Source organism: Nelumbo nucifera, chromosome 1 (genome assembly GCF_055504915.1).
Source record: "Nelumbo nucifera cultivar China Antique chromosome 1, China Antique-T2T, whole genome shotgun sequence".
Taxonomy (NCBI): domain Eukaryota; kingdom Viridiplantae; phylum Streptophyta; class Magnoliopsida; order Proteales; family Nelumbonaceae; genus Nelumbo; species Nelumbo nucifera.
Window position 1 is genome coordinate 111,187,348 of NC_142649.1, and position 72,089 is coordinate 111,259,436.

Sequence of the window (72,089 nt, forward strand, 5' to 3'; positions counted from 1 at the left end):
AGCAAAAGGAAGGGTTATACCTGATATAGAGAATCAATATCTCCCAACGTCGGTGTTCACGCCCAAAGAGAGGTCCAAGATCTGCTCCTGTCGAAGATGACACAACAACTGTGGAACAGAACCAACAGAATGCGTCCTACGCACCGAATCCTTCGCAAGAATTCTCTGGAAACAATGAGCACCGAACTGAATCGGCCTTTCAGCAAAGACTGATATCAAGAACTCTTTCTTGATCTTTCCCTCTCAGAGAGATCGAACTGGTGGTGAATGGCGGCGACTGTTGGAGGAGAAAACTAGAGAAGAAGGTGGCGAACTACTTTTCTTCTCTAGGGTTTCTGAGATCTAATCTTCAGAATGCAGGTGGGTATCTACAAAATCCCTTGGGTTCGAATTCTTGTAATTCAAATTAGGGTTTCTCCTCTTTCTTTTTGTATAAGAAACCTCCTAATCCAATTAGGAGTTATCGCAATCCAAATCTGTATTTGGATATAAGGGATAATCTTAATCCTATCTGCAGATTATGTTAGCATACTCATGATCTTATCAGGAGGTTACCAGATTCAAATCTCATTTGAATTTTGGTCTCTAAGAGTGGATAGGGTGAAAACCTAATCCTATCAGCTAACCCTAATCTCAGATCCGCCCCTTAAGTGAGTGATCATATCAGCCCAAGTTGGAAATGGGCTTCAGGCACAATAAGTGTTAAGTGCTCAATTAATTTCCAATCTGCTGCCCAGTTGGGCTTCTTTGTATGGCGTGGGATCCAAGCATTGATCTATACATCAGCCACATGGGTTCGGCCCAGCCTTTGTTACAAGGCTTAGCTGAATTCACTGGGAAGTCCAGTGAACCCCTTGAGCCCATCACATGGACTCTATGGGCCCAACACTTACACTAAGTGGTTCCTAGGCTAAACCATCTTATAAAAACCCAAGGACTGTGGGAAGATGCAAGATTAGCCCATTAGGTATTACCTTAAATGGCCTTACACTTAACCTCTCAGCCCATAATGATCAAGCACTGCCCGACAAGAGAAGACCTCTTCCTCAGCTGCAAGGAACAGTGCTGCACTCTCTATTCACATGGATCCCGGGAATTAAAACCATTTGCAAACATTTTGAAACCGTACGTATCTATATATCATATATATAAATTTTGCAAAACAAATTCCAATGATTGAAATCAACTGCTGGCAGTTTGGTTTCCATCAGAGAGAGTGCATCCCCGATCATTACCTTTGTCCGACAAAGGGGCCAATCCAGTCACTATGATCACTCCCTCAGATGAGTTCTCGGACTGTCCCAACATACCCAAGTTTTGACCCCCACTAAGGATTTCACTAATTGGCACATCAAAGACAACCCAATCCGACACCCAATGAAGTATCATAATCGAGTCTAGGGGTCAGGTGTAACTTTCTAGTTTTGCCCATCAATCTCCAAGGTCCAGGGCAAATCCGGAAATCTGGTCTTGTTCAAAGATTCGAGTAATCCCACACTGCATGTGCCTCGGGTCTCACCCTGGCGGCTGAGATAGGCCACCCCAACGGTCGTGGAGTCTACCGTGGACCCCTGTTTGCTGCTTTTCCAGCAAATAGCACACAATCCTATCGTGAACACATACCCAGATGTAGACTTTCTATCATCTGGATCCAGCTGGAAATCGACATCAGTATACTCCAGAACTTGTAGTGAACTACCATCGAACAGTTGACAAAACTCTTTTGTCCTTCGAAGGTATTTGAATATGTTTTTCACAGCAGTCCAATGCTCCTGCCCTGGGTTGGCCTGGAACCTGCTTACCACACTCACAGCCTGAGCAATGTCAGGGCGAGTGCACAACATGGCATACATGATGCTCCCTATGACAGAGGCATAGGGAACGTCTTTCATGCCCTCAATCTCCTTAGAAGTTTTGGGAGACATCTTCTTGGAGAGAGTGACTCCGTGCCTGAAAGGAACATTTCCTTTCTTGGAGTTCTCCATGTTGTACCTTTTGACAATTCTATCAATGTAAGCAGCTTGGGATAATCCTATTATCCGCTTCGATCTATCTCTATAGAGTTGAAGTCCTAGTATATAGGAGGCTTCTCCAAGATCTTTCATGGAGAATTGCTGCGAAAGCCATACCTTGACCGAAGTCAACATTCCTACTTTATTTCCAATGAGTAGGATATCGTCCACATACAACACCAAAAAGGTGACCTTATCTCCATTGAACTTCCTGTAAGCACAAGGCTCATCCGGATTCTGCTCAAAGTCAAACGATTTGACGATAGAGTCAAAACGGATGTTCCAACTTCTAGAAGCTTGCTTAAGTCCATATATGAATCTATTAAGTTTACATACCATGTGTTCCTGACCAGCAGCAATGAAGCCTTGCGGCTGCTGCATGTAGTAATTTTCATTAAGATCTCCATTCAGGAACGTGGTCTTGACATCCATTTGCCAAATCTCGTAGTGATTGTATGCTGCTACCGCTAGCAGGATCCTAATGGATTTAAGCATAGCCACAGGCGAAAAGGTTTCCTCATAGTCGATACCCTCTTTCTGAGTGTACCCTTTCGCTACCAGTCGAGCTTTGAAGGTCTAAACCTTTCCATCGGGGCCCTTCTTCCTCTTATAGACCCATTTGCAACTAATTGCTTTAACCCCGGAGGGCGGATCTACCAGAGTCCAGACTCCATTGGCCTCCATCGAGTCCATCTTGGCTCTTATGGCTTCCACCCACTTCTGGAAATCTATGTCCAACATAGATCTATTCAGCCAATCTGAAAAATTGCAAGCTTAGATCTATTCAGCCAATCTGAAAAATTGCAGATCTGAATTCTCTTTCAAGCAATTCAGATCTTGCAATCTTAGATCTAAGAATTCAGATATGAGTTTTGAAAGTTTAATTGGCTGAATTGATCTTCAATTAACCCTTATTCAAGAAACTTCAAGAACAATTCACACCCATTCGAATGAATCAAAAAGAAATTGATTGCTGATATGAAATTTTACAAACTTAATTGCATTAAGAAAGAATGGAAGAGGGAGAAAGAAAAACAAAATTACAACAAGGTAGCTGAATTCGAATCAAAGGAAAATGAAACTAGAATGGAATTGTTACAATAGATCTTTGAATCAAAAACCCCCAATTTCGAAATCACCTTCTCTTCTTGCTAGCTTGACTTGAACTCCTTCAGCCCTTCTTCTTCTCTTCCTTGCGCCTAGCCCTTCTTTTCTTCTCTTCTCTTCATGGTATTCGAACCTCTAGGAGTGGGAGAGCCATGATCTCAAGCAATTGAACACCTTCCCCCCTTCTAGAGGCCTCCTTATATAGATTTTCAAGGGGGCTCTTGCCCCTTCTTGAAGTCTCTAGAATGGGGTGTATTACACCCCCTTCTTGAACTTTCTAGAGTTCTCTTGAAAGCCTTCTAAGAGTTGTCGCCCCTAGCTCTTTGGGCTGCTATTTGGGCTGCACTTAGGCTCCTTCTTATCACATGATAGCTACACTCTAGGCTGCTCTTTTGGGCTGAGAATGAGCCTTCTCTACTTGGGCCGAATTTTACTCTTTGCTAGGCTTTTTTTTCTTGGGTTTTTTCAAGGAATCAACTTGTACTTCTTGGGCCGAAGTGTGCTCTCTTGCTTTCATAACCGGGCTGGGCTGAAATTGGTCTTTTTGGACATTCTTTTCTTAACATTAAGCTAAATTAGGGCAAAATTAAATAAAACCGGCATAATAATCCATGCATAGACCTCATAAATTATAGATAAATTGTATGTTCATCAAATACCCCCACACTTAAGCTTTTGCTTGTCCTCAAGCAAAGACATCAGCCATAAACTGAACATTCCCCCATTCTATTCTCACCATTTACCTGGTGATTTTTTTTTTTTAAATAGAAATGCATTGAGTGGTCGGGGAACTTTTGTAAGTGGTCAGCTCCTATTCTTATAAATTACCATTTTAACACATGTATAAGATCTAGGGAAAGGAGAATATGAATTTCATCAAAGTCCAACCTTCACTCCTAATCCATATATAAATCAGCTCCTTAATTGTCAAGGTTAATAATCAAATTTCACTAAGTTTCACATCTATAGCTATATCTCAATGAGAGTTCAACTTTAGTGTGCCCCTTTGAACCTCAGCTGTCACCACAATTACTTAATTCTAGGGGTGAGTGCATCTTATGCTCCATTTCACCCTTTTCTTCTCTTTCCGATATGAGTAAATTTTATGCTCCATCTCACACACTTTTCTTTCTCTCTCTCTCTCTCTCTCTTTTATTTATTTTTATTTTATTTTATTTTTTTGGTGTGAGTGCATCTTATGCTCCATCTCACACTGGTCACATGCTTGAGATAGATGACAAGACTCATGTTCTGAGCTGCTAGTTTTACTATTCAGCTCAAAATAGCGGAGTCATGCTTGAGATACATGACAAGACTCATGTATCAGCACTTCAGATGTGCACTAGCTCTCTTGACCATTAACAATGAAATCCAGTGCTTTCATACATATGAAGGTAGTTAGGGTAGTCATGCTGAAAGGCATATTCGGCTCCCCTTTTCTCATGCATATATTAAATAGGGTCATTCACAAGAATAAGAACTTAACAAATACATCAGTCTCCCTCAACTCATTGAATTCCTTCTTAAAAATCACCAAATAAATAGCAATGAATCTTGAGGGGTACCAGTCTTCTTGGTTATGTCATTGCCTACATATGTGTGTTGGGGTGAATGAGGTGCATGGTTTCAGCCCCCACACCCTAGCCTCAGGCTCACTCCCCCACACTTAAGATGAACATTGTCCTCAATGTTCCTAGTGTTAGGGAATAATAGAAAGTCCAATAAGAGCAATAACAAGTAAAGAGAAGGGTGTTTAGAGGACTCCCTGGATATTAAATTGTGTAATGGTTCTTTTGGTGGGAAGTCTCTTCTACTAGAAATCACTTCAAACTAGGAGAGATTATAAACTTTATTCTAACTAATTATAATCTATGCCAAGCAATAGAAATACTACTATACACAATTCAAAATAATGTAAATAATTTAACCATTCTGTAATACTAATCTAGTAGCAATTTATAAGGTAAAGACTGATATACAATAGAAATTTACAAGGCCAAGAAGTCTGAATTTTGTCTAACAAGAAAAATTTCAAGAACAAGATCAAAAGCCAAATATAAATATCTCTTGGAATCTGATATGCAAGTGATATACAAGTGATTTACAAGATTAAAACTAGCCTAGCAGTCTAAGAGTTCTGATATATACAGATATGTATACAAGATTAAAACTGAAAGCAGCAACTACCAGATGCTAGGTCAGTGGATCTGAAAAAAATATGTTGCACTCAAGGATACATCAATTAGGGTTGGGATCAGATCTATTATATTGTAGGGCTGATATCAGATCTGAGCTGAAATCTTAAAATATATGAAGAGGACCTGAAATAAACTGTAACCAGACCTGAGTTAGGCTTGGTTTAAGGGTTTTAAGCTCTGCAATTGAAGTCCAAACCTGTATAGCTCATGCATATCAAACAATTGCTAAACCTGAAATCAGGTCTGCAATGTTTGGTATTGTTAACTGCTGCAATTCAGATTTGATGTTAGCAGTTTTACAGAACAAAACACAGTCCAAATATAATTCAGATCAGATCTCAAATCAGTCCAATTAGAAAATAGAGCGGGTCATCAAAAACTTTAAATTTAGTAATGGACATCCAAGCCTATGTGGCTCATATTAAGTGATTGCAGAAACCTAAAATAAGGTCTGCAACTTTATACTGTAAGCAGCCTTGATTTAGATCTGAATGCTAGTACATTACAATAAAACATATGAAGCTCTTTTTGGACCTTTCAGGCCTCACAAACATCAGTCCCAACTAATCAAAGCATCAGTCTTCAAAAATTTCAGATTGGGTGCATGTGATCTAAAACAAAACATCAGTCCACCGAGATTACAGATCTCATACTGCCTTAGATTCTCATGCACTTCAGATATGATTTTACCATTCATGGCCCACATTTTCATCAATGAAGCAAGTCTGATGCATCAAATTGTGAATTGGTGTTGTTACTACCCAAATTCACATCAGAATAGAGTGGGAACTCAGACCTGAACCTAGCAGATCTGCAAACCTGCAATCAGTAGAATTCAGATCTGAACCCAAGTCTGAGTTCAGATCTTCACATGCCATTCTTTCATTCATTTTTTTATTTTTATTTTTAGAATGGAAGAAAGCTAAAACAGAATACAGCAAGGCAACCAAAATCTTTTTGGATGAGTGTAGGTCCGATTGCTGAATGCAATTCAGATTTGAACTCATTTTGAGATTTATAATTTTTTTTTTCTTTTTGGAGATAATAGAACCAAAAGAATAAGAGAAATTAGATCTACATAAGCTACATTAAAACTGAAACTAAGGATGAACAATCAAGTAAGAAGAAACATGGCTCCATTAATGCAGCCCTTGCATTCACTTATTGGAATGTAGTACACACGGCTACATACATCCACTCAGATCTGCTAAACTGTAGGCTGCTACCAGAGCTGAATTCTTAAGGTATATTCAGAGGACCTAAACTGAGCTATAACCAAACCTGAGTCAGGCTTGGTTTTAGGGTTTTAAGCTATGCAAGTGCATGGCTTCAAAATCTTGAAGAATTCTTATAACCTGAAATAAGGTCTGATATTGACCTGTATTGTTAGACAGTTTTGTATGCCCTTAGCTTCAATCAGAATGATGTGCTTTATGAGTTTATTGTAAATGAATAAAGACACATATTTGATTCATGTTCCCTTGGTATGTTTCTGTGTAATACCCTTAAACTGGACACTTAATGAGACTCGTGTTAGTTTAAAATGTTCACAGCCAGTGGGTCGGTCTGGGGAGACCTATCCTGACAAGGCTGACACTGTGGTGCCACCAAGTCGGTTGGGGTGGCCTGTCTCAGTTGCCAGGGTGAGACCCTAGGCACATACAGTGTAGGATTAATAGAATCTTTGAACTGGACCAGATTTCCAGTATTGCCCTGGACCTTGGAGATTGATGGGCAAAACTGGAAAATTACACCCGACCCCTAGACTCGATTATGATACTACACTAGGTGTCGGATTGGGCTGTTTTTGATGTACCAATCAGTGAGATCCTTAGCGGGGGTCAAAACCTGGGTATGTTGGGACAGTTCGAGGATTCATCTGAGTGGGTGATCATAGTGACAGGATCCGCCCCTTTGTCGGACAAAGGTAATGATCGGGGATGCACTCTCACTGATGGAAACAAAGACTGCCGGCAGCCGATTTCAACCGTTGAGATTTGTTTTGCAAAATATATTTTATATAAGATATAAAAGTATATATGTATGGTTTCTAAATTGTTTGCAAGAAGGTTTTAATTCCCGGGATCCATATAAGTGGAGAGTGCAACACTGTTCCTTGTAGCCGAGGGAGAGGTCCTCTCTTGTCGGGCAGTGTATGATCATTATGGGCTGAGAGGTTAAGTGTAAGACCATTGAGGTTAATACCTGATGGGCTAATCTTGCATCTGCCCACAGTCCCTGGGTATTACAAGGTGGCTTGGCCCAGGGACCTCTTAGGGTAAGTGTTGGGCCCGTAGAGCCCATTTGATGGGTTTCAGGGGGTGCACTGTCTTTAACAGTGTATTCGGCCAGGCCTTGTAACAAATGCTGGGCCGAACCCATGTGGCTGATGTGTAGATCAATGCTTGGGTCCCACGCCATACAAGGAAGCCCAACTGGGCAGCAGTTAAGAGGGTTAAGTGAGCACATAAGCTTAATGGGCCTAAAGCCCATTTCGAACTGGGCTGCTTATTTAGTTAATAAAGGGGCGAAATCTGAAGTGGATCAGCTAATAGGATTGGGCTTAGACCCTATCCACTTAGAGAGTCCAAGATCTAAATAAGATTTAGATCTGGAAACCTCCTAATCAGATTAGGAGATGGCTGATCTGATCTCCAGATAAGATAAGGATTATCCCTTATCACTTAAAGGGACTTCTAAACCAAATATGATTTGGATTAGCAACTCCTAATCTGATTAAGAGCTGATCCCTTTAAGACTATAAAAGAAGAAGGGGGCGGCAGCCTTTAGAGACACAATACACACAGATCATCAGGTTTCTTTGGTGCTGAAATCTAGAAGAGAGAATTCTGCTCCCTGCAAATACTCTCTTGCCGCCTCCCTGTTCTTGCCGCCCTGCTTTCCAGTTCGATCTCCACTGGTGGGAGAAGTCAAGATTGGATCTTGACATCAGTCCTTTGAGAAAGGATTGAAAGGAAGCTGTGCTCACGTGCCATCTTGCTGATTCTTGCGAAGGACAGAGTTCTTGGAGAAGAACACTGCTGATTCTGCTCCACCTGCACTGCGCTATCTTCAGTGGGAGCAGTCTTTGGATCATTCCTTGGGCGTGAACACCTTCGTTGGGAGATATTACTTCTCTGTATCAGGTATAATCCTTTCCACCTCTTTTTGGTTCAGATCTGGTTCAGTTTATGGTTCAGAATTGATCCTTGAAAATATGATTTTCTAAATGGGGAATACGATTCCCAGTTGAAGGGAGAAAAAAATTTTTGAAATTCGCCCCTTATTCCGCAATCTTTTGGGCGTCCATAGGATGGATCTCTCATCCCTTCATGTATATGCTGCTGCTTTGAAAGCAGTTCAGTTCATAATTAATCCATTCAATATCTTGGTTCAGACTTCTTATGAATCCATACAAATTCCCATAAGCCAAAATTATCTATAGCTTACAAGAATATGTAAGACAAAACATTCATTCCATACACTTTTGAATTCAGGTTTGTATTCTTGCTACCCTGCATCCTGCTCTGTTTTCAACCACAGTTCAGATCTGTGTCAATTCATATCTGAATTTCATCACCCATGGCTAACCAATTATTCTTGGGGGACAGCAGATGTATCCTAGGGTGAATTGGGGTGGTGATAACACCCAATTCACCTCAAACTTGTATTAGTTCAGGTCTGAGTTCATCTGAACTCAGATCTGAACTGAGCAGTTCTGCAACAGCAGAATTCAGGTCTGAACTCAAGTCGGATCTGAATTCTCAATTGCCTTACCATCAGGTCTTGCTACCAAATTGCTTTTGGGGAATAGCAAAAATGTCCTAGGGTAGATTGGGGTGGTTATGACACCCAATTCACCTCAAATTTGCATCAGTTCAGATCTGCATTCAGAGGAACTCAGATCTGAACTGTTGCAGGTCAACAACAGCAGAATTCAGATCTGAGTTCTAATCTGAATTCTCAATTGCCCTTCTTGTTGTTCAAAAGATCTCCCCTTTTTCTTATTTTCATTATATATTTTCTTTTTGTAATGGAAAAAATAAAAGGCTGAAACACAAGCAATTCTTTTCGATTGAGTTCTACTGATCTGAGTGCCGAATGCAACTCAGATCTGCAACACTCATGTTTTTGTGAACTTTTTTTTTTGTTTTTTTTTTCTTCTCTTAGAAGGTAATAACTTCAAGATAGAAAGGAAATCAGGTCTACCTTTATTAAAATGAAACTGAAACAAGAAAAAGAAAGTAATCTACTAAAGAAAGAATAAACATAACTACAGTAGTACAACAGTTGCATTCAAAGCTAAAATGTAAAATTAAGCAAATTAAACCAACTATGAATGCAATGCTGAATGAGACCAAATTAAGAATGCTCAATGTTTCCTAATATTGTTTCACTAAATCCCCGGCAATGGCGCCAAAAATTTGATGTGGCTCATTGTGACATTTGCAAGTGCATTAGCCGTTCAAATAGTAAAGTAGTGAATAGAGCATCGTTCCCACGAGGATTTAGGAAACAATTACCAATACTAAATTGGGCACTTCTTATCTGACCAACAATAAATCAAAACTTTATTCAAAAGCTAAAAATCCTAAACTAAAATCTATCTAAATTATTGGCCCAATTTGCCTTCAATTCAGGTTAGAAGAGTAAGCAGTTAATGTCAATCTCAGAATTCAACAATCAATCAAATTAAACCATTCGAATAGATTGATGTGGCTCATTGTGACACTAGCAAGTGCACTAGCCGTTCAAGTAATAAAGTAGTGAGTGAAGTATCATTTCCACGAGGATTTAGGAAACAATTACCAATACTAAACTGGGCACTTCTAATCTGATCAATAATAAATCAAAACTTTATTCAAAAAGCTAAAAATTCTAAACTAAAATTTATCTAAATTATTGGCTTAATTGCCTTCAATTCAGGTTAGAAGAGTAAGCAGTTAATGTCAATCTTAGAATTCAAAAATCAATCAAATAGAACCATTCGAATAGATCATGATTGAGCCTTGGTTTGGTGAAACCCCAAGGTCATGAACAACCTTTCTCAAGCGCATGTTCGTCCTATGCATGAGTGACGGCTCTTCTATCTCTAGCAAGAATCTAATCCCCATGCATGCATTTCTCCAAACACATTTAAGGTATCAATTCAAAACTGAATTGATCACCAACTGAATTGTGCAAGTTATCTCTAATATTGCATCCAATTCAGTTTTTGAATAGTAGATCTAAATTCTTAGAGTCTCTCTCAAGCACTCTAGGAATTCCAAGCTTTAGATCCATTCGGCGAATTTGAAATTTGCAGATCTGAATTCTCTTTCAAAGCAATTCAGATCTTGCAATCTCAGATCTGAGAATTCAGATCTGAGTTTTGAAGGTTAATTGGCTGAATTAATCTACAATAACACCCTTATTCAAGAAACTTCAAGTACAATTCATAACCATTCGAATGAATAAAAAATAATTAGATTGCTGAACTGAAATTTTACAAGTTAAAATACATCAAGGAAGAATGGAAGAAGGAGAAAGAAGAAAGAAAATATAACAAAGAAACTGAATTCAAATCAAAGGAGAATGAAACTACAATTTAGTTATTACAAAAGATCTCTGAATCACAAACCCCCAATTTCGAACTCACCTTCTCTTCTTGTTTGCTTGACTTGAACTCCTTCAGCCCTTCTTCTTCTTCTTCCTTGCACCTAGCCTTCTTCTCTTTCTTCTCTCAAGGTGGCCGAACCTCTAAGAGTGGGAGAGCCTTCCTCTCAAGCAATTGAACACCTCTCCCCCCTCCTAGAGGCTTCCTTATATAGTTTTTCAAGGGGGCTCTTGCCCCTTCTTGAAGCCTCTAGAATGGGGTCTATTACACCCCTTTCTTGAACTTTCTAGAGCTCTCTTGAAAGCCTCATAAGGGCTGCTATTTGGGCTGCACTTAGGCTCTCTCTTAGCACATGATAGCTATACTTTGAGATGCTCTTTTGGGTTGAGAATGGGCCTTCTTTGCTGGGTCGAATTCTACTCTTAGCTAGGCTTTCTTTTCTTGGGTTTTCTCAAGGAATCCACATGCTCTTCTTGGGCCGAAGTGCTCTCTCTTGCTTCCACAATTGGGCTGGGCTGAATTTGGTCTTTTTTAACCTTCTTTCCTTGCCTTTTTCCTTCCTTTTCTTGGATTAATTACCCCTGAAACTTATTCTTAGCATTAAGCTAAATTAAGGAAAAAATTAATAAAACCGGCATAAAAATCCATGCTAAAATCCTAAAAAATTATAGATAAATTGTAGGTTCATCAAATACCCCAACACTTGAGCTTTTGCTTGTCCTCAAGCAAAGACATCAGCCATAAACCTAACATTCCCCCTTCTATTCTCACCATTTACCGGGTGAATGTTTAGGATAGAAATGCATTGAGTAGTCGGGGAACTTTTGTAAGTGTTCAATTCTTATTCTTGTAAATTACCATTTAACATATGTATAAGATCCAAGGAAAGGAGAATATGAATTTCTTCAAAGTCCAGCCTTCACTCTCAATCAATATATAAATTAGCTCCTTAATGGTCAAAATTAATAATCTAATTGCTTTAAGTTTCACATTTGTAACTATATCTTAATGAGAGTTCAACTTTAGTATGCCCCTTTGAACCTCAGTTGTCACCAAAATTACTTATTTCTAAGGGTGAGTGCATCTTATGCTCCATCTCACCCTTTTCTTCTTTTTTTTTTCGGTGTGAGTGCATTTTATGCTCCATCTCACACACTTTTCTCTCTCTTTTTCTCTCTTTTTTTTTTTTGGTGTGAGTGCATCTTATGCTCCATCTCACACTGGTCACTTGCTTGAAGTAGGTAAATAGGACTCATGTTCTGAGTTGCTAGTTTTACTATTCAGCTCAAAATAGCGGAGTCAATTTGGGCTTTTGTCCTTCTTTGCAATTATTGAACCTCAAGAATCAGCACTTCAGATGTGCACTAGCTCTCTTGACCATTAACCATGAAATCAAGGGCTTCCATACACATGAAGATAGCTAGGGCTAGTCATGCTGAAAGGCATATTCAACTCCCCTTTTCTCATGCATATATCAAATTGGGTCATTCACAAGAATAAAAACTTAACAAGTACATCAGTCTCCCTCAACTCATTGAATTCCTTCTTAAAAATTATTGAATAAATAGTAATGAACTTGAGGGGTTCCTGTCTTTTTTGGTTATGTCATTGCCTGCATATGTGTGTTGGGGTGAATGAGGTGCATGGTTTCAGCCCCCATACCCTAGCCTCGGGCTCACTCCCCTACACTTAAGATGAATATTGTCCTCAATGTTCCTAGTGTTAGGAGATCACAATGAAACCAACAAGAGAAATACCAAGTAAAGAGAAGGTTAAAGAGGACTTCCTGAAGATTAATTTCCAGATATGCAAGAGTTCTTTTCGTGGAGCCTCTTCTGCTAGAATTTACTTACAAGAGAGATCAAGAGCTTTGTTCTAATTAAAAATAATTTAAACCAAATAATAAAACGACTACTATTCACAATTCAAAAGAATGTAAGTAATCCTAATCTACCAGCTATACAAGAAAAATTTACAAAGCCAAATAATTTCTATTTAATAAGACAAACCAAAGACATTTGCTTCTCTCTTTTTCTCTCTCCCCCGCTTTTTTTATAAACAAGAAAAACAGAGCTCCATTACTGAAAACCAACATTCAAGTGTGAAGTAGATCATTAATGAAAAAGAAAGCTAGCTAGATTAGCAATGGATATTATTACACAATATTCTAGACTAAATAGAAGTAAACATATCTAACATCTACTGTAATCAGATCTAAAATCAATTGCTGAATTTAGTATCTTTAGGCTGCTCTTCAGGCTCTTAATAGAATCAGACCTGAAGTCTTAGCTTTTGAGAACAGTCTTACAAAAAATACCTAACATCAATAAGTCTGAATTATGATGCAATTAGGTCTAAAATAAGTCCGAACTCAAGAGTTTAAGACTTCTTATTTTAAGTCCCAACTTATATGTCTTGTATGCCTCAATAAATTGCAGAGACTTGAAATCAGATCTGTAAACTTACCTACTGAGAACAGTCACCTTTGGATCTGAGTTCAGATCTGAAATTACAATAGTCATTTATACTGAAATCAGTGGTTATTAGCATTCAAATAACCACTGATTTTAGATCATAAATGATTTTGATTATTAAAAAGGAAATCCAAACCAACAATATTATTTACATTCCTTAATTGTAGCATCTGAATTCAGATACAATTTATCTGAGTTCAAATATGCAATTAACAAACCATAATAATTGGAGTCTGAATTGAATATACTTATTGGAACTATTGCACATCACCATTTACATCTGCTATACTGTGGGCTGCTATTTAGAGCTGAATTGTCAATGCCTTCAGAGGACATAATTTGAGCTATAACTCAACCTGAGCCAAGTTTGGGTTCATGTTTATGAGCTATGCAAGTGTATGGCTTCAAGAAATCTTGAAGAATTCTTATGACCTGAAATCAGGTCTGATATTGACCTGCATAAGCTGTTGCTATTGAAAGCAGTTTAGTTCACAATGAATCCAATCAATATTTTGGTTCAGATTCCTTATGAATTCATACAAATGTCCCATAAGCCAAAAATAGCAACCCATAGTGCAGCAGTAACAAAATAATCATTCCACACATTTTCAAATTCAAGGTTGTTGTATTGTAAGCTAAAGTGCAGCAGTAGCAGATCTGAATTGAGTTCAAATCTTTAGACTTTTTAATCATTCACAGCTGAAAATCAGAGCTCTCTAACTTGAGAAATTTCAAGGATCAGCCCAGGACCATTCATAATGCCAATTTAGTAATGTTAATTGTAATACAAACCTGTTCTCAAACCTGCCCACTTAGAAAGTGCTACTTTTCATTAGATATCCGAGGTAACACAAATTTTCAATTCAAACATACATCTCCTCAGATGCATTACCTTGGTTATAAGTGCATAGAGCAGAGAAAATAGTTCATCAAAAATTCAAAGTTCTGGTTCAGTCCTCAACTGCAATTCGGATTTGAATCAGTTCAGATCTAAATTTCTTTAGATGCTGCTTACCAAAAGTGCTTTTGGGGAATAGCATAAGGGTGAATTAGGGTGGTGATGACACTCAATTCTCCTCAAATTTGCATCAGTTCAGGTCTGAGTTCAACTGTTGCAGATTTGTAACAGCCGAAGTGATAACTGAACTCATATTTGAGTTCCTTTGCTATCCAGATCTGAGTTATGGTCCTAAATGCCCTTCTTTGCTATCCAATTATTTTGGGGCGTGCAGATGGATAATAGGGTGAGTTGGGGTGATTATGGCTCCCAATTCACCTCATGATTGCATTAATTCAGGTCTGAGTTCTGATGAACTCAGATCTGAACTGTTGCAGATCTGCAATATCAGAAGAGAAGTCTAAAATAGAAAATTGTGTGGAGGTGCTGCATTGCATTAAAACTATTGAGGCATCAAAAAATTCTCAAAATAAACAAACTTTTCCTCAACCAAATCAGCTCAAATAGATCAGAGTACAAGTTATCTAACATTGCAAAGTCTGCCCTGTATCCTACTCTGTTCACAGCCCCAGTTCAGATTTGGGTGATTTCAGATATGAATTTCTTTACCCATGGCTATCCAATTGTTTTTGGGAGATAGCAGATTTGTTCTAGGATGTATTGGGGTGATGATAACCCCCAATTACCCTTTAAATTTACATCAGTTCAGGTATGAGTTCAAGGGAACTTAGATCTGAACTGTTGCAGATCTGCTATAGCAGAACTCAGATCTGAACTCAGATATGAGTTCTGATCCAAATCCTTGGTTTCCATTCTTTTGTTTATTCTTTTTTTTTTTCTTTTCATTTTCTATATTTTTTTTCCTTTTGTAATGAAAAAAAAATAATAAAGGGCTGAAACATAAGCTGATTTTTTTTCGGCTAAGTGTTGCAGGTCAGCTATAGCAGATCTGAGTGCCGAATGCAACTCAGATCTGCAACACTCATGTTTTCAATTTTTTTTCTCTTTTTTTTTAGAAGACAATAACTCCAAGATAGAAAAGAAAATAGATCTCCCTTTATTAAAATTAAACTGAAATAGGGAAGAGAAAGTAATCTATCAAAACACAACTACAGTAGTACAGCAGTTGCAATCCAAGCTGAAATGAAAAATTAAGCAAATTAAACCAACTATGAATGCAATGCTGAATGAGATCAGATTAAGAATGCCCAATGTTTCCTAATATTGTTTTACTAAATCCCCAGCAGCGGTGCCAAAAACTTGATGTGGCTCATTGTGACACTAGCAAGTGCACTAATGATGGGTTTGTCGAAGCCTTCAAAATTAATACTAGTCCCACAAAAATATTTGCAGTAAAAGTGGTACAAGGTCGAATCCCACAGGGAGTAAATCAATAATCTCTTAGCTGAATGGATAATATAACTGAGTGGGAGAATAAAATAACTAAAATTAAAAGAATAAGAAAGCAATAACAAACTAAACAAGTAAGAGAAAATCAGTCTTACCGAATTCTGGTTCAAGGGTTCGGGTTGAATCGATTTGCCATCGATCCTAGGTACACTTCAGCATTCTTGCAATTCAAGCATTTAACCTTAGATTTATTAGGATAGCCATAATAAACCTTGTGTTTTCCTAAATCAGTTGACCAAACCCAGCATTCGATCAACACTTATCTTTAATCAACTGGGTACGATAGCGCTCCATATTAATTAATGATAGCATTAAGCTTTGTGAAAACAGTTAAACCAAAATAGCAATAATTGAGATAGCTGCAATTATTGAATTTTGTTCTATCGATTCCATTTTAGGTTAAAACATGTGAATACATTGGTCAAAGGCTGTCACGAACAATTGACCCAGAAAGATATTAACCTAATTGCTACTTGTACCACTATTCGTGACAATTATGGATCACCGAAATCATGGATAGCAGTAGGAAAATCAACATTAATTCAGTTTGTCAGAATAATTAACATTAACATCCAATGAAAATATGCACAAGAATCAATGAATACTTGAATTAGAAAAAAAGAACTTAAATTAACAATCGAACCTCCCCCCTTAAACCAGAAAAAGAAGCTTAGCTGCTCATGATCTGCGCAATCTCCATGCTTTGCTTCTCCCTAGCCGAATTGATCTTCTTGAGTTGCTTGAGTCTTGATTGCTGGATGATTGAGTGATGCTTGAGCTGGTCCGCCCCCCTCTTTATATACCCAAAGGAAAGGGTTGTTTTCCAACTCCTTCTAGGAGATCATCTTATCTTAAGGGAGTCCTGATCTTCTTTGAACTAATCCTATCATATCTCTTATCTAATCCCCATCCTTCTTATCTTTATAGGATTACATTCATAATTTAGATCTAATAAGACTCTCTCCCTCCTTGGAGGTTACATTCGAATTAGGACTCTAGGCTCTCGCATTCGAGTTGGGCTTCTCTGATAACTTGGGCAGCTTCCATGTTCTTCTACGAGTTGGGCTTCAGCTGTGAAATGGGCCCGGCTGCGAACTTGCTCCGACTTCGGACCCGATTTCGGACTCTATTCGGACCGAATATGCAACAACCCAAAACATAAAAGTTGTGGTCATTCCTTTCCTCTTTCTAATGCTTCTTGAATTGTCCAATTCGGAGTTCGGAATTGAGAGTTATTCCCAGAGTACTGACTATCGCCGAAACTGTGCAAAATCACCCGATTTGCCTTGTTTTCTTCCAATTGCCTTCTTTATTGCCCTGAATCGAAATACAAGAGTAATGAGTCCATTTAAGTGTTAAATAAATGTAAAAGAGTGAATATTAGGGGATAAAAATAGGGTTTTTTTTTGTCTTATCAAATCCCCCCACACTTAAACTTTGCCCGTCCTCGGGCAAGGCAAAAACTCAAGTAACACAAAATAAACCAACTACTGATTTTCAATCTTTCTTTTTCTCTACATGAGGCCTGGTTCATTTCATTCTTTAGTTCAGACTTGGTAACCTTCCCTCTTTATATCTCTTTATCCCCTTCTTCTCGTCCAAGAGTGATTGCAAATCACCATTCCCCATGGTCCCAGGTTAAATTGATAGTCCAGGAGACAAGCCTCCCCAGCTGAAGCATCCTTGGCTGAATGGGTACCCATTGCTTTAACAAACCAATACAGCCAGATTCACTTACCTTTCTTTGTTTCTTAAGCCAAAACAAGGTGTGATTATTGCCATAAGCTTGCTATGTATCACATCTCCACCACTTAGTATGAATTCCTAGGATCTGAAGGTGAGAATAGGGTTGGGGTTCTAAGGTGAGTGCATTTTATGCTCCATCTCACCCTTGCCTTCGTTTCAAGATGTGAGTGCATTTTATGCTCCATCTCACACTTGTTTTTGTTTCTAGATGTGAGTGCATTTTATGCTCCATCTCACATTAGTCACGATTTTATTTTCAATTTTTTTTTTTTTTTTGCACAAGAATCACAGGGTTTCGCCGCCTGATCCATGAATTCATTGATCGTGGTCTCAATATGCCTAACACAGCAAGTTCTACAATAATCAACCCATGTTTGACAGATAATTATGTGAAAATCAATCAAACCCTTATGCATCTTGCCTATTGATCGATTAAAATCATGAGGTACCATATGCAGCCAAGAAAGATTCAGTTAGTCATGCTTGCATCCTATCCTATCCATTCAACCTAAGCACATGATTCTTGATAAGTTGAGATCGTTCAAGGATAAGCCCCTTCTTAGCACATGATAGCTACACTCTAGGCTGCTCTTTTGGGCTGAGAATGGGCCTTCTCTGCTTGGGCTGAATTTTACTCTTTGCTAGGCTTTCTTTTCTTGGGTTTTTTCAAGGAATCAACTTGTACTTTTGGGCCGAAGTGTGCTCTCTTGCTTCCATAACTGGGCTGGGCTAAAATTGGTCTTTTTGGACCTTCTTTTCTTACCTTTTGCCTTCTTTTTCTTGGATTAATTACCCCTAAAATTTTTCTTAGCATTAAGCTAAATTAGGGCAAAATTAAATAAAACTGGCATAATAATCCATGCAAAGACCTCATAAATTATAGATAAATTGTATGCTCATCAAATAAATAACCCACCGAATCTTTTGGGTAGCCTACAAATAGGCAACGACTGGTCTTGGATTCCAACTTGTTCGCACTCATTCTTTTAACGTGCGCAGGACAACCCCAAATCTTCAAGTGTTTGACACTTGGTTTCTTTCCGGTCCAAAGTTCATATGGAGTTTTCGGAACCGATTTGGTTGGAACCCGATTCAACATGTAAATAGCAGTCTCTAGTGCATATCCCCAAAAGGATATGGGTGATTCCGAGCGTGTGAGAAGTGACCGGACCATGTCTAACAAGGTCCTATTCCTCCTCTCTGAAACACCGCTAAGTTGTGGTGTGGCAGGAAGAGCTAACTATGAGATAATCCCATTGGCCTTCAAGTAGTCCCTGAATTCGTCAGAGAGATACTCGCCACCTCGATCTGATCGAAGGGCCTTAATTTCTCTCCCTAACTGTTTCTCGACCTCTTGTCTGAACTCTTTGAACTTTTCAAAGGATTCAGATTTATGTCTCATTAGGTACACGTAACCATATCGTGAGAAATCATTGGTAAAGGTGATGAAATACACGTGTTGGTTGCGGGTCCTAACACTCAGGGGACCACATACATCACTATGTATAAGGTCAAGCGTGCCTGTACATTTTTCGGGCTTACCGTTAAATGGCCGCTTTGTCATGTTACCTCTAAGGCAAGGCTCACAAGTGGGAAGGTTTTCTACGGTTAGAAAACTCAAAGGACCATCCTTTACCAATATTATGATTCTGTCAACACCAATGTGGCCAAGTCGGTAATGCCACAGACACGTGGGACTAACTATGTCACGAGTCCTTTTCTTGGGTATTTCGACCGACGTAGTTTCGGTTAAGTTAGTTTCTAGAGAAGGATGTAGAACATAGAGACCGTTCTCCAGTTCCCCGCATGCGATGAATTTGTTGTTCCTTTTGATAATAATCACATTACTAAAAGAGACAGTATATCCATCCACACACAGTTTAGAAACATAAATCAAATTTCTTCTTAGATTTTGTACATAAAGACAGTCCTTCAGTACAAGAATCCCTTCTCTAAAACTTAATTCTATGGTTCTTATCGCCGTAGTTGCAACACTTGTAGAAGTCCCCAAGTAAAGTGTCACCTCTCCTTCACTCAGCCTTCTGCTTACTTTGAACCCCTGCAGTGAGTTACACGCATGAGTTGAAGCCCCGGAGTCAACATACCAGGACACAAAAGTCAGTAATAAATTAGTTTCCATGACACAAGTTTCAAAAGTACATTTCTTAGATTCCAGGTAGGCAGGACAATTCCTCTTCCAATGGCCGGCCTGCTTATAGAAGTGACAGGCATCGGATGCCTTGTCTTTCTTTTGTTTCTTAGATTTGGTGGCCTTCTTCTGGGGCTTTCTCTTTGCCTTCCTCTTCTTGCCAGATTTGCCAGCTTCAACAAGCATGGCTATTGGCCCATCCTTCCTTATTAATTCCTCAGCTCTTTGCAACATATTGCTGAGCTCTTGGATGCTGACATTCAGCTTGTTCATATTATAATTCATAATGAACGGGTTGAAGGACGGAGGCAGAGAGTTGAGAATAGCATCGATCTGTGTGACCAGATCTAGCCCGGAACCAAGGGCCTCCAGCTCGTTTATGTAGCCCATCATCCGAAGACAATGGTCATGCACTTGCTGCCCCTTAGTTATCTGCGCGGTCATGAACTGTTTCAGGACCTTTTGTCGAGTAGAACGATTCTGCTCTTCGTACATAGTTTTCAGACTATCCAATATGTCTTTAGCGAGTTCGATCTGATCGAATTGCCTCTATATCGGATTGTCCAAAGAGGCTATGATATAGCAGTGGGCTAGGGAGTTTTTATCCTCCCATTCTTGGTATTCTCTCCTTCGAGCCTCAGAAGCCCTGTCCCCCAGATGTTCCGGAGTAGGATTTTTAGCCACCTTATCTAGTTTTTCTGAAGTTAGGACCAACATAAGGTTTCAGTACCAGTCGGCATAATTGGGTCCCTTAAGCTTGTTGTCATCAAGCAACTTAGCAAATTGTCCATTTGCATTTTCTGGTAAAACAACAAAACGTTAGTCCACAACCTTAGTTTGATTCATGTTACATAGATACGACTTTTAATCTATGTTCCATTTCCATTTGTTCTTCTCTGAGATTTCCCTCCTATCTCAGTGACAGAGACGGTGAATTGTCTCTAGAAATGCGGGAAATCACATAGGGTGCGTGGAGCCAACTGTTTCAGCTACATAACCCCACCACCTTTCTGTGACGGATCATATCCACTCATTGTATGAGCCTCCATTTGGCCTCTGTCAGACAAGGTTCAGAACTGTTTTCAGGTAAACCTTTTTGTTCAATGAGTGCGCACCCATCATATTCAGTTCACGCCAAGGTATCGTGAGAGAGTTCCCATTTTCTGGTGAAACCCCTCCCACATCGGTCTATGACGCCCCTATCATCTTATGAAACACTCTGACAGACCCAACAGCAAATGGATAGCCCAATTTTATGGTGCGTTTCCTCATTACTGAAGGACCCATCATCGTGCTAATGACGGAAGGCCTTTAGAGAGTCCATCATATGGATCTCCCTATCACATGTACTCATATTACCGGAGGGAACAAAATTATGCCCTAGTTTTAATTTAGGTCAAACCAAAGTGGCTCCCACTGACTTTCATAAAGTCAGATTTCTGGTGGGCCTAAATCGGCTAGGGTTTCCGCACGCGACCCCTTTCAGGGTTGTGGGGCCCACCATGAAGAAAAGGGGTCATCCAATGACCAAAAGAGACACCATGGCAATGATGTGCATTCAGCCATGGTGCGCGCAAGAGCCACTATCGAATCATCATGGGCCAAGCACTTATGGCCCACGGTCGCAGCACATCAAACATCCACACATCACATGCAATGGAAGAATTGATCCAATCAATCACTAGCTGTAAAACCCATTAACCAGCCCAACAAAAACACTATTAACAATTAATATCATCTAGGTATATGGACTGAATAGCAGTTAGCAGTTCGGTTCATATAGCCTTTCTCACAAAAGTGGGCTTTTGTAGTTTTAACTCTTTAAAACTGGGCTTTACAGGTTGGGCTGAATTAATTCCTGCAATTGAACATCAAATTTGGGCCTGAAAGTGTGAGAAATCTGGACTAAAAACAGTCCCCTTTCGAACCCTAGATTCGGTCCAAACAAATTTGGTCCAATTTGGTCCAAGATGGTCCGAAACTGATTTTCAATTCAAGAATTAATTCAGGAAAGATCTAAAATTAATATTTCTGATTTTAGACAATCATAAATCAGACATGGACTGTTTGCACCACCTGCAAAACAGAGGTTAGTCACTAGGGTTGCAATTTCATAAACTGCAAAATGCAGAATGCGATCCCTCCATCTGCAAATCTCCAGCGCCGCCGCCTTCTCCAATCAAGAAAATAAAATAAATAAATAAATTACAGAAATCCTATTTCTATTAATTAATTACATCATTGATTGAATCCTATACATTCAGTCTAGAAAAATAAAAAAAAAATATTTTACAGACCGAATTGAATAGAAACTGCAAAGAAAGAATGCACAGACAATCTGCGCCAAGGCTGCACTTCGATCTCCATGTACGAACAGTCCATTAAATCAAGAAATAAATAAAGAACAATTCTAAATAAATTTCAGATTTAACAAAAAATAATTTCAGATCAATCGCCCTCAACAAGAAACAATTTCTTGAAATAAAACAACAATCTGCGCAATACCCGGACATAACAACTTCTACCAAATTGCACAGGTTCAGATCTAATTTCTTGGTTCAACATTCGAACCTGACTCTGATACTAGTGAAAGAATGGTAGGATCCATCGTATGGACGCCAAAAAGGTTGCAGAATGGGTGGGCGAATTTCAAAAATTTCCTCCCTTTCTTCCAATTGGGAGTCATATTCCCAGATTTTAGAATACAATATTCAAGGATCTCATTGAACCAGAATCGAACCAAATCTGAACCAAAAGCAAAGGGAAGGGTTATACCTGATACGGAGAATCAGTATCTCCCAACGTCGGTGTTCACGCCCAAAGAGAGGTCCAAGATCTGCTCCTACTGTAGATGACACAACTGTGGAATAGAACTAGCAGAATGCGTCCTACGCACTGAATCCTTCGCAAGAATTCTCTGGAAACAATGAGCACCTAACTGAATCAGCCTTTCAGCAAAGACTGATATCAAGAACTCTTTTTTGATCTTTCCCTCTCAGAGAGATCGAACTAGTGGTGGATGGCGGTGGCTGCTGGAGGAGAAAACTAGAGAAGAAGGTGGCGAATTGCTTTTCTGCTCTAGGATTTCTGAGATCTAATCTTTAGAATGCAGGTGGGTATCTGCGAAATCCCTTGGGTTCAAATTCTTGTAATTCAAATTAGGGTTTCTCCTCTTTCTTTTTTATTAAGAATCCTCCTAATCCAATTAGAAGTTATCCCAATCCAAATCTGTATTTGGATAAGGGACAATCTTAATCCTATCTGCAGATTAGGTTAGCATACTCCTGATCTTATCAGGAGGTTACTAGATTCAAATCTCATTTGAATTTTGGTCTCTAAGAGTGGATAGGGTGAAAACCTAATCCTATCAGCTAACCCTAATCTCAGATTCGCCCCTTAAGTGGGTGATCATATCAGCCCCTATTCGAAATGGGCTTCAGGCCCAATAAGTGTTAAGTGCTCAATTAATTTCCAATCCGTTGCCCAGTTGGGCTTCTTTGTATGGCGTGGGACCCAAGCATTGATCTACATATCAGCCGCATGGGTTCAGCCCAGCCTTTGTTACAAGGCTTAGCCGAATTCACTAGGAAGCCCAGTGAACCCCTTGAGCCCATCACATGGACTCTATGGGCCCAACACTTACACTAAGTGGTCCCTGGGCCAAGCCATCTTATAAAACCCAGGGACCGTGGGCAGATGCAAGATTAGCCCATTAGGTATTACCTTAAATGGCCTTACACTTAACCTCTCATCCCATAATGATCAAGCACTGCCCGACAAGAGAGGACCTCTCCCTCGGTTGCAAGGAACAGTGCTGCACTCTCTACTCACATGGATCCCGGGAATTAAAACCATTTGCAAACATTTTGAAACCGTACATATCTATATATCATATATATAAATTTTGCAAAACAAATTCCAATGATTGAAATCAACTGCCGGCAGTTTGGTTTCCATCAGAGAGAGTGCATCCCCGATCATTACCTTTGTCCGACAAAGGGGCCGATCCTGTCACTATGATCACTCACTCAGATGAATTCTCGGACTGTCCCAACATACCCAGGTTTTGACCCCGCTAAGGATCTCACTGATTGGCACACCAAAGACAGCCCAATCCGACACCTAGTGAAGTATCATAATTGAGTCTAGGGGTCAAGTGTAACTTTCCAGTTTTGCCCATCAATCTTCAAGGTCCAGGGCATAACCGGAAATTTGGTCCGGTTCAAAGATTCGAATAATCCCACACTCCATGTGCCTCGGGTCTCACCCTGGTAGTAGAGACTGGCCACCCCAACAATTGGTGGCACACCAGTGTCAGCCTTGGCAGGATAAATCTCCCCAGACTTATCCAATGGCTGTGAACATTCAAAACTAACACGAGCCTCAATAAGTGTCTAGTTTTAGGGTCTTACACAAAAACACACCGCTTAACATGAATCAAACATGCACTTTATTCATTTACACTAAATGTCAGAAGTACATCAAAACTGATTGAAGCTAAGGGCATACAAAAACTGTCAAAAGTACATCAAAACCCCATTTGAGGGAATGACCATTCTCTCCCCTTCCCTTCAGAATGAAATCCCATTCCTGCTGATTCTAGTTTTCATTTCTCATTCCTGTTTGAACCAAATAGACTATGGGAATAGACCATTCCAATTCTGATTCTCACTATGAACCAAACAGACCCAAAGTTCCCACCATAAAAGAACTGGAAATAATAGCTGAAATATTTTTGTAAAAAAATCCATTTTACGAAGAAACAAATGCAACCTTAAGCATTCTTTGTTGATCAGAATGTCCAAACCATATTTAACATGAATAGTCTTTAATTAAGCAACTGAAGAAAAAACAAAGCTTGCATGTGTCATGAGGGTGTAGGGTGCAACTTGTTTTCAGAAATTGGTAGCCCATCAATTAACCATACAAACACGAATTCATGTAATAACTAAACTTGCTCACACCAAATCTCTTTGTTATCTACATATTTCCTTTGATCAAGATAAATTCCCAATTGTGTTGTTGTTTATGGTAACTTTAGCTCAACTGCATCAATCTTCTAAATCTCAACGACTACGAGTAGTGCTTGCCCCTCCAAACATCTCAGGATCTGGCTATGAATGGAATGGGATCTGTTTCTCACACGAGGGCGCCTCACATGCACATCCACCGTGCATGGGAACATCTCCTGTGAATAATAACTTATAAATAAGGGAGATGTTTCCAATGCACGGTACGATGTGCATGTGAGGCACGAGTGAGGCACCCTATGTGAGGAGTAGATCCAGTCTTGCTATGAATGCCCAAAGCTTTCCTCCCCCACTTTATCACCCCTGTCCCCCCAATTGCTTGATGCCACATGTGCATATGTCATTATTTTTTTTCCCGACATCTTGGAGCTGGATCATCATCATCAAAGTCTTATGGCCCCTATCCCAATATTAAACTTATTTGGCCATTCCCTTTTATTTAGGCCATGTTTAGGAGTACTTATTGAATAAGTGCTTAAAAACAAGTGCTTATTCAAATAAGCACTTATTTGCATTTGGCACTCAACTTTTTCAAGTGTTTATTTTAAAAAATAAGCACTTATTTTATATTGGGTGTTTGGTGGTCTTTTTCTCTAATAATCACTAAAATAAGCAATTGTGACTCTTTTGTCCTTCATTTTCTTTCAATTTTTCAAAACATCTAATCCAAAGTGAATGAATAAAAGTACTTTGATAGAAGTGCTTTTATAAAAGTACTTTTATGATGCTTTGATAAAAGTACTTCCATAAATATTTTTAAAAAGTATTTCTATAAAGTGCTTTTATAAAAGTGTTTTCGTAAAAAAATGTTTTCATAAAAGTGCTTTTGTAAAAGTACTTTTCATAAAATTACTTTTATAAAAGTGCATTTATAAAATTGTATTGTAAAAGGGTATAAATGGTATTCTAAAAATTCACCGGAGACAATTATGGGAGAAAAAATGAATAAGTGCTTATTGTATGGGCACTTAAAAAAAGCTGGAAATTTGGGCTTAAAACATTTTTTAAATAAGTACTTATTTCAGCTTATTTCCCAAACACCAATAAGTGCTTAATGGTGTGGTTCCCGCCTAAATAAGCACTTATTTGCAATAAACACTCCCAAACATGGCCTTAATATCATATCCATTGTTAAGTTATGAGCACTCAAATTGTTTCTTGTTATTTGTATTCATGTGTGTCTTTTTTATTTGCCCCTAATCTTTCTAACCCCTTCAACTTGTAATAAATTGCTTCACATGGAGTCTATAAGTGGTAGGGGCAGAGCCAAATATAAAGAGAGGGGGTGTTTTTGTTAAAACATAATAATTTGTATAGTTAGTGGGTGGAAGTAGTGGCAAACATGTAATAAAGTTGATCCCCCCCTTTAACTCCAAAAATTAAAAAAAAAAATTGTTTACTTTTTCTTTCACAAAAAGCTATAATAAACCCTAATCTTTCTAACCCCTTCAGCTTGTAATAAATTGCTTCACATGGAGTCTATAAGTGGTAGGGGCAGAGTCAAATATAAAGAGGGGGTGTTTTTGTTAAAACATAATAATTTGTATAGTTAGTGGGTGGAAGTAGTGGCAAACATGTAATAAAGTTGATCCCCCCCAAAAAAAAAATTAAATAAAAAGTCCCATTAAAATGTTAAAATTGCTCTCTAACTCTCTACCACCCCTCCTTTAACTCCAAAAATTAAAAAATTTTGTTTACTTTTTCTTTCACAAAAAACTATAATAAACCCAAACCCTCCCACTCTATTTCTCTCCAAACCTTACCTCCTTTACTCCCTATCTCATTTTCTTTGTTTTTGCCAAGGGGGCAGATGAAGGGAAAATTAATCCCGTGAGAGTCATCCGTCCCTCCCTCATTCTACTTGTGTTGTTTATGTTGCCAATCTCTATCATATAATTGACTTAATATAACTTATTTCATTACCCTAAGCCAAAAAAAAAGTTATATAGCTTAGCCGCCCCCTTCAAAAGAAAATTCCTAACACTAGCATTGGTAGGTTATCTTCTTCTACACATATGATTAAGAATCTGTTCCTTGAGCTGTGTTTGGTTGCGATACAAATGTCAAATTGGTGTACAAATGCACTTCATCAGCACAAATTTCATGATCGCTGACATTGACTTAAATCGGTGGTTTGCCGGCAGTCTTTCTTTGCCGGTATAGCCACTGTTGGCAAAAATATAGACCACCATGATATCCGCATAAAACTGCCGGTGTAGGTGGCACTAACTTAGGCCATTGAATTGAAGCATTGCCGGCGGTTTGTCAAAATTGCCGGCTTATCCCTCCCTATACCGGCAGTCATACACTGCCGGGAAAAAATAAATAAAAAAAACTTTTTTAAAAACCGGCATTGGAAACTGTCGGTACAAATAAAAGTAGACCGCCGGCTTAGGTTTTGCCCAAATTGGCTAGTTACTTAAGGTGGCGATCTAAACTGCTGGCTTAGGTTTTTCCCAAATTAGCCAGTAACTTAAGGCGACGGTCTGAATTGCCGGCTAGGTTTTGCCAAAATTGGCCAGTTACCTAAGGCGGCAGTCTGAACCGCCAGGTTATATAATATCCAATTGCCACACATAGCTTTAATTATGGCTAAGCCAACAATTAGTTGACCGTCGGCTTAGAGCTATGCTTTTTTTTTTTTTATGGAAGCTTCCATATAAAGTTTGTATTCTCTCTCTTTTTTATTTTTCTTAAATAAAATTGATATTTAAGACAAAAAAAAAGTTTTTTTTGGCAAAAATTAGTGGGGAAAGATGCATTCAACCCCTTGCACCACAAAGATTGCAAAAATATTATCCAAAATCCCAACAGGGTTAATCTCATGAGTACAGCTTAAACCTCCATCTCTATATACAGTAAAATATCTCATTTCAATGTAAAAAATGATTAAGTAAAAACAATATGATAACAACATAATATACAATTAGAAGCCAAATTTCTTTGGTGTTCGAAATCCTGACATCGACACTCGTTGTTGTTGCCTCGCCCTCCTCTCCTTCTCCTTGGCTTTGGTTTCTCTTTCCACCTCTGCTTGTAATTTCCTCAAGTTTTCCATTTCTTCTTCCATTACTGTCTTCTCTTCCTTTTGCTACTTCTTGTGTTCCAACATTGATGTCTCTAACTCTTTCATTGAGAAAAACATGGGGCCTAAGTCAGCCAACCATTGTTCCCCCACGAGGAGCATCTTAGCAAGTGGTGGATCCAATGGGAACTCAACCATCTTCCATCCAAGATCGGTCAAACTGCCAACATATTGTTCAGGGCACCCAAGACCCACAACTGATACATGGAATTTAGGATATTATCCTGTAGAGGTGGGTCCATGAAATCAAAATCCAGTAAGTTTTCTATCTAAAGGATTTAAGCAACAAAACTATATTGCCAAGATTAGTCCTTTGGATCTCTGGCACGGGATTTGGAAGCATCTCATTTTGGTAGGCAATCTGTGTACAAACGATAGTAGGTACCTGGTCCTGTTCTTCCTGCACGGTCAGCTCGTTTATCTGCAGCAGCACAACTAACCAGAAATACTTGGAGAGCATCCATACCCATTCTTGGACTGTAAACTTTCATCTTACCATAACCTGTATCAATGACGTATAAAATACCATCCAAAGTTAATGATGTCTCTGCAGTATTGGTAGCTACGATGCCTTTTCAAGCCCCGTCCTCGGATTTCTGAAAGATTCTGTCTTGCAAATCAGCTGGCAGCTGGGAGTAAATGGGTAGTATTGACAGTTTAGAGACCCCCTTCTTGGTGCTAGAGGTAAGCTACTCCATGCGTTGTGCAAGTGCATAACATGTTGCATCAATTTCATCTTGGCCAGTCATAAAGTTGAGAATATCACCAGGTGGGCTTGTGATATGGACAGACATGCCTGCTTCATTGTAACTTCAGCATAATCTTCGCATGGTGTCTTGCTATACAAGATGTTCACAGGGTAGGTTCTTCCAAGTATATGGAAAATTAGTACACTGAAAATATTTGGAGGAAAAACTTTAGTATTCGACAAAATGCAGAGATGAAATTTTAGTGGTAATGAAGTAAAAGTTTTACCTTCCAAAGAAGTTGGAGAACTTACAGCGGTAAGTACCTGTGAACCCCTTTCCACTGCCGCATTGGGATTCTAAGCATGAAATCCCCAAATCTGCCACCCTCACACACATATCTTCACCAAGCAACAAATTTTTTGATTTGAGATCCCTATGAATTATCCCCTTATAATGAAGATATCAAGGGCCAACTTCAAAACCAGGTCAATGGGAACAGAATATGATTCTTGATGATGGAGGTATTTTCTCAGTGAGCCCCCTGCCAAATACTCAGTGATGATATAGAATACAGGAGGTTTCATGTAGTAGAGCTCATTTGTTAAACAAGACACACTATTATGTTCTAGCTAATACAGAGAAAAAGGATACAAAGAACATGTCTTTGATATTTAGAAAGTAAATAATATTCAAAGACTAGTTGAACAACATGCAGTAAAATTACCAAGCTTACATAACTAGCTTAGAGTTTCTTTTTCATCATAGGAAAAATAATGGCATTCATTGCATGCACAAATTGAGAAAGTTTGACATACGGATACTGTACAAAGTGTTATTAGCACAGGCAAATAGCAACTCATGCTGTTAATTAACTCCATAGTTTTCATACCCACAAATCTCAAGTGTATAAACCTGAGAATAACTATTGTATTTTCATCATGTACCATCTCCTGTAAGCACAAGTGTTTTCATGAATTTTGGTTGGAACAAGTGAAGTCTCCTTTTACATGAAACTTGAGTTGACCTTATGGAGCTCACAACCTCCCACTTAATGGCTTTATTTGAGGAAATGACCTCTGAGATATAAATAAATATATTTGATATATTAACCATATAGCAAAAATTGCTTGGTCTAATGGTAAAATCTTAAGCTGACGAGCATGAGAATTTGGGTTTGAGTCTGAGAAAGCCACTTTGTTAAAAAAAAAAACTCCAAAATAACTGGGATCAACATTGGGTAACAACCTTTTTTTTCACAACCATACCATACATACCTTCAGATAAGCTGCATAAAATATCCACAAAGAAGGGATTTTAAAGCAAACAAAACTGCAAACTGTTGGAATATATATATTGATGGATAAGTGTTGGAATAGATTTTGAATCCTTGAAAATTGGATATTATGAAATGTCGGCAGCATGGTTTCTAAATTTTGTTTCTCATCCCAAAACATTGGTCATAACCAAAATTTCCATTTATTAAGTTTGTGAAACCTAATGATCCAAATTGCAGCAGAATTATACTTCATTTATGCTCTCTCCTGATATGAGTGAAGTAGTTATCCTATGATCCTACCTATATTACACTGTACCAGAGGTGGCAGGGCTGCAGGGTGGGTCATGGGTGTCAGGAAAAATGAAACTTGGAAGATTTGGAAATAAAATAATACATCGGATTTTATTGATGTTTTAATGGGAAATGCTCAATCAGATATTTTTTCAAACATGAGCTAGGATAGCTGGTGTATGTAGATTTGGATATGAAATTGGGAGTGCTTTCCGTATGACAGAAATTAGAAAACCTGATAGGACAAATGAAGATATTGGATCCGAGAATCACCAAAATGTAGGGCTTGCATATGAAATTAAGAAATCTTACTATTTTGGAGAAAGTGTATTACCCAGTAAAACCATTTCATTTAAGGGCACTAGTTGAAACTAGTGAAGCTCGAAATCCCTCTTCTTCAAAAGGAGTAACAGAAGCATAGTGGTGTGTATTGCATGCAGATGAAATGCTGATCAATGAAAATGATTAGTGTCAAATGGAAGGAGCTTAGACGAGGGAACCAGAAACCCAGTGAAGTACTTAGAATTGAAGAAGTGAGAAGAAAAAATTGGAACGCAATTAGGGTCTGTATCTAGAAACTCGTTCTTGCAAAGAAGTGGGGTACTGCAGTGTTACCTTTGATGGCGTTCCTGCCCTTCTTTACCACCTAAAGAAGTGGGGTGAAGTATGTAGTCGAGTGAACTCTCTGGCTTCAATGCAAACACTCAGCCTTCAAATCTTCCTCTGAATCGGTTTGTGGTTGGCTTTCAAGGCAATCTCTGTTCGCTCAAATCGACTTCTCTGAACCAATCGAGTTTTAAAGGCAACCTCTGTTCATGGCTGGCTTGATAGTTTACTAAATCCATGGAGACTGTCTTCCTTTGAATCGGTGGAGAAATTGGCAAAGAAGAATGAAATAACGCTGGAAGAAGAAGAAGAAAGAAGATAATGGCGGTATTCCAGGAACTCTAAGAAATGGGCGAGGGTTTCGTGTTCGCCGTTTGGTATTAACGAACTCCGTGCGATTAGCCTCTTCTGCGGGATCCCGCTAAAGATTTTTGTATTTTTTTTTAGGATAAATTTTTTAATCTATCCTTATGGTTTAGTTAATTCAGCACTTACATCCTGTCATTTTTGCACCTAAAAGCCCCTTTGATAACACTGGATTCTGCCTGCCGGAGAATCTACAGTTTGCCGCCGTTGTGAGACTCCTGTTCTCCTTTTTCAAGTATTTTCTTTCAAGATCAAGTAAGTCCAATCGTCTCCAGTTATTTTTTTTTTTATGTTTCTTTTTTATTTTTTTCTTTCGATCATTTTGGTATGAAGTAACTGGTATTGAGTAGTCACCGGAACCGGTGAATGAAGCTTTCACCGAGCTATTTTTTGGTGATATTCTTAAAGTCACCCCAGATCACCAAACTGTACCGTAATTTGATTAAAATCTTGTTTTTTTGTGATTTCTTCAGCGTTTCTAACGACAAAATCATCGCTGCTGCTCCATTCTCGGAACGAAGGGCTGTTTGGCCCGAAGAATCGCCAGGAGGGGTGCCACCGTCGCTGTTTTAACTTTAAAGGAAGTAGGGGATGAATGAGAGAGAATGACTGCGGCCATTGCTGTTTTGCCCGAATACTGCTCGACGAGGCGACGAGCCCTTCGGCACAGCCGTCGCAGGTGACAACAGCCACCGACGAAGGGCTCCCTCCCTCTCTTTCTCTCTTTCTCTCTTCATCCCTTCGTTCTCTCTCCCCCATTCACCCTCGTCCCTGTTTCATCACTGCCGCCGCAGCAAGTTGCAGCAGCGGCGGACCCCTCCACGCACTCGGATACAGACGACGAGTGTTATCAGAGCTCTTCGGGCATTCCACCGGACAAGGAGGGAGGAGGAAAACTAAACTGATCCCATATGCTCGGATATGTTATCTTCACTCTGGACGACGATGAGTGGTGAGCTCACAAGAAGATAGCACACATCGTCTTGGCTTCCAAGGAGTTCCGGAGTTTCACGGCCAGCGTGAGAAGGAAGCTGGTGGATGATGGACTCCTGAGCTTGATGCTTCAAGCTGCTAGCAACGTCCTGGATTTGGAAGATGTGTTCATAAGGTTTGCATTCGACAGTGCCTATACGGCTGTCCTCGGCAGAAACCCGAACTCGCTCTCTTTGAGCTCTGCTGCTAATGAGATTGGTAAAGCCATCGACGACGGGACGGAAGGTGTGTTCCATAGGCACTTCATTTCCAGGAAGCTGTGGAAGCTGTTGGGTCGGTTGGGGGTCGGGAGTGAGGGGAGACTGGCCAGTGCTCGGAAGATCATAAATCGTCACTTGTTAGAGCACATTTCGTTGAAAAGAGAATAGCTGCGCAAAGGGGTGTAGGGAAGTGATTTGATAGCTATGTACATGAGTTCTCAAGCTCAAAATGGAGAAAGCAAAGCTTACAGTGATCTGTTCCTTAGAGACACTGCACTGGGCTTCTTGTTTGCTGGGCGGGACTTGGCGGGAACGTCCCTCACTTGATTCCTCTGGTTGGTTTCCACAACCCCTTGCGTGGAGAAAAAGATCCTAGATGAATTGATACAGTTAAAGAAGAAGAAGGAAGCGGAAAGTGTCGTTAGAGATCAAAAGCAGCCATAGGTGTTTGATTCAGAAGATGTGAAGGATCTGGTGTATTTCCATGCAACCATGTGTGAATCCTTGAGGCTGAATCCGCCACTTCCGCTCACCAGAAGACGTGTTTCCCGATGCTGAGGGGAGGTCTTAGAAGAGAGAGAGTGGGGGCTCAGAGGGCAATATTGAGTTTTTAAAAAATTGTACAGGTCACGTGATGTTAATGTGCATATATTGTGACGGAACATTTAGCGGTTAAATAATAGGATACATTTAGTCAATTAACTAAATCATAAAATAGTTTAAGAAATTTATCTATTTTTTATTATTTTTAAATAATAAACGTCGAGAGATTAAATTTACTGTTTTAGTTCAATTGTGACCGCCGGCCCCTAATTGAGTTTAATTATTTTCGAATTTGCCGGTTTTTGCCTGCATGAAGACATGACCGCTGGAATAAAACCGTAGGTTAAAACCAAATTTCTTGCAGTGAACGTAACGAGAAGTCCCGATCTTACATAGCTGTTATTGACAACTGAAAATCAAGATTTAGACCCAGATCTAGCAAAAAAAAACTCATATCTAATGAGATCTTTCTTTTCCTTCCAATCTAGCAACTGAAAATTGTTGGACCTATGGCAACAACTAGAAATCCTTAAGCGATTGAAAGGCGATGTTGGAGACGACCAGATAGGGGGAGAATGGCATTGGTCATGACAAGGAGAACTATTGCAACGCTTGTAATCCCTATCCCTCTCCGAGCAATATAATTGATTGTGGTAATTGCTACCACCACAACGGTTAGAAGTTTGTTCAATATCCTTATTGTCATGCCTTTCCCTGGAATCTCTATCTCTTCTCCTTCGCGGGGAAGAAGCAGTGGTAGTTTGGTAGAGGTGGAAGGTTAACATCATTTGGGATGATATTAACTCTGAAGAGGTTGTAACCAAATGTAACGAGTGTAAATGGGCACAATGATCTGGCCCCCATTTACACTCTCATTAAATCGATTGTGACTTAGATTCCATTTGTTTGTAATACAAATGTCCAATTGGAGTATGTATAGTTTACATTGATATGTAAAAAAGTAATGATTATTAGATCAAAAATGTATTTTTTGACATTTTTATACTCTGAAAAGATATTATTACTGTACTTATTTTTTGGATACAATTTTGTATTCTTTTGATAATCAACTTTTTAATCAAAATTAAGGCATTGGAGCATAAGGTAGTTAGAGCATTTAATGATGGGGCTCACATTTAGCACCGATTTCAAACAAACAAAATGAGTGCAAAAACAGTTTAAAATCGGAACTGTATTTGCATTCATGAACCGAAAAGAGGGTAAATATGCAATGTACATATTTGCATTTGCATTGCAACCAAACACGACCTTATTTTCATGATTAAAAATTCATTTACACTGCAACCAAACACAGCCTTAATTTCTTACAGTTTTCCACACTACCATGCCATTGACATTGATCAACTCACATAAATGTTTTTTTTTTTGGTATTCACTCACAAAAATGTTGAAGCCTTGTTGTGTAGAACTCTAAAAAAAAAAAACATTCTATTGAACTCTAAGAACTTTGTCATAGTCATTTTCTTTTTCTTTTTCTTTTTTTTTTTTTTTCAATAAGACACTCACCCCATATCCCTTCATCAAACCAAAAAGAAAACGAATAGGAATTTTACCACTCATAGATTCATGTAACAAAGTTGCTCATGAGTTAGGTTATCCCATTTTCTTTCTTTCTTGTCAGATTCAAAATATTTGTAATGAGATTGCATTTAAATTTTCAATTCCAGTAGTAAATTTAGTATGAACTTCAAAGTATATGAATAGACAAGCTAAACATGTATATAAACTTGCTGATATTCAATTACAGAAAGAACAAATAGACTAAGAATGAATTTTAATGAAAAATTCAGCTATACAGCAGCCAAAGCTCTATCCTTTAGTAGAGCCTCGGCCGCTCTCCTTCCCGAAACTAAAGCTCCATCAAAAGTAGCAGAGTTTCGATGGTCACCACAAACATAGACACCTAGTTCAATCTTCGGGTTCTTCATCAGATCGGTTGGTGGGCTCTGGTCCGGCTGTGCAAACCCGATATGGTAGGTTCTCAAATGTTTCCATGAGCCCACGGTTGAACTCCCGAACCAGTCCGAAAGCTCACGAACCACCTCAGATGCCAGATCCTCATCAGAGACACCCTCGTACGTACCGATTAACGAAACCGATACTAATGTCTTCCCGGGTGGACCGTAGGATGGAACCACGTTAGTGGCAAAAAACATGTTATTTACGATTCCCGAACCGGAACCGTTAAGGAACAAAACCGGTTCCCGAACCGGAGCCCGGTCAGCTGAGAAATATAAACAGACCGTACTCCGAGGCCGTCTCTTCCCGGGCCGTCGTCCGGCGATCTTTCCCGCCAAAAGCTTGTCTGCTTCAGGTTCTTCGACTGCTACGATCACTCCTAGCTCGCTCTTCAGGACCTCTCCGCTCTGTAATCTCACGCTCGGGGGGTTGGACTTGGAATTGTCGAAATCGATGGAGACGACCTTAGAGTTCAAGAAAATCGAGCCGGAGGGAAGTTTGGCTGCTAATTGTTCTGGAATTGCAGAGATTCCTTTGGCGGGAAGCGCATTGTCGCCCAAAGCGAGGCACTTGAAGATGAAATCGAACAATCTCGAAGTGGTTTCGAGTTCCCTATCGAAGAAAATCCCTCCGAAGAATGGCCGAAAGAACCGATCAACGATGGACTCAGAAAACCCTGACGTTTTAAGCAAATCAATAATGGGAACCTCATTTGCAGACAATATCTCTTCATCCGATCTACTCAAAACCCTAAGTCTCGTTAACCCGATCAGTAGTTTATCGAGAACGGATCCGATAGGGTTTGCTAGGCTCCTTAGCGCGTCCGGAAAATGCCTCAGCGGATCAGCAACGGTATGGAACCCGCCGTTGTAGTAAACGGAAGCGCCCGAGTAGAATTTCTGGAGATCGAGTGCTTTGTAATCGAGGATCTTCTGTGCTTCAGGGTAGGCAGTAATGAAGATCTGAAACCCTCGATCCAGGATAAATCCGTCGACGACGTCGGTTCTAACGCGGCCGCCGACTCCGTCCGAAGCTTCTAGAAGGACGAAAGGGATATTATCCGAGTGGAGCCGAGTAGCAGCAGCTAACCCGGCGAGCCCAGCTCCAACAACGACAACTCCTGTGCTCTTTTCCGGCGGGGAGTCAGATAACACCGGAGAGTCGACGGAGATTTGAACGGTTCGGGTTCTGAATCTAGCACGGTGGTTGTGTCTGTGGAGCTCCCGAGAAGGAGAAGGAAGCAGCAGGGAAGGTTTTGAGAGTGGTAGAGAGAAGCTGAAACTGAAAGTCATGGATGAATTATTTTTTCGATTAATGGATTATTTTTTGAATTTCGAGAGAGCTAGAAAAACAGGACATGGAGATCACGCTAGGGACCACGGAGGAGTGAAGAGTCGTTCTTTCGAGTTTTTCCTTATCCGTTGAAGGCTCGAAACCACAATTCTGTAAAGAAGGAAGTGGAGATGGCAATTCCGACCCGGGCCATCTCAATTTGCAGGCTTGATGAGTTGATTAAACCAGGGCTGTTAATGGACCGGGCTTGGGTTGGCGTTTCTCAGACCACCCAACTCAACTCAAATTGTGCAGGCTTGCCAAACTAGAGCTGCAAACGATCGAATCGGATCATTGGATTTATGTCATATTCGAATGGAATTCGGTTGTTTCATTGTTTGTAATAGGATATTCAAAGGTATAAATAGGTGCTTGGCATCGTGCTGGGAACGAGTTTAAATCTGCGCCTCACAGCCTGGCGCCCAAAAAACGCCCCACAAAATGAAGGCCAGCCAAATGTTCTCTCACACACATTCCTTCTCAATTCGATGATGATATCATCATTTCTGATATTATTATTGAGAGATGTTTCTAATATACGGTAGGGATGTGTTGTGGAACGTTGTGAGGCACTCCCTCGTGGGGCGTAGATGTTAACTCTCTCAATTCACTCAAAATGAAAAGTTTATCCCGCTCATACTAAGTAAGACTCTTGACTTGTGCTGTATAAGTATGACTTGACCATGCACCTCCTCCATTCAAGTTGGGCAAAAAATCCAGCATCTTTCTCTCAGAGGTTACATCTCTGCCCCACAACGCCCCACAGCACATCCCCGTCGTGTATAGGGAACATCTTCCGATGAGGGGCGACTCCTTGTGGGGCAAAGACGTGACCTCTCTCTCTCTTCTTGTCCTAGAAGTTTAGAACCAAATTTGAACTCCATGTGGCCTACTGGCACCAGACAATCGATTATGATGATCATATCATCCTATAATACCTCTATTATACTATATTTCTTTTTACTTTTTATATTTTCTCCAGCCTTCCTAGTCTGAGTGATTAAAGGTACATGTTAAACTTCAAAATACTGTTGATTGATTCTCCATTCATCATGTTAAACAACAATCTCATAAAGAAATCGATTGCTCCTATTGCCGGGTTAAATGGGCTGAGGGCAACACTGTCAATTTGCTCCTAAGTTGAGGTGCTATTGAGTGGTCCGAGGTCCGGAGTGGCCAAGGACTATCAGGTTGGTCCTACAAAGAATGAAGGAGGACGTCAGAGGTCCCGGGTTGATACCCAAGGCGGAGACTCCGAAGGTCAAGTTAGTACAAGGGAGCTGCAAGGCGGACGAGACCTGAGGGGTAAACACTCAGATGAGGCCATGAAGGAGATTAGGAGTTCTCAAGTGTTTGCTCTTGTCTAAGTTCCAAAGTTGTAGATGTAGATGTTTACCTTGAGAGGGTTGCCCGTATTTATACTTGAGGCCGCCTAGAGATAGGTGCGCTCGGATGGTCCGAATGCGGTCTGTACGGGTTGATTGGTCAGGACCGTGATGGTGTGAGCTTGAAAATACGACTTGAGCTTCCTGGCCGAAACCACCAAGGCGAAGGTTAGCTTCTCTACCTCGGGATATCCGGTCTCAGTGTCATAGAGGACCTTGCTAGCGTAGTAGATTGGTCTCTGCACTCCATCTTCTCTAATAAGTACCAAGTTGATGGCCTCGTCCCCAGTCAAGAGGTATAAGTACAAGACGTCTCCCGGGAGTGGCCGAGTGAGGGGGGGAGGAGAGGTGAGGTAGGACTTCAATTCTTTGAAGGCGTGTTGACACTCTTCGATCCATTAGAAGTCTTTCAATTTCTTGATGGCCCAGAAGAAGGGCAGGCAACGGTCGGCTGAATTCGACATGAAGCACCTGAGGGCGGCCACTCGGCCGGTGAGCCTCTGGGTTTCCTTCACTGACCGAGGTAGTGCGATGTCCAAAATAGCTTGGATCTTCTCTGGGTTGGCCTCTATACCTCGTTGTGTAATGACGAAGCCTAGGAACTTGCCTGATGTGACGTCGAATGCACACTTTCTGGGGTTGAGATTCATGTTGTATCTCCGCAAAGTATTAACGGTCTCAGCTAAGTCCGAGGTGTGTTGGTCTACTTTCAAGCTCTTCACTCACATAACCCAAATCAATTAAGAGGTGGCCAAACTCTTAATTGCATTAAGCACAATAATTCATAGACTATATGGAAATCACAATCTTGGATAAATCAAGAAGATAAAAATATATTCATTAACATGGTTAGGCTTTCCACAGCCCTGGCAAGAAACAAATCAGTTCATAATGGAAGAATTAAAACAAACAAAGGGGAAGAAAGAACTCTTGAATTCGCCCATGGTGCTGAGATTTCCTCTTCTTGAAGTTTCTTGAATTCTTGAACCTTTCTTGAACCCTTCTTGACTGATTGCTCCTTGCTCCTTGATTCAAATCAGAAGTTGAATGATTGAATGGTTCAGTGATCAAGTGATTCCTAAAGCTGGTCCGCCCCCTCCTTTATATAGATTAAAGGGGAGGGGGTGGTCTCCTACTTTCTCTTGAAGTTGATCTTTACAAGAAATAGAAAGTCCTATCCTAATTCTAATCCTATCTCTTTATCTCTTGAACTCAATCCTTTTATCACTCTAATATTACATCAAGAATTTAAATCTAGAAGGATTCTTCTTAGTTTCTTGTTCTTGGATTCGTAATAGACCTCCTCTGCGAATTGGGCTTCAGCCAGGCTTTTCTGCGAGTTGGGCTTCAGCTGCGGATTGGGCATTCCTATGAATTTTCCGCGACTTCGGACCCGGAATTAACTTCGATGCAGGCCGAATCTGTGAAAGCCCAAAACATGAAAGTTGTGGATTTTTCTCTTATCTTTCCAGTGGATCTTGAATCAGCCCATTCGGAGTTCGGAAACGCGAGTTAGGCCCAGATCACTGAACAATGTCAAAACTGTGAAAAATCATCCGATTTGTCTTTCTTTGCTCTTGATGCCTTCTTTCATACCTTGGACCAAAATACAAGAGATATGAGTCCAATTAGATGCTAATTTATTATAAAAGACAGAATAATTGGGGATAAAAATATGATAAATTCTACTCTCATCATTCACCACCATGTCGTCAATGTAGGATTCGACATTTCTCCCCATCCGGTGCTTGAAGACTTTGTTTACGAGGCGTTGGTAGGTTGCTTCGACATTCTTGAGGCCGAAAGGCATAACCTTGTAATAATATGTGTCATGCTTGGTAATGAACAATGTCTTCTCCTCGTCCTCGGGGTGCATCTTGATCTGATTGTATCTGGAGAAGGCATCCATGAAGCTGAGCAACTCGTACCCTACGGTGGCGTCGACGAGGTGGTCTATCCTTGGCAATGGAAAACTGTCTTTGGGGCAAGTGTTAGACAATGTATGCCCTTAACTCCAATCAGAATGATGTACCTTATGACATTTAATGTAAATGAATAAAATACATATTTGGTTCATGTTATTATGGTGTATTTCTGTGTAATACCCTTAAACTGAACACATATGAGACTCGTGTTAATTTAGAATCTTTACAGCCGTTTGATAGATCTGAGGAGATTTATCTTGCCAAGGCTGACACTGATGTGCCGCCAAGTTGGTTGGGGTGGCTTATCTCAGCTGCCAGGGTGAGACCTGAGGCACATACAGCGTGGGTTTTCTTGAAACCCTGAACCGGACCAGAATTCCAGTATTGCCCTGGACCTTGGAGATACATGGGCAAAACTGGAATTTACACCTGACCCCTAGACTCGATTATGATACTACACTAGGTGTTGGATTGGGCTGTCTTTGATATGCCAATCAATGAGATCTTTAGAGGGGGTCAAAACCTGGGTATGTTAGGACAGTCTGAGAATTCATCTGAGTAGGTGATCATAGTGACAAGATCAACCCCTTTGTCGGACAAAGTGAATGATCAGGGATGCACTCTCTCTGATGGAAACCAAATCTGCCGGCAGCCGATTTCAGCCATTGAAATTTGTTTTGCAAAATATATTTATATAGAGATATACATACATATATATATATATATATATATATATATATATATATTATGGTTTCAAAATGTTTGCAAAAGGTTTTAATTCACGGGATCCATGTGAGTAGAGGGTGCAACACTGTACCTTGCAGCCAAGGGAGAGATCCTCTCTTGTCAGGCAGTGTTTGATCATTATGGGCTGAGAGGTTAAGTGTAAGACCATTGAGGGTAATACCTGATGGGTTAATCTTGCATCTGCCCATAGTCCTTGGGTTTTATAAGGTGGCTTGACCCAAAGACCATTTAGTGTAAATGTTGGGCCCATTAAGAGCCCATGGTGATGGACTCAGGGGTTCACTATCACCTACAGTGAATTCGGCCAGGCCTTGTAATAGAGGCTGGGCTGAACCCATGTGGCTGATATGTAGATCAATGTTTAGGTTCCACGCCATACAAGGATATCCAACTAGGCAGCAATTTGGAGGATAAGTGAGCACATGGACTTAATGGGCCTAAAGCCCAATTCGAACAGGCTTAATTAGATTAATTAAAGAGGGGTGGTTCTAGGATTTAGATCAGCAGATAGGATAAAGGATTGTCCCTATCCACTCAGAGAGTCCAGATCCAAATAAAGATTTGGATTAAGAAACTCCTAATTAGATTAGGAGGGTTGATCTTTATCTACAGATAAGATAAGGGATTATCCTTATCTCTTAAAGAGAGTCCAGATCCAAATATAAGATTTGAATTAGGAAACTCCTAATGGGATTAGGAGAACATTTCTTTAAGGCTATAAGTAGAGGAGGAGGGCGAACCCCAATTCATCCTGAAGTCCTTGGCCGGTTGGCCTCAGCTCACTAGTTCCTCCCTGAGGTCGAGACCCTCTAGTGGCAGTGCTTCCCTATTCTTACCCTTCAGTACTGCAACGTAACACTGACGAACGACTTTTTGGTCCCCCCGAACGACTCTGATGCTGTGCTCGGTGGGGAACTTAAGGGTGAGGTGGTAGGAGGAGATGGCTACCTTGAGTGTGTGAAGGGTCGACCTCCCAATGATGGTGTTGTAGAGGGAGCTGATCCTCACGGCCAGGAACTCCATCATCATCACCTGTCGAGGCTCTGTCCCTACCTTGACGGGTAGGGTGATTCTTCCTTCCAGCCTAACCATGCTACTAGAGAAATTGACAAGTGGCATGTTGATGGGCTAGAGGAGCTCGAGCACCAGTTTCATTCTTTCAAACGCATCATAGAAGAGGATGTCGACTGAGGAGCCATTGTCCACTAGAATCCTCTTCACCATAAAATTTGCTATGACAGCCGATACCACGAGTGCATCATCGTGGGTGACTGAGACCCCCTTCAAGTCCTCGTCAGTAAACGTAAGGGCTTCTTCTTTCTTCAGCTTCTTGGGAGCTGACCCTTGGATGTTCAACTACCTGGCATAGGACTTGCAGGCCGAGGTTGAGGCTCCACCCATGATCGTGCCCCCAACAATGACACCAGCTAACTATTGGTGGTGGTGATGCTACTGTGAGGACAAGACACTGACCTCGCCGCCCACGTACTACTTAAGGTGGCCGCGACAGATGAGAGACTCTATTTCGTTCTTCAACTCGTAACAATCCTCGATGTCATGGCCGGTGCCACGGTTGTACTTGCAATACTTCTTCAGATTTCCCCTCTTGGGATTCCTCTTCATCTTGTCAGACCACTTCACATACTCTATCCTCCTTCTTGACCTGTATGAGGATTTACGTTTGGGTGGAGTTGAGTGGAGTATATATTTTGTAAGCCAGGGCCGAGGCCGAAGGCTTCTTGTTGTCATTGTTGTTGTTGTTATTGTTGTTGCTACCATTGCGGTCATCTCCATTCATTCTCTTCTTCGCTGGGCCTCCACGATGGTGGTTGGCCTCTCCTTTCTGGCGATCATTGGCTGAGGCCTTCTCAGCGGTGATGTACTTTTGTGCCTTCTTCAAAAATTCCGCCTTGGACTTCTGATAACTTTCCATTTTGATGCCTTAAGGGCATCAATTCAGCGGTATTTTCGGCCTTAGAATAGTCAAGATGTGCCATTTTCCCAGTTAAATGCAATGTTGTGGCCTCTGAGGGTCTCTGCAAATTATGGGGAAAATTGGGAAGTTTTCATGGATGAAATGCAAATTTTGGGAAGCTGGTGTGAAGTTCAACTGAGAGAGGGGGTGTTTTTGTGAAAAACTAAAAGCAAGAGGGCGCCTCCTAGCTGCTAAACCCAGTTTGACGCCCCTCCTACTGTATTAGCATGCTCCCCACGCCTTAGCAAACACTAGGGCGCCTTTTAACCCATTCTTTTCACTCTTAACAAACCCTAGTCGCCCCTAACTGCTAAATCCTCACCTTCCATCCCTTCTAATCTACACCATCCATTCTAGGGCACTCTCTTTTTAGCATTCTAACCCTAGGAGCCACCTAACTTCTAATCTTCACCATTCAGCCTTTAGAAATTAAATCTCGACCTTACATAATATTGGGTGCCTTCTCCTTTTCTTCTCAGCCTTAGGATCACCCTAGAACCATCCTAACCCTCCTTTAGAAACCCTAGGGCGCCCATATCTTTGCTAAAACCTAGCTGCCACCCCCTCTTTCTCTCTAATCCCAGTTGTATCCACCCTTCTCTATAAAAAGGAACCAAGGGCTCCTAAGAAAGGGTTGGATTCTGCCCCTAGGTAAGATGAAAGGTTGATCTTGAGAAGTTCAAGGGTAGAGGAAGAGGAGGATGCCCAAGCAAGAGGAGGGGTTCCTACTTGCAGTTCGCCAACACCACTACTGCCACCTCTGGAATCGGATCCCAACCACTTTTACTTTATTTTAGTTTTAATTTTTGTTCTTTCAATTCCAGTTTCATTATTTACTTTCTGCAATTAATTTTCATTTCGTTTGATCTTCGTTTTATTTTTTGAAGATCTGCAATTCGGCCAGGTAAGACGGAAGGCCTAGCTCGAGAAGTTCGAGGTTAAAGGAGAGATCCGAAGACTGCTACCTTTGATCGGATTACAGATTTTTATTTCGTTCCTTTTGTTAATTTATTTCTTTATTTATTTATGTTTCTGCACTTTTAGCTTTCAGTACTGTTCGAATTCTATATTTTTCTCAGTTTAATTAATTAATTTTTATATTTCTACACATCCCTCTTGTGTTCTCTTATCCGGATTTGAGTGTATATTAATTTTTCCCTCGCTTCCCTATGGATACAACCTGTTCTCACCCAAAATAAAGTGCATGTTTGATTCATGTTGTTTGGTTTAATTCTGTGCAAAACCCTAAAACTGGACTTTTATAGAGATTCGTGCTAGTTTTAAATGTTCACAGCCGTTGGATAAGTTTGGGGAGATTTATCCTGCCAAGGCTGATACTGGTGTGCCACCAAGTGTTGGGATGGCCTATCTCAGCCACCAGGATAAGACCCGAGGCACATGCAGTATGGGATTACTTGAATCCTTGAACCGGACCAGATTTCCAGTTTTGCCCTGGACCTTGGAGACAGATGGGCAAAATTGGAAAGTTACACCTGACCCTTAGACTCGATTATGACACTTCACTAGGTGTCGGATCAGGCTGTCTTTGATATGCCAATCAGTGAGATCCTTAGATGGGGATTAAAACCTGGGTATGTTGGGGCAGTTTGAGAATTCATCTGAGTGGGTGATCATAGTGACAGAATCAGCCACTTTGTCGGACAAAGGGTAATGATCGGGAATGCACTCTCTCTGATGGAAACCAAACTGCCGGCAGTTGATTTCAATCGTTGGAATTTTGTTTTGCAAAATTAATATATTTATATATATATGTACGGTTTCAAAATGTTTGCAAATGGTTTTAATTCCCGGGATCCATATGAGAGGAGAGTGCGACACTGTTCCTTGCAGTCGAGGGAGAGGTCCTCTCTTATCGGGCAGTGCTTGATCATTAAGGGCTGAGAGGTTAAGTGTAAGACCATTTAGGATAATACCTGATGGGCTAATCTTGCACCTGCCCACAGTCCCTGGGTTTTTATAAGATGGCTTGGCCCAGGGACCACTTAATGTAAGTGTTGGGCCCATAGGGTCCATGTGATGGACTCAAGGGGTTCATTGAGATTTTCAGTGAATTCGGATGGGCCTTGTATTAAAGGCTGGGCCGAACCCATGTGGCTGCTGTGTAGATCAATGCTTGGGTCCCACGCCATACAAAGAAGCCCAACTAGGCAACAGATTGGAAAGTATTTAGACACTGAACACTTAATGGGCCGAAAGCCCATTTCGAGGTGGGCTGATATGATCACCCATCCATGGGGCGAATCTGAGATTAATGTTAGTAAAAGGATTGGGCCTTTAGCCTTATCCACTCTTGGAGACCAAATTCAAATTAGATTTGAATCTGGTAACCTCCTGATAAGATCAGGAGTAAGCTAACTTTATCTGCAGATAGGATTAAGATAATCCCCTATCCAAATACTGATTTGGATTGGGATAACTCCTCATTAGGAGGTTTCTTAATCAAGAAGAAAGGAGGAGAAACCCTAAGAGAGAGAAATCATCAGATTTCGAACCACCTTTTGAAGAGATATAGGATATCTCCTGCGATTTGAGATAGGATCTCATTCATACTCCAAAAAAAGGAAGAAGAAGCAGTTCAGCCCTTTTTCGCTCTTGGAGTTCTCCTCCTGCCGCCGCCATCTACCCTTCCAAGATTTGATCTTTGCAGAAAAAGAAAGTCAGGAAATCTGTTCTTGACATTAGTCTTGCAACAAAGACTAAAAAGATTCAGTGTTTAGTGTTTCCAGAGGATTCTTGTGAAGGATCCAGTGTGTAGGACGCACCCTGTTGGTTCTGTTCCATCCACAGCTGTGTCATCTTCAGCAGGAACGGTTCTTGGTGCATTCTTTGGGCGTGAACACCAACTTTGGGAGATACTGCTTCTCCGGATCAGGTATATTCCTCCCATTTGTCTTTTGGTACAGATCTGGTTTGATTATGGTTCAAGTAGGATCCTTGAATATTGTATTCTAAATTTAGGGAATATGATTCCCAGTTGGGAGAAGGTAGGAAAATTTTTGAAATTCGCCCACCCATTCCGCAACCTTTGTGGCGTGCATTAGATGGATCCTACCATTCTTTCAGGTCGTGCCTAATAGGAGACCGTTGATGGAAGCATGCATAGAGGTCTCGGACCCCGAGTTCTACTTTCTTGAAGCGGTCGATGTATGACCACAGGCTCTCACTGCACTTTTGCCGAACATCTATGAGGGAGATGACGCTCTTCTGGCATCACTTTATACTGATGAAGTGGATAAGGTAGAGGCAGGTGAACTACTCCCATGACCAATTGAGCGAGGAGGGAGCGCAGAGAACCAACGGCAGGCTTATTACTCTCTTGAGTGCTGAAATCACAAGAAGAGAGAATTTTGCACCCTGCGAATACTCTCTTGCCGCCTCCTTACTGCTGCCACCATTACTTTCAGTTCGATCTCCAGTTCTTGGGAAAAATCAAGATCTGATCTTGATACCAATCTTTTTGGAAAAGATTGATTGGAGCTGTACTCACAAGCCATCCAGTTGATTCTTGCGAAGGGTCAAGTTCTTTTGGAAGAACATTGTTGATTCTGCTCCATCCTGCACTGTGCCATCTTCAGTGGGAGCAGATTTTGGATCCTTCCAGGGGCGTGAACACCTCCATTGGGAGATACTGTTTCTCCATATCAGGTACATCCTCCCTCCTACTCCTTTTGGTTCAGATCTGGTTTGGTTCATGGTTCAAGATTGATCCTTGAAAAATATGTTTTTCTAAAATAGGGAATGCGATTCCCAGTTGAAGGGAGAGAAAAATTTTTGAAATTCGCCCCCTTATTCCGCAAGATCGGGGCGTCCATACGATGGATCTCTCATCCCTTCAATGTTATCAGAGCCATGATTCAAATCTTAAACAATTTTGTTTCAGATCTGAACCTGTGCAAATGGGCAGAAGGTGTTCACCCGATTTGCGCAGATATGGATTTTGGGAAATTTGTTCCCAAAATAAATGGGCGAATAATCTGAAATTAATTTTATATAAATCTGATTAGTATTTAGAATTGTTCTTTATGATTTTCTTGATTTATGGGCTGTTCGTACAAGAGGAGATCGAATTCTTGGTTTGCGCAGGGAACCTGCAAGATTTGCAGTTTCTTGATTTATTCATTACATTTGGTCTATAAATAAGTTTTTTTTTTATTTTCTAGACTCAATGTATTAGGTATTCCATCTGATGTAATTATTAATAGAAATAGGATTTCTATTTATTTTACTTTGGATCGAAGATGGCGGCGCAGAAAAGGAGATTTCGCAGATGGGAAAATCGTTGTCTGCGATTTGCAGTTTGTGAAACTGCATTCTGTGATCTAACCTATGTTTTGCAGGATGGATTGTACGAACAGCCCTGGATTGACTGATTCTTGCTTTTCTTTTATCAGTATTTAATTTTAGATTATTTTACTGAATTAAAGATTTAATTAAGGATCAAACCCTAGACCCATTCGAACCAAGATTGGTTCAAACTGTTTGAACCGAATCTAGGGTTTAATCAAGGCTGAAAGTCAGCCCTAATTTTCCTACTAATGGGCCTAAGGATTGATGTTTAATTAAATGGTTAATTCGGCCCAACCTGTAAAGGCCCAGTTTTAAATAGTTAAAACTGCTAAAAGTCCATTCAACACATAAATCTGTATGGGCTGAACCATTTGGCCCATATACCAAGATAATATTAATGATTAATATTATGGATTTAAAATGGGCTTCAAATGGGCCTTACAGATGATTAATTGATTGGATCAATTTATCTCTGCATTAGATGTATGGATGTGTGATGTGCTACGTACATGGGCCATAAGTGCTTGGCCCATGCTCAATCGACAGTGGCTCTTGCGCACACCATGGCTGAATCCACATCATTGCCATGGTGTCCCTTTTGGTCATTGGATGACCTCCCTCAGTGGTGGGCCCCACACCTCATCAAGAGGTTACGTGCGGAACCCTAGCCGAATAAGGCCCACCGAAATCTGACTTTATGAAACTCAGTGGGAGCCACTTTGGTTTGACCTAGATCAAACTAGGGCGTAATTAGCTGTTCCCTCCAGCTAATATGAGTGCATGTGATAGGGAGATTCATATGATGAACTCTCTAAAGGCCTTTCATCATTAGCATGAGGATGGGTCATTCAGTAATGAGGAAACGCACCAGAAAATGGGCTATCCATTTACTGTTGGGCTTGTCTGAGTGTTTCATAAGATGATAGGGGCGCCATAGACCGATGTGGGAGGGGCTTCACTAGAAAATGGGAACTCTCTCACGGTACCTTGGCGTTCATGAATATGATGGGTAAGCACTCACTGGACTGAAAGGTTTACCTAAAAACGGCTTTGAACCTTGTCTGACAGAGGCCAAAGGGAAAACTCATATGATGAGTGGATATGATCCTTCACAGAAAGGTGGTGGGGTTTTGTAGCTGAAACAGTTGGCTCCATGCACCCTATGTGATTTCTCACATTTCCAGAGACGACCCGTAGTCTCCATCACTAAGAAAGGAGGGAAATCTCAAAGATGAATAAATGGAGATGGAACGTAGATTGAAATCCATATCTATGAAATGAACATGAATCAAATTAGGTTGTGGACTGATGTTTGCTCTTTTATCAGAAAATGGCAAATGGATCATTTGCAAAATTGCTTGATGACAACAAGTTGAAGGGCCCAAACTATGCCGACTGGTACAGCAACCTTATGTTGGTCTTAACCTCTGAATAGTTGGATAAGGTAGCCAAGAATCCTGCCCCAGATCGTCCGGGAGATAGGGCTTCCGAAGCCCGGAGAAGAGAATACCAAGAAAGGGAGGAGAAAAACTCCCTTGCCTGCTACTATATCATTGCCTCTTTAGACAATCCAATTCAAAGGCAGCTCGATTAGATCGAACTTGCTAATGACGTATTGGACAGTCTGAAGACAATGTACGAAGAGCAGAATCATTCTACTCGGTAGAAGGTCTTGAAACAGTTCATGACCGCGCAGATATTCAAGGGCCAACGAGTTCACGACCATTGTCTTTGGATGATGGGCTATATCAACGAACTGGAGGCTCTTGAATCTGGGCTGGATTTGGTAACACAGATCGATGCTATTCTCAACTCTCTGCCACCATCTTTTAATCCATTCATCATGAACTACAACATGAACAAGCTGAACGTCAGCTTGCAGGAACTCAGCAATACGTTGCAGAGGGCCGAAGAATTGATTAAAAAGGATGAGCCCATTGCCATGCTTGTTGAAACTAGCAAATCGGGCAAGAAAAGGAAGGCAAAGAGAAAGCCCCAGAAGAAGGCTGCCAAACCCAAGAAACAGAGGAAGGACAAGGCATCAGATGCCTGTCATTTTTGCAAGAAGACAGGCCACTGGAAAAGGAACTGTCCTGCCTGCCTGGAATCCAAGAAAGGTAATTTCGAAACTTGTGTTTTAAAAACCAATTTATTGGTAGCTTCTGCGTCCTGGTGTATTGACTCCGGGGCTTCAACTCATGCGTGTAACTCACTGCAGGGGTTCAAGGTAAGCAGAAGGCTGAGTGAATGAGAAGTCACACTCTACTTGGGGACTAATGCAACTATTGCAGCCGTGGCCATAGGAACCGTGAAGTTATTTTTTAGAGAAGGAACGATTGTACTGAAAGATTGTCTTTATGTACAAAACTTAAGGAGAAATTTGATTTCTGTTTCAAAACTGTGTGCAGATGGTTATTCTGTCTTTTTTAGTAATACGATTACTATTAAAAGAAACAACAGATTCATCGCATACGGGGAACTGGAGAACGGTCTCAATGTTCTACATCATTCTCTAGAAACTAACATAACCGAAACTACGTCGGCTGAAATCCCCAAGAAGAGAGTTCGTGATAGAGTTAATCCCACGTGTCTGTGGCATTACCGACTTGGCCACATCGGTGTTGACCGAATCACAAGGTTGGTAAAGGATGGTCCTTTGGATTTTCTAACTGTAGAAGATCTTCCCACCTATGAGCCTTGCCTACAAGGCAAGATGACGAAACGGCCATTTAACGGTAAGCCTGAAAGATGTACAAGCACACTTGACCTAATACATACTAATGTATGTGGTCCTGTGAGTGTTAGGACACGGAACCAACACGTGTATTTCATCACCTTCACAGATGATTTTTCACGATATGGTTACGTGTACCTAATGAGACACAAGTCTGAATCCTTTAAAAAGTTCAAAGAGTTCAGACAAGAGGTCGAGAAACAGTTGGGGAGAGAAATTAAAGCTCTTCGATCAGATCGAGGTGGCGAATATCTCTCTGACGAATTCAGGGACTACTTAAAGGACAATGGGATAGTATCACAGTTAGCTCCTCCTGCTACACCACCACTTAATGGTGTTTCAGAGAGGAGGAATAGGACCTTATTGGATATGGTCCGGTCGCTTCTCATACACTTAGAGTTACCCACATCCTTTTGGGGTTACGCATTAGAGACTGTGATTTACGTGCTGAATCGGGTTCCAACCAAATTGGTTCCGAAAACTCCATATGAACTTTGGACCTGAAAGAAACCAAGTGTCAGACACTTGAAGATTTGGGGTTGTCCAGCACACGTTAAAAGAACGAGTGCAGACAAGTTGGAATCCAAGACCAGCCGTTGCCTTTTTGTAGGCTACCCAAAAGGCTCTGTAGGTTATCTATTCAATGACCCAAGTGAGCAGAAAGTGTTCTGCAATCGAAATAAACAATTCTTGGAAACCGATTACATCCTGGACACCCATCGTCAAGAAATTGTTCTTGATGAGGAGAGCTCAAGAGCAGTGGGAGATGTCCCACAAGTTCTAGGTAGTGACCAACCTAGAAGATCCACTCGGGTATCCAGGCCACCAGTCCGTTATGGTTATGACCAGGATAATTACCTGGTGGAAACCTTGACTAGTGAAGAGGACCCCGTGACTTACGCGGAAGCTATGTTGGACATAGACTCCCAGAAGTGGGTGCAGGCCATGAGAGCAGAGATGGACTCAATGGAGACCAATGGAGTATGGACTCTAGTAGATCCGCCCTCCGGGGTAAAAGCAATCGGTTGCAAATGGATTTACAAGAGGAAGAAGGGCCCTGATGGTAAGGTTGAGACCTTCAAAGCTCGTCTGGTGGCGAAAGGGTACACTCAGAAAGAGGGCATCGATTATGAGGAAAAATTTTCGCCTGTGGCCATGCTTAAGTCCATTAGGATCCTGCTAGTTGTAGCAGCATACCATGGTTATGAAATTTGGCAGATGGATGTCAAAACTGCATTCCTGAATGGATGTCTTACTGAAGATATCTATATGCAGCAGCCGCAAGGCTTCGTTGCTGCAGGTCAGGAAACCATGGTATGTAAACTTAACAGATCCATATATGGACTTAAGCAAGCTTCTAGAAGTTGGAACATCCGTTTTAACTCTACTGTCAAAATGTTTGACTTCGAGCAGAATCCGGATGAACCCTGTGTCTACAGGAAGTACAGTGGGGATAAGGTTACCTTCTTGGTTCTGTATGTAGATGACATTCTACTCATTGGGAATGATGTGGGAATGTTAACTACGGTGAAAGTATGGCTTTCGCAGCAATTCTCCATGAAAGATCTTGGAGAAGCCTCCTATATACTGGGTCTTCGACTCTATAGAGATAGATCGAAGCGGATAATAGGATTATCCCAATCTGCTTACATTGACAAAATAGTCAAAAGATACAACATGGAAAACTCCAAGAAAGGAAATGTTCCTTTCGGGCACGGAGTCACTCTCTCCAAGAAGATGTCTCCCAAGACTTCTGAGGAGATTGATGGCATGAAAGCCGTTCCTTATGCCTCAGCCGTAGGGAGCATCATGTATGCCATGCTGTGCACTCGTCCTGACATAGCTCAGGCAGTGAGTGTAGTAAGCAGATTTCAGGCCAACCCGGGGCAGGAGCACTACACTGCTGTGAAAAACATACTTAAGTACCATCGAAGGACAAAAGAGTTTTGTCTAGTATTCGACGGTAGCTCACTACAGATCCAAGGGTATACAGATGCCGACTTCCAGTCGGATCCAGATGACCCATTGATGAAGCCACTATCACAGAAAGTGTTTAAGAAACACGTGGAAAGCATGGGACTCCGGCTAGTACCTGATTGGACCTAAGTGCAAGTGGGAGCTGTTAGATAGTTTTGCATGCCCTTAGCTTCAATCAGAATGATGTACTTTATGAGTTTATTGTAAATGAATAAAAGTGCATATTTGATTCATGTTCCCTCGGTATGTTTCTATGTAATACCCTTAAACTAGACACTTAATGAGACTCGTGTTAGTTTAGAATGTTCACAGCCAGTGGCTCGGTCTAGGGAGACCTATCCTGATAAGGTTGACACTGTGGTGCCACCAAGTCGGTTGGGGTGGCCTGTCTCAGCTGCCAGGGTGAGACCCTAGGCACATACAATGTAGGATTAATTGAATCTTTGAACTGGACCAGATTTCCAGTATTGCCCTGGACCTTGGAGATTGATGGGCAAAACTGGAAAGTTACACCCGACCCCTAGACTCGATTATGAAACTGCACTAGGTGTTGGATTGGGCTGTCTTTGATGTACCAATCAGTGAGATCCTTAGCGAGGGTCAATACCTGGGTATGTTGGGACAGTCTGAGAATTCATCTGAGTGGGTGATCATAGTGACAGGATCAGCCCCTTTGTCGGACAAAGGTAATGATCGGGGATGCACTCTCACTGATGAAAACCAAGACTGCCGACAGCCGATTTCAACCATTGAGATTTGTTTTGCAAAGTATATTTTATATGAGATATAAAAGTATATATATTATGGTTTCTAAAATGTTTGCAAGAAGGTTTTAATTCTCGAGATCCAAATAAGCAGAGAGTGCAACACTGTTCCTTGCAGCCGAGGGAGAGGTCCTCTCTTGTCGGGCAGTGTATGATCATTATGGGCTGAGAGGTTAAGTGTAAGACCATTGAGGATAATACTTGATGGGCTAATCTTGCATCTGCCCACAGTCCCTAGGTGTTACAAGGTGGCTTGGCCCAGGGACCACTTTGGGTAAGTGTTGGGCCCATAGAGCCCATAAGATGGGTTTCAAGGGGTGCACTGTCCATAACAATGTATTCGGCCAGGCCTTGTAACAAAGGCTGGGCTGAACCCATGTGGTTGATGTGTAGATCAATGTTTGGGTCCCACGCCATACAAGGAAGCCAAACTGGGCAGTAGTTAGGAAGGTTAAGTGAGTACATAAGCTTAATGGGCCTAAAGCCCATTTCGAACTAGGCTATTTGATTAGTTAATCATGGGGCGAATTCTGAGATGGATTAGCAGATAGGATAGGGTCTTGACCCTATCCACTCAGAGAGTCCAGATCTGAATGTGATTCAGATCTAGAAACCTCCTAATAAGATTAGGAGAAAACTAATCTAATCTGCAGATAAGATAAGGGTTTATCCTTATCACCTAAAGATAGGGCTGATCCAAATATGATTTGGATAAGCAACTCCTAATTGGATTAGGAGCTGATCTTTTAGGTTAACAAAGGAGGAGGGGGCGGCAGCCTTTAGAAGAGACATAATAAAAAATCCTCTTGAGTGCTGAAATCACAAGAAGAGATAATTCTGCACCCTACAAATACTCTCTTGCCGCCTCCTTACTGCCGCCGCCATTACCTTTAGTTCGATCTCCAGTTCTTGGGAAAAATCAAGATCTGATTTTGATACCAATCTTTTTGGAAAAGATTGATTGGAGTTGTACTCACAATCCATCCAGTTGATTCTTGCGAATGGTCAAGTTCTTTTGGAAGAACATTGCTGATTCTGCTCCATCCTGCACTGCGCCATCTTCAGTGGGAGCAGATTTTGGATCCTTCATTGGGCGTGAACACCTCCATTAGGAGATATTGTTTCTCTGTATCAGGTACATCCTCCCTCCTACTCCTTTTGGTTCAGATCTGGTTTGGTTCATGGTTCAAGATTGATCCTTGAAAAATATGTTTTTCTAAAATAGGGAATGTGATTCTCAGTTGAAGAGAGAGAAAAATTTTTAAAATTCGCCCCCTTATTCAGCAAGATCTGGGCATCCATACGATGGATCTCTCATCCCTTCACAATTGAGCGAGGAGGGAGCGCAGAGAACCAGCGGCAGGCTACTCCTTTGAAGGTTGCCTGGAAAGTCTGACACGTCGGGGCGTCGGAATATCCATAAAGGAGCATGAGCACCTTGAAACTTTTCATGTGGTCGTCCGGATCGGTCATCCCATTGTACATTTCGAGCTCAGGGACTTTGAAGTGTGGGGGAAGAGGCTCAGAGATGATGTCCAAGGTGAAGGCATCCATCCTAACGGACAGATGGCTTTAGCTGGCCAAGGCTTCAACTCGACTTTCTCTTACTTGGCGAAGCTCGTCCTGGATGACTCCCAATTGCTCTTGGCCCTGTCCCGGTCCTCTCGGACTCGACGAAGCTCGGTTTGATTCCCTAAATACTCTGATGCGGGCTCGAGGCCATTCCTTTTGGCTCGTCTATCATTCAGGAGGTCTCGGAGGTGTGAGACACGTGAGGGAGAGGTGCGGCTGTAGGGATGGGAGATCCATAATATGGATGGCTGAACCCTGCAGGAAGGTTGGCCGAAATTTAAAAAATTTCTTTACTTCCATCCGAGAATCGTATTCTCAATTTAGAAAATTGCATTTTCAAGGTTCGTTCTTGTAACCAAACCAGAACAAATCTAAAACCAAGATTAGGGAGAGGTATACCTAATATGGAATCCACGCAAAATTGCTCCTTCCAACGCAGGTGTTCATGCCCAAAGAGTATACCAAATCCTCCCTCCACTGAAGATGACACAACTTAAGATGAGGCAGAATTGGCAGGTAGTTCTTCACCAAGAATTTGTGATTCTTCAGCAAGAATTGAATGGGGTAGTGAGCATAGCTTCATAATTGTTTTTTCTAGAAACAAACAATATCAAGATCCAATCTTGATCAGTTCCAAGAAATGGAGATCGAACAGGGTGGGGCGGCAAGAGCAGGGAGAAAAAGAACTAAAGGTAGAAACAGTCAAACTGAGTTTTCTTCTGTGTTTTTCAGATCCGCCCTGCTCTCTATTTATAGCCTTAAAGAGATGACCTCCTAATTGTTAGACAGTGTATGCCCTTAGCTCCAATCAGCATGATGTACATTATGACATTTAATGTAAATGAATAAAGTACATATTTGATTAATGTTATTATGGTGTGTTTCTGTGTAATACACTTAAACTGGACACATATGAGACTCGTGTTAGTTTATAATCTTCACAGTCGTTGGATAGATTTGGGGAGATTTATCTTGCCAAGGTTGACACTAATGTGTCGCCAAGTTGGTTGGGGTGGCCTGTCTCAGCTGCCATGGTGAGACCTGAGGTACATGTAGTGTGGGTTTTCTAGAAACCCTGAACCGGATCAGAATTCTAGTATTGCCCTGGACCTCGGAGATAGATGGGCAAAATTGGAATGTTACACCTGACCCCTAGACTCGATTATGATACTACACTAGGTGTTGGATTGGGTTGTCTTTGATATGCCAATTAGTGAGATCCTTAGAGGGGGTCAAAACCTGGGTATGTTGGGACAATCCGAGAATTCATCTGAGTGGGTGATCTTAGTGACAGGATCAGCCCCTTTTTCGGACAAAGTGAATGATCGGGGATGCACTCTCTTTGATGGAAACCTAAACTGCCGGCAGTTGATTTCAATCGTTGAAATTTGTTTTGCAAAATATATTTATATAGACATATACATATATATATATATATATATATATATATATATATATATATATATATATATATATATATTATGGGCTCAAAGTGTTTGCAAAAGGTTTTAATTCCCGGGATCCAGGTGAGTAGAGAGTGCAGCACTGTACTTTGCAGCCGAGGGAAAGGTCCTCTCTTGTCAGGCAGTGTTTGATCATTATGGTCTGAGAGGTTAAGTATAAGACCATTGAGGGTAATACCTGATGGGCTAATCTTGCATCTGCCGATAGTCCTTGGGTTTTTATAAGGTGGCTTGACCTAGAGACCATTTAGTGTAAATGTTGGGCCCATTAAGAGCCCATGGTGATGGACTCAGGGGTTCACTGTCTCCTACAATGAATTCGGCCAGGCCTTGTAACAAAGGCTGGGCTGAACCCATGTGGCTGATGTGTAGATCAATGTTTGGGTCCCACGCCATACAAGGATATCCAACTGGGTAGCAGTTTGGAGGGTAAGTGAGCAAATAGACTTAATGGACCTAAAGCCCAATTCGAACTGGCTTAATGAGATTAATTAAAAGGAGCGGTTATGGGATTTAGATCAGCAGATAGGATAAGGGATTGTCCCTATCCACTCAAAGAGTCCAGATCCAAATAAAGATTTGGATCAGGAAACTCCTAATTAGATTAAGAAGGTTGATCTTTATCTGTAGATAAGATAAGGGATTATCCTTATCTCTTAAAGAGAGTTCAGATCCAAATACAAGATTAGGATTAGGAAACTACTAATGAGATTAGGAGAACCTCTCTCTAAGGCTATAAATAGGAGAGCAGGGCGAACCCTCAATACACAACAGAAATCATCTAAGTGACTGCTGATTTCTAGAAAGAGACAACACAGTTTGGCTGCACTGTCTCCTTCTCTCCTGCTCTTGCCACCATACCAGTTCGATCTCCACCTCTAGGAGCGATCAAGAAGTGTTCTTGATATTACCTTTCGGCAGAAAATGTAATCTGAAGTCGTGCTCACTTGCCCTCCATTAGATTCTTGTTGAAGTATCCGATTCTTGCTGAAGAACCATCTTGCTGATTCTGCTTCATCCTACACCGTGTCATCTTCGGTGGAAGCAGTCTTTGGATTTTCCCTTGGGCGTGAACACCTTCATTGGAGGTTATTGTTACTTCGTATCAGGTATATCCCTCCACTCCCTTTTGGTTTCAGATTTGGTCTGGTTTGGGTTCAATAATGATCATTGAAAATGCAGTTTTCTAAAATAGGGAATGTGATTCCCACATGGGAGAGAGATAAATTTTTGAAATTTCGCCCAACCTACCTGCAGGGTTCGGCCATCCATATGATGGATCTCTCATCCCTTCACTAATCTGATTAGGAGTCTCTTGATTCAAATCATTATTTAGATCTGAACTCTTTAAGTGATAAGGTTAATCCCTTATCTTATCTGCAAATCAAGATTAGCCTTTCCTTATCAAATTAGGAGTTCCTTGACCCAAATCTCTATTAGGATATGGACTCCTTAAGAGGATAAGAGTTATCTTCTCATCCTTATCTACTGGTCGATACCCAGATTCGCCCCTATTTAATTAATCCAATTAACCTAGTTCGAAATGGGCTTTAGGCCCATTAAGCTTTCATGCTCACTTCCTTTTAATGTTGGCTAGCTTGGTTCTCTTTGTATGGCGTGGGACCCTACCATTGATCTACACATCAACCACATGGGTTCATCCTAACCTCTATTACAAGGCCTGGCCGAGTTCATTGCTGAATATAGTGAACCCCTGAGTCCGTCACCATGGGATCTAAACGGACCCAACATTTACAATAAATAGTCCTTGGGTACAACCATCTTATGAAGGCCTAAAGACTGTGGGCAGATGCAAGATTAGCCCATCAGGTATAACCCTCAATTGTTTTACACTTAATGAACAAACACTGCCTGACAAAAGAGGACTTCTCCCTCGGCTGTAAGGTACAATGTTGCATTCTCTACTCACATGGATCTTGGGAATTAAAACTTTTTGCAAACAATTTGAAACCATAATATATAAGTATATCTCTATATAAATATATTTTGCAAAACCAAATTTCAAACACATTTGAAATCCACTGCCGACAGTTTAGGTTTCCATCAGAGAAAGTGCATTTCACTATGATGCACTCTCTAAGGATCAATCCGACAAAGGGGCTATTCCTGTCACTCTGTTCACCCACTTAGGTGAATTCTTAGACTACCCCAACATACCCAGGTTTTGATCCCCTCTAAGGATCTCACTGATTAGCATATCAAAGACTGCCCAATCCGACACCTAGTGTAGTACCGCAATCGAGTCTAGGAGTTAGGTGTAACATTCCAGTTTTGCCCATCTATTTCCAAGGTCCAAGGCAATACTGGAATTTGGTCCAGTTCAGGGTTTCAAGAAAACCCACAGTGCATGTACCTTAGGTCTTACCTTGGCAACTGAGACAAGCCACCCCAACCAACTTGGCGGCACATCAGTGTTAGCCTTGGCAGGATAAGTCTCCCCAGATCTATCCAACAGCTGTGAAGATTCTAAACTAACACGAGTCTCATAAGTGTCAAGTTTAAGGGTATTACACAGAAACACACCACAATGACATGAATCAAATATGTAATTTATTCAATTACAATAAATGTCATAATGTACATCATGTTGATTGGAGCTAAGAGCTAAGGGCATACACTGTCTAACAGCGACATCGGCCCTCGACCCTTGATAAGGGGTTGTGATGACCTGATCACCCACCTTCGTCCTAAGAGTTCTCTCTTCAGCGGCGATGGTGATACTCTTGATCTCGACGGTGATCGTGAGATTGTGCTGATTCTTCCCCTCTTCGGCTGGGGGGTCATTAGGCCCTCGGTGGCTGATTGGCACGTTGGCTGCTATCGGACTATGAGGGGTCAACTTCGTTGGATCCGACTGGGTCGATGGCTAAGGGGTCTGAAGACGCACACTCACCATTGTGCCCCAGGCTCCCAGTGGGGCGACCACCCTAAGGGCGACCTCCTGCCGGGTGCCCCACCTCGTCCAGCCTTCTGCTGAGGTCAACGAGCCTGTCGAGGACCGCTTGAAGTTGGTCCCTTGTTGCCAGGTTCTGAGTGTTCCTAGTATTTCTTGTCATGTCTGTTGAAGCTTAGGAGTTGATTCTTTTAAATTTAAGGAAGTTTAATTAAGGGAAGTCTTAGCAACATTCCCACAGACGGCGCCAATTGTTGCCGGGTGAAATGGGTTGAGGGCAACACTATCAATTTGCTCCCAAACTGAGATGCTGTTGAGTGGTCCGAAGTTCGGAGTGGCCGAGGACTATAGGGCCAGTCTTGCAAAGAATGAAGGAGGACGTTAGAGGCCCCGGATTGATACCCAAGGCGGAGACTCTGACGATTATGTTAGTACAAGGTAGGTGCAAGGTGGAGAGGCCTGAGGGGTAAACACTCAGACGAGGCCACGAATGAGATTCGGAGTTCTCAAGTGTTTGCTCTTGCGTCTACGTTCCAAAGTTTTAGATGTAGATGTTTACCTTGAGGGGATTGCCCCTTATATATACTTGAGTCCGCCTGGAAATAGGTGGGCTCGGATGGTCCGGATTCGGTCCGTACGTAAGGTGCGCGGTCATCCGAGGTCGCCAAGTGAGCCCGCATCGTTAGCTTTGAGATATATGCCAAACCCTGTTCTGCGCATGCCCTGGTTGGGTCCACTTTGAACTCCGCCGCCTAACATGCGCAGGCCTGCTATTGGGCATGGCCAGATGTGCCTACATCAGCTCCATTCATAAAATCATATTTCCATTCACCTCTGCAGGATCTCTTTGACAATCCATTTATAGAACTTAAAACATCATGTTTAGAAAATTGTGAACAAAATATGTGAATAAAATATTAGTATATTACCAAACGAAAACGTTAAAGAGGACGAACCTTAAAGTAGTTGGATGGAGAGTTTTAAGTTTACCAAAACCATGATAAAAAGAGTCCAAGAATACCCATCTTCCAAATTCAAAGAGGAACAATCAGAGAAAATATTAAAGAAAAACAATCAAACCCACTCTACAGGGTTTTTAGGTAAGAATGAGAATTGAATCAAATATAGCCTTATCCTTCATACAGCGAGGAATATGTACGAAAATTGTAGAACAGAAATAAATAAAAATAAGAGAAAGAAAGATGCCTAAAAGGAGATCAAATAGGAACCCATTTCAAGTTCAATGCAGAACACCCGGGACTGTAAAACCCATAAATCTATATAAAAGTAAATATAAAAACTTACTGAAGAAAATGATAAATATTACAAAATGATAACTCAATAACTCATAGAAAAAACGTGCAAAATGGGTTCAAAGAAACTTGAAAACAAATTACGTGTTTATATCAAAGTAGCACCGAAAGAGATCCTGAGAGGACGGACGGGGCGAGTTGCATGCACAAGGTTTTTGCGTTTTGGAGCAATGACTGAAGCGTGGTTGGAGTGAGACTGAAACGAGATGACAGTGCCGAAGGTTAGCAGTGGGGGGCTTGAGGCCTTGAGCGGAGATAAGTTAATCTTCAAGAGATGAATTTCCAATTCCATGTGGGGTTTTTCCCTTAAGTAGATGATGGCATTAAATCCCTAACTTTCCCCCTTTTTCCGATGTCTTGCAATGGAGTTAGAGGCAATTTGACTCTCCATGCAAATCCATCAGCTTCTTACTTTGACTTTGTTAGAAAGCTCTATTTCCGAGAAAACACCATCTCCGTCCGTTGTCAACACCATCTCTGTAATTTTATCTGTTCATATATTTAACAAAATCTCTCTCTGGTATATTTATTCCGATAACACTTTGATGTTAGAGCCTCGGCAAAGTCTGCAATGGCGCTGTTTAGATATAACATAGTCCAGTGCTACAAGCACTTGGTCTGGTTCACAATAGCTTCAACTATTATCGGGGGTTGCAGTGTTCACAGCACAAGGTAGCTACCCGATCCAAACTCTAATACGCTTGATTTTATGCCACCAATACCCATCACCGTGAGATACAACATTAGATATAACATAGTCAATTGTAGCCCGCTTACCTCCACACAGTGTTCCCTAGTAGAACACTTGGGCGGTCATATGCTTGGGATCACAGTGGAGAATTGGGTACTGTTCACCGTTGAACGATATTACCATCAACATCTACACGACTATTATATTCAAATCTCAATTTCAAGCCATCAATATCTAGCGTTACAGACCTAGAATCGACTCAGTTTTTCAGCTCCTTCAAAATCTCTATATCTTCCCAATACATCCTTCAATCCATTTCATTCAACAGCTCTAAAAACTGTAAGAAACAAAAATTGTAATCTTAGTTGGGACTTGCAGCTTAGGCAGGAGGGCTTTCAGTTTCCCATTCCATCAGGCATCAATCGAAGTTGGAAGATTTTGTCAAAGGCTTCATCAACAACCCAATAATTTGGGTTCTAATTCTGTTTCTGTTGCTCATGTTGTTCAAGTACATAAAAGTTGTCTACTCCATTTGGTGGAGACCCAAATGGCTAGAGAAGCAATTGGTTTTCCAGTTTTGGTTCCACCATACCATCATGCCCAATGACAGAAAAGAGCGGGAAGAGGGAAAAAAGAAGAGAGAGAGAGGAAGAGGGAAACCTGTATGTGACTTAAACAGGGGAAAAGAAGAGCAGAAAGAAGAGAGAGAGGAAGAGGGAAAAGAGAAGAAATCGGAAGGGGGTGCTGCCGCTTTGCGTCCTTTGTGTCGAGTGGAAGTTGCAGCGACTGCCAATGACAGAGAAGGTAAAGATTCCGGTAGCTGAGTTTGAGTTTTTATCTTTTAAGGCGATACTTCTCCGAAGAGACAGTGCCGAATACGAAAGTGATGAACTCGAGCAGAAGGATGGATTATTTATTGGTAAATTTAACTTTTTGTTCTAAGTTTGAGTTAAAGGGTAAAACAGACATTTGAGCCATTCTGTCCATATTTAACGACTGTTCATGGGCCGGGTCGGGCTTTCACTCTGCATTAACAGATTTTTCTAAGGCCCAAGCCCGAGCCCGGCCCAACCATCGAGCCTATAACTTGGGCCCGAGATCAGCCCTCATAAAAAGCCTGAAGCCCGGGCGTGGGCCCGAGCCTTAAATTTAGCCCACGCTGTTACTACTACTGAAGCGACTAAATAGAGAGAGAGAAAGAGAAATTATAAAGAAAAAATAAAAAATGTATATATATTAAATTATAAATATATATATTTCAATAAATATTATATTATTTATATAATATATAAAATACATATTGTGTATTTTATAAAATATATAATGCTGAGTTGGGCCGAGTCAGGCTTTTTTGACAAATCCTGAGCCCGACCAAAAGCACAGTCGGGCTTACTGTGTTAGGCCCGAGGTTAGGTCCACGGGCCTAATTACATGACCAAGCCCGACCGGGGTGCGGGCCGGGCCATTTTGGGCTACCCGACCCATGCACAGGTCTAGACATCAGTAAGAACTAGTCAATTGTCAGAAACAGTAGTTAAACCATAAGAGTAGTTTAAGAAATTTACCCTATTTACTAATTACTAGCAACTAGTTAGCGGAAAACACAAAAGACAACCACATTGGAGTTGCCGAGTTGGGTTAGGAGTCAAACTATCAAAGAGTAATTACTAATTAGTATTTAGTAATTGTAAGTATGGTGGTCGGGCTACATGAGAGTGGTCTCCTTGAAGGACGAAGGAAGACTTGGTGTAGGAGGCAGGTTTGGAGGCTAGGGTAAATGGAAGTGATAATGCGACAGAATGGAATGATTGATTGAATCCCCTCGTTATGAGGAAGACCACCATTTATAAGGAGGGATCCCGAGGTCCTGAAAGGAAAGAGTCAAAAGTGTTTGATTCACACTAGGAAATGGAATATTAGAATTGTTATCGATCATTAAGGAGCACAGCTAGGGTTTTGCCATGTGTCATATGAGATATCTCATTGGGCGAGCTTTCCTTTCGTCCTAGGATTATCATAATCCAGGTGTACTACTTCCTTTCGTGTCCTACTTGACCGACGTGGCGCTGGTGATGTCATTATTTAGCGGGTGCGTTTTTACTAAGCTTACGTGGCACCTTATCACGCGAACCACTTAAAGTAGCACGTGTAGCCGATATTTAATTCCAGTTCACAATGACTCACGGTTCTGTAATAGCCTAGGGTTCATCGTAAGACCCGCATGTATTCAAGGTTTATCGTAAAACCCCGTGTATTTGAAGTTTATCGCTTCGTCGCATGTTTACATTTGCTAAGGTTTAACTTGACTTGTGCCGAGTACAAGTTTAGCGCGAACATGCGATGAGTCGTATTCTCATCGCAGACGTTCTGTTATGGGCCCGGGCGTAGGATCTCGTCACGGGTCGGGCCACCGGGAGAGACTCCTGTCTTCCCTTGCCCTTCCCCTTGCGTACAGACCCTATTGTGGCAATCGCGTGGGTGATTTGTCCAAGAGATCACCCGAACTCTCCTAACACCTTTCTTGGCTGAAAAACTGAATGAATTTATTTCCACTCATTGCTCCTTAAATAGGAGATTACAAAGGGAAGTCCTTGTTGGACTCAAACTCCAACTTCTAAACAGATTGCCTACTTCACAACTCCTACTAAGAACAGATAAGATAAGGATAAGGCATGAGGTAAAGTGTAGCTGGCGGATGGCGAGCAGAGCTGTTGTGGTAGGATAAGGTGGGGCCCACCCTGATGAGCTGTTGTGTGGGCCCCGCTCTACTGTTGCTACCGATGGTGTGTGCGCCTCACAGTGCTGCTTCCGTGGGGTGCGTGCTGCTGCCCAGTGCTGCTACCGTGCGGTGCGTGCTGCTGCCTATGACTGTGCCGCAGCGCGCCGCCGGGCGGTGCGTGCTGCTGCCTATGGCTGCGCCGCAGCGCGCTACCGGGCGGTGCGTCCATAACATCACACCCCTCTTGGACAACGAGCTTGTTCTCAAGCTCGAAGGTACCCTGATTGATGCGTGACCGTACAAGAGCTCGAGGTTGGAGGATGGGTCTGTCGTCCTTTAGAGGTGGTAGGGGAGGCACTTGATCGGGGGGAGTCCCTGTAAAAGGCTTCAGGAGGGACACATGGAAGATGTCATGGATTATGCTGTGCTCCGGTAGCTCGAGTTGATAGGCAACCTTTCCGATCTGCCTAAGAACCTTGAAGGACCCGTAAAATTTGGGGCTAGCTTAGGGGGGCCTCGACGCCTGAGGGAGAGCTGCCGGTAGGGTTGGAGCTTCAGCCAAACGAACTGTCCCGGCTTGAAGGTGACTTCGCGGTGGTGCTTATCGTAGGCGTGCTTCATGCGCGCCTGTGCCTACTATAGGCGCAAGGAGACTTCGGTCAGGAGGGCGTCACGATCTTGGAGGCTGCGATCCACTTCTTCCAACCGTGTTGAGCCTGGTTCGTAAGATAAGAGATGGGGAGGGTCTCGGCCATATACCACTCGGAAGGGAGTCATACCAAGGGAGGAGTGGTAGGACGTGTTATAACAGTATTCGGTCCACGGAAGGCACTCCACCCAGCGCCTGGGCTGGTCTCCCACAAGGCAGTGGAGGTACATATCTATTGTCCAGTTCACCACCTCTGTTTGGCCATCCGTCTATGGATGGTAGGCAGAGGAGAAGGCTAGGTCTGTTCCCTGTAGTCGAAAGAGCTCCTTCCAGAAGGCGCTGGTAAAGATCGGGTCCCTGTCACTTACAATGGATTTGGGTAGCCCATGTAATCGGAAGATGTGGCCGAAGAAGGCGTGGGCGACTGAAACCGCGCTGTAGGGGTGAGATAAGGGGAGGAAGTGGGCATACTTTGAGAAGCGGTCCACCACCACAAATATCACCGATTTCCCTCCCACCTTGGGTAAGCCTTTGATGAAGTCCATGGAAATATCTGCCCAGATCTAAGTGGGGAGGGAGAGGGGTTGGAGAAGGCCTGCTGGGTGCAAGTTTTCCCACTTCTGTTGTTGGCACATTGAACAGTTCTGGATGAAGTCCCATAACGAAGCCTTCATGCCCTGCCAGTGGAAATCTGCATGGATGCGGTGCAGTGTTTTCTGGATACCCTCATGCATGGCGTTGTGTATGCTGGAGATAACGGAGGGAATTAAGGGGCAGTCATTTGGAAGATAAATTCGGCCCTTGTACAGTGCCAACCCGTCCTGCATGCTCCAATTTGAGTTGGCCGTTCCCGCCTATATTTTCTTGAGCAGATCGTTCCATTCAAGTGACTCTGGCAGTTCATTCCGAATGTCTTCCAGCAGGGAGGCCCGGGGCTGTGAGATTGCAAGGAGTAGCATGTCATCTTCTCGACGGGACAAGGCATCTGTGGCACGGTTCAAGGCCCCAGCCTTGTAGTCTACCTGGAAGTCGAATCCAAGGAGTTTGCTGACCCAATGCTGCTGTGGCGAGGTGGTGAGCCGTTGTTCCAGCAGATATTTGAGGCTGTAATGGTCCGTCTTGACTATGAAAGATCTTCCCCACAGGTACGGCCTCTAGTGCTGCACTGCCATAGCTAGGCCAATAAGTTCTCGTTCATAGGCGGGCAACTTAAGGTGGCGGTTGGCCAGCTTGCGGCTGAAAAAGGCGATTGGGTGCCCTTGTTGTTGTAGTATCGCGCCTATGCCGGTGCTGGATGCGTCACACTCCACTGTGAACTCAAGATCAAAGTTTGGAAACTGTAGAACTGGTGTGGAGGAGAGGGCTTCTCTTAATTTTACAAAGGCTGCTTCAGCTGTACCGTCCTAGAGGAAGGCGTTTTTCTTGAGCAGACTTGTTAGCAGGGCTGCCAGCAGTCCGTAATTGTGAATGAACTTGCGGTAGTAGCTTGTCAGCCCTCGGAAACCGCAGAGGGCCTTGGCAGATTGCGGTCTGGGCCATTCTTTGATGGTCTGAATCTTGGAGTCATCCACAGTGACCCCTTGACCGCTAATCACATGTCCGAAGTAAAGGACCCTGCATTCCCCAAAGGAGCATTTTGACCGTTTGAGGAAGAGCTGATGTTGTTGCAGGAGTTCAAGAACAATTCGTAGATGCTGCACGTGCTCTACCCACGATTTGCTATAGACTAGGATGTCGTCGAAAAATACCAAGACAAATCTGCGGAGATGGGAGTGAAACACCTCGTTCATCAGGGCCTGGAATGTGGAGGGCGCGTTGCTAAGACCGAAGGGCATGACCAGGAACTCAAAGTGGCCATGGTGTGTCCTGAAGGCCGTTTTCTCTACATCTTCTAGGGTCATTCGGACCTGGAAGTATCCTGATCGGAGGTCTAGCTTGGAGAAGTCCTGTGCTCCATGGAGTTCATCTAACAACTCATCGACAACTGGGATGGGAAACTTATCCTTGACCATCCGACTGTTAAGCTCTCTGTAATCCACACAAAATCTCTAAGTCCCGTCTTGCTTGGGCACCAAAAGAACTGGGGAGGAGAAGGGGGAGCGGTTGGGGCGGATGGTCCCTTGCTGTAACATGTTTGCGCACTGCCTTTCTATTTCATCTTTCTGCCGATGTGGGTAGCGGTAGGGCCTGACAACAACGGGATCTGATCCGGTTATCAGAGGGATTCGGTGGTCGCAAGCTCTGGGAGGGGGAAGCCCCTTGGGCTCCTTTCCATATCTGTTGCGCGTGAGTCCCCACCTTGGAGTGTATGTAGCTGCGCCCTTGTTCTTATTTTGGTTCCTTGCCATGTGACTGGTTTTCCATCCAAGTGGAAGGTCATGGTCAGGGCGGCGAAGTCCCATAGGATTGGTCCAAGTGTGATCAGCCATTTAACACCTAGGACAATGTCAAATTCGTCCAAGGATAGTACGAATAAATCTGCTTGGAAGGACTCTATTCCGACCTGAATTCTGGTGTCCTTGCAAATTCCGGGGTTGTGAACTCTTTCCTCGTTTGCCACAGCCACCTATAATTGTGGTCTTCTTTCCATGGGCAGTTCTAACTTGCGGGCCACCTGTTCGCTGATGAAATTGTGGGTGCTACCCGAGTCCACCAGAATATGGACTGGCCGCTCTGCTATCAATGCTCTCAGTTGCATGGTTTGGGAAGTCTTGACCCCCGTGATGGCCTGGAGGGAGATTTCTGGTTCTGATGTTGCAAGTTCGTCCTCTTCCTCTTCGGGTTCTTCTACTAAGAGACAGAACAACTTCTTACACTTGTGGCCGGCGGAGTACAGGTCATCGTAGTTGAAGCACTGCCCCCTTGCGCGCTGTTCCGCCATCTCGGCTCGGGTCAGCTTCCTAATGAGGGGTGCAGACCTATTGCTTCCTATGCTTGATGCTGATCTGGAGGGGTTGCCCGCAGGCAGCCTTGGTTCTCTACTGGTGATCGAAGAGGAAGTCACTCCTGCTGTTTTCGAAGGCGTCCATGTTGATGTCGGTCGTCCTATACTGAAGCCCCCGTGGGAGATCTGCATCTTCCTTTCGAAGGCACGTGCGAGGTTCATAGCTGTGACTAGATTAGGGGGGTGTTGCATCTTGACGTCCACTCTTAGGGGTTCCACTAGCCCTGTTGTGAACATGTCGACTTGCTGGTCTGGGCGTACCGAGGCTGCTCTGGGAGAAGGGTTTGGAACTGGCACTGATAATCTGCCACAGTCCCGGTTTGCTTGAGGTTGATTAGTTCACCCAGTGGGTTACTTGTCAGCGGGGGTCCAAACCGGAGGAGGCAATAGGATTTAAATTGTTCCCAACTAAGCCCGGGTTCTTCCTGCTCTAGGTGGTAGAACCAGAGCTGTGCCTCTTCTGTGAGGTGGAAAGCGGCCAGACTGACCTTGTCTCTATCATCGGTGCGCTGGTTGCGGAAGAACTGTTCGCAGCGGTACAACCATCCCAATGGGTCTCCAGTGCCGGTAGGACGGAAATTCTAGCCGACTGTATTTGGGGATAATAGCGGCAGTCGGGGCGGCCATCTGATGTTCGCCAGACATTTATGCCCAGTCCGGCCTGCAGCTGTTTTTGGTGGCGATTCCTTCTGAGTTCCTTTCCCTATTGGCTAAGAATGTCTCTAGCAAGCGTCGAAGCTCCCGGACATCATCCTTGACCTCACAAACCTCCATGCTGGTCTCTGCAAGTTTGTGTTCCAGTTCATGGACCTTGGAACACAGCGGCTCTTGTTCCCCCATGACGGTAGGCTCTGATACCAGAATGTTATGGGCCCGGGCGTAGGATCTCGTCACGGGTCGGTCCACCAGGAGAGACTCCTGTCTTCCCTTGCCCTTCCCCTTGCGTATAGACCCTATTGTGGCAATCACGTGGATGATTTGTCCAAGAGATCACCCGAACTCTCCTAACACCTTTCTTGGCTGAAAAACTGAATGAATTTATTTCCATTCATAGCTCCTTAAATAGGAGATTACAAATGGAATTCCTTGTTGGACTTAAACTCCTACTTCTAAACAGATTGCCTACTTCACAACTCCTACTAAGAACAGATAAGATAAGGATAAGGCATGAGGGAAAGTGTAGCTGGCGGATGACGAGCAGAGTTGTTCTGGTAGGATAAGGTGGGGCCCACCCTGATGAGCTGTCATGTGGGCCCCGCTCTACTGCTGCTGTCGATGGTGTGTGCGCCTCACGGTGCTGCTGCCATGGGGTGCGTGTTGCTGCCTAGTGCTGCTGCCATGCGGTGCGTGCTGCTGCCTAGTGCTGCTGTCGTGCGGTGCATGCTGCTACCTATGACTGTGCCGCAGCGCGCCGTCGGGCGGTGCGTACTGCTGTGCGTGCTGCTGCCTATGGCTGCGCCGCAGCGCGCTGCCGGGCGGTGCATCCATAACACATTCGATGAGTCATAAGCTCATTGCAGGTAACCGATGAGTTATAGACTCATTGCAACCGTCCATGTGGTATTAATTTGGTATCTTTTGTACTCAAATGGTTTGAGCGAGCACTATGTACCTACAGTAATTACTAACTCTTGTTTGATTTTTCCCTTTTTGTCCCTCTTTCTACTAACTCAGTCCTTTTATTTTTCAAATTCTGTATGGATTGGTTCAGTTTTAAACCCTACTTGGTTCAGTTCAGTTGAGGGATATGACCAAACTGAATAGTGGGTTAGGTCATCGGTTTGAACCGAACCAAACCGAATGTACACCCCTACTTGCCATATAAATTAAACGGTTATGTAAGGGTCACTTTCGTCATATTCTGAATTCTCAAATCATACACTGTATTCTGATAAAGTCCCTCTTTTATGTTCGGCGTTCTCAAAATTCCCTCTCACCACTCCGTTCCACAATCAAGGGCACCATTGTGTGGTGAGTGGCCAAAAGGATGCTTGGGTTAGGGCTCGAAGGAGATGAGGACAAGAGGTAGGGAGGGGAGAGTTTGAATGACCTTAAAACTTTTGAAAGAAGCCCTGTTTTTGAGTTTTGTCTTCTTGCGGGTGGTTGAACCGGGTTTATTCAGCTAACGGTTGAACATCTATTAATATTAGTGTGTTTTCGAAATGGCGTTGTGGTCGCTTCTGGCCCAACTATACACTATCTCGGGCTCAGACTTCTGGCCAGGCCCATTAGAATTTTGACAAAAGCCAAGCCCGAGCCCGGCCCATGAATAGGTTTCGAACGTTCTGAAAATTCCCTCTCCCCACTCCGTTCTCTTTTTCTGTCTGGCTGCTTATTCCTTTTTTTGATAAGTATACTTCTGTGTGGCTGCTTTGGATGGAGGTGAAGGACATGGTAATTCCAGAAGGCCACCACTGCTCGATGACTTTCTTTTAGAATTTTAAATATACCGTTGTAAGAATCATGGTAGTTATTTTGCAATCGACCTGAGAGCAAGAGATCGTAGAGTAATTTCTATATAAGAGTTTGAGTTTTCCATTTAGAGAAGAGCTCAATATCATGCTTCTACAAAAGAGAAGATAGAGAACAAAACCACTCGATTTCCTTAGACTTACTTGCGAATGGCAATCCATGGCTCCAGAGCCAGTTCTCTCAGGTAGAGCTTCGTAGCTTGAATTTTTATGTAAGTAATCCTGAAAACCCTAAAAGCCAAGTAGCTTTCTTGTTTGTGGGTTACTTCGAAGTTTTGTCTGTTTTCTTGATCTTGCATTTGAACCTGCAATGTTGGCGACTGGTGATGAATCAATTTTTGGTGATGTATATTTGTGCTAAGTACCTCATCATTTGGTCTGCTTCCAAGTGGCCGATGACTCAGAGGCCGAAGTGAACTTTTGCTGGATGAGGACCTGGATGCCGAGCTGACTAGGCCAAGCTGGGGGCAGATTAGGTGCCGAGTTAACTGGGCCGAGCTGAGCAGGTTAGGTGCCGAACTGACTGGACCGAGCTAGGCAGGTTAGGTGACGAGCTGACCAGAGTGTCGAGCTGCCTATTAGGTACCGAGCTGACCAGAGGGCCGAGCTGCCTATTAGTTGCGAGCTGACCAAAGGGCCGAGCTGCCTGGTGGCGAGTTGGATTGATTGTTGAGCTTCATAGTTCTTTAGAGACCTGCAAGGAATCAATGTCAGAGGACCCGGGGTGGCTAACCCGGCGAGCTCGCTCCGTTGCTTAAGTCAGTACTCTCATAGTAGACTGTGAGCTAAAAATCACAAAGTGGGCTTCATGCACCGCATCCGAGATTTCCGAGAAGTCGTCTAAGTGGTCCGAGATTCCCTGAGGCAACCGCCATGCATGTTGACCACCTTCCGGATCGTACGGCACGTGGGCCAACTTCCAAGGATCGTGGGAGTGTTAGGGTATGCATGTCGAATTTGTCAGCGAGCACGTCTCGCAAGTCGCTAGGTCGGCGCCTGTGCCATGCCGCCATTTCGCGCCTGGGCCAAGCCACCAGGTCGGCACCCGTGCCAAGCCGCCAGGTCGGTGCCTGCGTCAAGCCGCCAGTTTGCGCTTGTGCCAATCCGCCAGGTCGGCGCCTGGGCCAGGCCACCAGGTCAGCGCCTGTGCCAGGCTGCCAGGATGCGCCTGGGCCAGGCTGCCAGGTCACACCTGGGCCAGGCTGCTAGGTCGCGCCTGGGCCAGGCTGCCAGGTCGGTGCCTGTGCCAGGCCGCTAGGTCGCGCATGTGCCAGGCCGCCAGGTTGGCACCTGTGCCAGGCAAATAGTGTTGGACAGTTTTGTATGCCCTTAGCTTCAATCAAAATGATGTACTTTATGAGTTTATTGTAAATGAATAAAAGTGCATATTTGATTCATGTTCCCTTGGTATGTTTCTATGAAATACCCTTAAGCTGGACACCTAATGAGACTCATGTTAGTTTAGAATGTTCGCAGCCAGTGGGTCGGTCTGGGGAGACCTATCCGAATAAGGCTGACACTGTTGTGCCATCAAGTCGGTTGGGGTGGCCTATCTCAGCTACCAGGGTGAGACCCTAGGCACATACAGTATAGGATTAATTGAATCTTTGAACTGGACCAGATTTCCAATATTGCCTTGGACCTTGGAGATTAATGGGCAAAACTAGAAAGTTGCACCCGACCCCTAGACTCGATTATGATACTACACTAGGTGTCGGATTGGGCTGTCTTTGATGTACCAATCAGTAAGATCCTTAGCGGGGGTCAAAACCTGGGTATGTTGGTCTCCATTGAGTCCATCGCTGCCCTCATGGCCTCCACCCACTTCTGGGAATCTATGTCCAACATAGCTTCCGCGTAAATCACGGGATCCTCCTCACTAGTCAAGGTTTCCACCAGGTAACTATCCTGGTCATAACCATAACAGACTGGTGGCCTGGATGCCCGAGTGGATCTTCTAAGTTGGTCACTACCTGGAACTTGTGGGACATCTCCCACTGCTCCTGAGCTCTCCTCATCAAGAACAACTTCCTGATGATGGGTGTCCAGGATATAGTCGGTTTCCAAGAATTGTGCATTTCGACTGCAGAACACTTTCTGCTCACTTGGGTCATAGAAAAGGTAACCTACAGAGCCTTTTGGGTAGCCTACAAATAGGCAACGGCTGGTCTTAGATTCCAACTTGTCTGCACTCGTTCTTTTAACGTGTGCTGGACAACCCCAAATCTTCAAGTGTCTGACACTTGGTTTCTTTCCGGTCCAAAGTTCATATGGAGTATTCGGAACCGATTTGGTTGGAACCCGATTCAGCACATAAATCGCAGTCTCTAATGTGTAACCCCAAAAGGATGTGGGTAACTCTGAGTGTATGAGAAGCGACCGGACCATATCTAATAAGGTCCTATTCCTCCTCTCTGAAACACCGTTAAGTTGTGGTGTAGCAGGAGGATCTAATTGTGATACTATCCCATTGTCCTTTAAGTAGTCCCTGAATTCGTCAAAGAGATATTCGCCACCTCGATCTGATCGAAGGACTTTAACTTCGATCTTGTCTAAACTCTTTGAACTTTTCAAAGGATTCAGACTTTTGTCTCATTAGGTACACGTAACCATATCGTGAAAAATCATCTGTGAAGGTGATGAAATACACGTGTTGATTTCGTGTCCTAACGCTCAGGGGACCACATACATCAGTATGTATTAGGTCAAGTGTGCCTGTACATCTTTCAGGCTTACCGTCAAATGGCCGTTTCGTCATCTTGCCTTGTAGGCAAGGCTCACAGGTGGGAAGATCTTCTACAGCTAGAAAATCCAAAGGACCATCCTTTACCAACCTTGTGATTCGGTCAACACCGATGTGGCCAAGTCGGTAATGCCACAGACACGTGGGATTAACTGTATCACGGGCTCTCTTCTTGGGGTTTTCAACCGATGTAGTTTCGGTTATGTTAGTTTCTAGAGAAGAATGTAGAACATAGAGACCGTTCTCCAGTTCCCCGTATGCGATGAATCTGTTGTTTCTTTTAATAGTAATCGTATTACTAAAGAAGACAGAATAACCATCTGCACACAGTTTTGAGACAGAAATCAAATTTCTTCTTAAATTTTGTACATAAAGACAATCTTTTAGTACAATTTTTCCTTCTCTAAAATATAATTCCATGGTTCCTATGGCCGCGGCTGCAACAGTTGCAGTAGTCCCCAAGTAGAGTGTGACTTCTCCTTCACTCAGCCTTCTGCTTACCTTGAACCCCTGCAGTGAGTTACACGCATGAGTTGAAGCCCCGGAGTCAATACACCAGGACGCAGAAACTACCAATAAATTGGTTTTTATAACACAAGTTTCGAAGTTACCTTTCTTGGATTCCAGGTAGGCAGGACAATTCCTTTTCCAGTGGTCGGTCTTCTTGCAGAAGTGACAGGCATCCGATGCTTTGTCTTTCTTCTGCTTCTTGCTTTTAGTGGCTTTCTTCTGAGGCTTCTTTGCCTTCCTCTTT

At 42.3% G+C, this 72,089-nt stretch overlaps 1 protein-coding gene and 1 pseudogene across 2 annotated transcripts; one reads left to right on the forward strand and one right to left on the reverse strand.

Annotated features, from left to right (window-relative positions):
* The first annotated feature begins 27,483 nt into the window (after positions 1-27,483).
* On the forward strand, positions 27,484-32,850 carry LOC148803699 (noroxomaritidine synthase-like; annotated as a pseudogene). The gene is made up of 2 exons (XR_016081326.1): positions 27,484-31,248; positions 31,467-32,850. The product of XR_016081326.1 is annotated as a noroxomaritidine synthase-like (transcript).
* Positions 32,851-34,424: 1,574 nt separating this feature from the next.
* Positions 34,425-36,374, reverse strand: LOC104589301 (FAD/NAD(P)-binding oxidoreductase family protein). The gene has a single exon (XM_010247563.3). The coding sequence runs from the start codon at positions 35,999-36,001 to the stop codon at positions 34,541-34,543; it is 1,461 nt and encodes a 486-aa protein (XP_010245865.1). The 5' UTR covers positions 36,002-36,374; the 3' UTR covers positions 34,425-34,540.
* Positions 36,375-72,089: the final 35,715 nt, after the last annotated feature.

What these genes read in the sequence shown, in the direction of transcription:
- LOC104589301 (XM_010247563.3), bottom strand. Translation starts at nt 36,001, where the DNA reads ATGACTTTCAGTTTCAGCTTCTCTCTACCACTCTCAAAACCTTCCCTG.